General features: G+C 36.6%; 4 protein-coding genes across 6 annotated transcripts; 2 read left to right on the top strand and 2 right to left on the bottom strand.

Annotated features, from left to right (window-relative positions):
- Positions 1–29,786: 29,786 nt before the first annotated feature.
- LOC306992956 (uncharacterized protein) lies at positions 29,787–33,251 on the bottom strand. 2 transcript variants are annotated; one of them, XM_079602303.1, is made up of 3 exons: positions 33,208–33,251; positions 32,845–32,911; positions 29,787–32,114 (listed from the first exon to the last, which is right to left on the bottom strand). In XM_079602303.1, exons 2-3 carry the CDS (start codon positions 32,862–32,864, stop codon positions 30,512–30,514), a joined length of 1,623 nt encoding a protein of 540 aa, XP_079458429.1. In that variant the 5' UTR covers positions 32,865–32,911; positions 33,208–33,251; the 3' UTR covers positions 29,787–30,511. The 2 variants fall into 2 exon arrangements, with proteins under 2 accessions (XP_079458429.1, XP_079458430.1); XM_079602304.1 differs by having other exon boundaries at positions 29,857–32,114; positions 33,200–33,247.
- Positions 33,252–37,843: 4,592 nt separating this feature from the next.
- LOC306992945 (uncharacterized protein) lies at positions 37,844–41,313 on the top strand. Its single transcript, XM_079602292.1, has 3 exons — positions 37,844–37,877; positions 38,126–38,189; positions 39,238–41,313. The coding sequence occupies exons 2-3, from the start codon at positions 38,170–38,172 to the stop codon at positions 40,802–40,804; spliced, it is 1,587 nt and encodes a 528-aa protein (XP_079458418.1). The 5' UTR covers positions 37,844–37,877; positions 38,126–38,169; the 3' UTR covers positions 40,805–41,313.
- Positions 41,314–48,862: 7,549 nt separating this feature from the next.
- Positions 48,863–52,326, bottom strand: LOC306992882 (uncharacterized protein). Its single transcript, XM_079602147.1, has 3 exons — positions 52,293–52,326; positions 51,981–52,044; positions 48,863–50,932 (listed from the first exon to the last, which is right to left on the bottom strand). Exons 2-3 carry the CDS (start codon positions 51,998–52,000, stop codon positions 49,366–49,368), a joined length of 1,587 nt encoding a protein of 528 aa, XP_079458273.1. The 5' UTR covers positions 52,001–52,044; positions 52,293–52,326; the 3' UTR covers positions 48,863–49,365.
- A 4,596-nt stretch (positions 52,327–56,922) lies between these two features.
- On the top strand, positions 56,923–60,307 carry LOC306992740 (uncharacterized protein). 2 transcript variants are annotated; one of them, XM_079601899.1, is made up of 3 exons: positions 56,923–56,962; positions 57,259–57,325; positions 58,056–60,307. In XM_079601899.1, exons 2-3 carry the CDS (start codon positions 57,306–57,308, stop codon positions 59,656–59,658), a joined length of 1,623 nt encoding a protein of 540 aa, XP_079458025.1. In that variant the 5' UTR covers positions 56,923–56,962; positions 57,259–57,305; the 3' UTR covers positions 59,659–60,307. The 2 variants fall into 2 exon arrangements, with proteins under 2 accessions (XP_079458025.1, XP_079458024.1); XM_079601898.1 differs by having other exon boundaries at positions 56,923–56,970.
- Positions 60,308–72,089: the final 11,782 nt, after the last annotated feature.

The following is a 72,089-nucleotide window of genomic DNA, read 5'->3' as shown; positions in this document are numbered from 1 at the left end:
CTTAATATGTGATACATTTGAAATTAATTACACTTAATGTGCATTGAGTGCGCCCAAACAATACATTTAATTCACACTTAAGTGTATTTTTAACTGACATTAAAGTATATTTTAGTTCACATTAATTGCGTGTCAGTATATTGTGTAGTGCACTTTAAGTATATTTTAAAGACACTAGAAGCAATTATGAAAGTAGATATAAAGTTGTATTAAAGTCCCACTTAAGTTGTTCCAAAAAATCACTCTTAATGGCAACTTATTGCATTTTATTTCAACTTAATATGTAATAAATTTGAAATTAATTATACTTAATGTGCATTAAGTGCGCCCAAAAGATTGCATTTAATTCACACTTAAGTGTATACTTTTAAAGTATATTATTTGTGTAATAAGTACACTTTATAAAAGTACACTAAAGTGCACTTTTTTTTCACAAGGGCACGGACAGAGTAACGTATTATTCTTAAAATTACCATCTGAAAGAACTGCTGTTAAGATTGTCTAAATATAAATATTGCTAAGGTTTTTGGGGTCTCATTTTGATGTAAACTGTGTAAAACCTGTTTTGTCAAAAGTTCTCATTCTTCTCTGATTTCCTCACAGAAACTTCTAACTCTAACTCTCTCTCTCTCCCTCTCTCTCTCTCTCTCTCTCTCTCTCTCTCGTTCTTATTATGATCATTTTAATTTCGTTTTAGTTTGTTTGTTTATTATACATATTTACTCATGTGTGTTTTGATTTAGTACATTATAACCGTTAGCTTGTTTTACATTAAATTCCATTAATCTTTTGAATTGAATCTGCCTATGTTCCATTATTGAGTCCATGAAAGCGTAAAGATCAAGTTACCAAGCTCTACCCTAGTATAATATAATACTTAAATTGTCTAGAACACGAAAATATGATTTCTAGTGGCCACAGAAATAATATTTGACGGTGTTACAGACTGGTGATTCCCTATGCAAATTTCGCGTGCACGTCTGCTGGACATACGTGTGCAAAATAACTGAATGGTGTTTCTACCTAAATTCCCTTTGATTAAAGATGAATTTACCTACCTATATTAATGGTTATTACGAGTAATCGTATTAATTTAATATATGTATGCAACATAAATATTCATATCTCATGAATATCGTATCTCATTTGAGTTAATAAATCCCCTAAACAGAGTCATTTCCGCTACACCGTCTACCTACGCCCCGACCCTTACTTCACCAGACGTGCAGAAAGATGCTTTCTATATCCTGCTGAGTGAAACTCTTTCCAACATTAGTTGTGGCCATCGCATAGTCATTCTTGGCGATTTCAATGCTCGTGTAGGCAGTATCACCACCGCCTGGCCAGACGTGCTGGGTCCACACGGTGTGGGCTCAATGAATGAAAATGGACAGCGCCTTTTCGAGTTTTACACTTTATACAAGCTGTACATCCCATCATCATTCTTTGAAGGCTCAATGTGGTCCAAGATGACATGGCAACACCCACGCTCTAAACGCTAGCATGTACCAGGGTCTAAAGCAGGCTCTACGGCCTCTGGTGAAAAACACCTCCCCTCTACGATCCTCAACCGGAGAAATACTCACAAAAACCTTGACGATCAGCTCAATCGCTGGGTGGAATACTTCAGCTCACTGTATGCAGAGCCTGTAACAGCTAGTGAAGCTGTTATAATATCTGCTGTTCCCCAACTTTCAATTCTGCATGAGCTTGACAACAACATCACTCTAAATGAGGTCATAAAAACCATCAGCCTTCTGAAGAACAACAAAGCCCCTGGTGTGGATGGGCTTCCACCTGAAATCTTCTTAAGTGGTGGCAACACACTCGCCGTGAAACTCCATCACCTCTTTTCAACCTGCTGGAATGAAGGCACTGTCCCAGACGAATTACGTAACGCTAACATATTACTTTGTACAAGAACAAAGGGGATCGATGTGACTGCAACAACTCCCGCGGCATAGCTTTACTCTCCCAGCCTGGCAAGGTCTTTGCTCGCATCGTTCTCCCACGCGTACAGGTCATTACAAACATGATACTCCCAGAGAGCCAATGCGGCTTCCGTCCTGGTCGCTCTTCCATCGACATGATTTTCTCAGTTCGCCAAATACAAGAGAAATGTATTGAGCAAGGTCGGCTTCTGTATGCAGTCTTTGTCGATCTGAAAGCGCTATATAAATGCAGTCCATTTACCATTTACCACAACACCTAAAATTGAAAATTCCTTAGAGAGAGAGCCTATGTCAGCCTATGCCTTAGAGCCCTGCATTTCAGCCCGAGCCCGACGGGCCCCGACTTATTTACGCCCCTAGGGCCGGGCTTCGGGCCAATTTTCACGTCATAGTTCACACGCGGGCCGGGCCTCGGGCCTGTTTTAGGCTTATCCTTCTTTTTATAGCCTATTTCAGACATGTATTAAAATTAAATATGAGAAGTTGACGATGGAAAAACAAACATAGAAAGACGTTTTAAACCTATCACACTGACATATGACTAACACATGACAGTCTGCTCGCGCACACACACACGCACGCACACAGGTTTCCCGGTGGCACGACCCAAGATTCGCGCGACCGGCTCGCTGTTTTTAGTGTCCCCGCCAGCAGCAGAAGTATAGCGAGCGTGACTTCAGCGCAGCTGGAATAGTTCAAGAAAAAAGTACGACTGGATTAAAACCTTCCTCTGTGGATGCTGTGATTTTTCTTCACGATGCTCTGTAACTGTTCTTAGCCATGTTAGGGGGCTGTCTTGTTGGTTTTCGTTTGAAAACGACTTTATTTTCATCAGTCTGTTGGAAACTATTGGAAATAAGAATGGCCATGTTCTGTAGTGAAAACTTGATTTTTGAGGTAAGATAATCTGCATGTTTGTTTTTAATTTAATGTCATTTATTTGATTTGTTTAGATTGTAGGCTATAGCTCATTTCGTTTGCGAGCACTGTTTGCGATTGTGAGCAGCAGAGCAGTTTGCCTCAGCTTTTAAAAAATGATAATAAACGTTTAAACTATAACTGTCTATGTGTGATATGCTTAAGGTGTTTTATTATGGATTTTATTGTAGCCAAGTAAAGTGTTGATTTGAGAGGCTAAATGGATCAAACATGTTTAACTCGCTGTCGGCTGCTTGGTCGTCAATAAAAAAACAAAAAGAAACCGAACATTTGTCTAAATTAACTTAATAAAGAAATGAAAAGAAACATAACTAACAAAATGGACCTATTTTAATGGCTGCAAATAGCTAGTTTGCCCTAGGCTAGGCTACAGCTGTGTATATAAAAAAAAAAAAAAAAACGGGCTCGGGCTGATAATTATGATGAGCTGTCGGACACAGGCCGGGCTAGGGCCTGAGCATCTCGGGCCAGGGCCGGGCTAGGGCCTAGATTTGAGGCCCGTGCAGGGCTCTACTATGCCTATGAGAGAGAGACTATGTCAGTAGGTCCGGCCTCTTTACCAACTCCGTCAGAATTCCATGTTCACATGAAGGCAACAATACAGTTAGAGGTCTCTCTCTCTAAGGAATTTTACATTTTCTGTGGTGTGGTAAATGGACTGCATTTATATAGCGCTTTCACAGACCCAATGGCCACCAAAGCGCTTTACAAGTTGCCTTACATTCACCCATTCATACACCTACGGCGGTGTCAGCCATGCAAGGCGCCATCCAGCTCGTCGGGAGCAGCTGGGGTCAGGTGTCTTGCTCATGGACACCTCGACACTTGGTTAGGTGGAACCGGGGATTGAACCACCAACCTTCCGGTTTGTAGACAACCTACATGAACCACTGAGCCACTGCCGCCCACTGCCGTGTGAAGCAAGCTATTATTTTTCCACTGTCTTGCACCGAGCTGTTCCTTCTGGAGTGCTACTTCATACACGCAGCTCTGGCAATCTTTTCAACCTGGCAAGACTACGCGCAAAAACAAAGATCAACCGTGTCTACATCCGGGAACTCCTATACGCTGATGATGCCGCCTTCATTGCCGACTCTGAGCTGCAGGCGATGTGCTCCTCTTTTGCTGCTGCTTTTGAGGAGTTTGGTTTGAAGATCAGCCTGGGAAAAACAGTAGTCTTTGCCCAACCTGCTACGCTCTCAATCACCTTCAACAACTGCGTACTGACAAACGTCATGAAGGTTACCTATCTGGGTTCCACAGTCGAAACTTCTAGACTGCAAATTGGACATTTGTATTGGGAAAGCATCAACAATCTTCAGCAGGCTCAGTGAGAGAGTATGGAAGAACAATTCACTGTCCCTCCACTTAAAAATCAAAGTTCATGAGGCCTGTATTCTCAGCACTCTCCTGTACAGCAGTGAAACTTGGTGCACCTACCGTAGACATGAACATCGCCGGAACGCCTTTCACTCTCGTTGTCTGCGCTCAATTATTGGCACAACTTGGAACACAGACCTCTACACTATGTTGTGCACCCGCCGCTTACGATGGGCTGGCCACCTACCGCATGGATGACAACCGTTTACCGAAAGCAACTCTGTACGGCGAAATTGCTGATGCCCATCGTCCAGTCGGCCGACCGAAGCTCCACTACAAGGATGTCCTGAAGCGTGACCTTCAGTTGTTTGGCTTCCCAAGCGAAACCTGGGAAATGCTGGCCGGCGACCGAGCATTATGGCACGCCACCATAAGATCTGGTGCCAAAAGATCTTGCCAGTAGTACACAGACTTCCTTAACAAGACTGAAGCCCCTAGCCAATCGTCGTTCTCGGCGCTAAAGGGCCTGAATGAATGAAATGTATTACCAGTTAAAATTATATTCCAAAGAAAACATGTTTTGTTTTAGATTTTGATTTTAGAAAGAAAATATTTAAATGGACATAGGCTAATTTATGTTAGAAATGCAGATAAAATTTTACATCAACTCAAAGTGAGAAATTATTAGGCTATATGTTCAGTTAATTGTGATATTGTGATGTATAGATTTGCATCTTTTTTTTAAGTTTAATAAAAACTGGAATTTTTAACAAATCAATCATTTTGATCAATATTTTCAAATCTTTTTTGTTCAACATGATCTACTTACATTCAGTAAATTTTTGATGTTGGATGTCATTCTTTCAAATCCAAGCTTTTAGTTGAATATGTAGTGAATATATGATTAAACAATACTGTTAGGAAAACTGTAAATTCAGAAGTTGTTTAAAATGTTTGAATTCTTTGTGTTACTTTGTGTAATTTATGATGATTACAGTAGGATTGTATAAAGTTCAAAACTTATGTCAGTTTCTCTGAAAACCACGTATGAGGTTATGATCTGATTTTTCAATCTCACAGTGTGTAATGTGTGTTCAGAGTGTCTGTTCGGATGATTTTGACAGCCATTTGAAGTAAAAGTTGAATTAGATTAACAATAATGTAGTTTTGAATAAAGTGTATTGTCAATTATTTTTGTGGTTTTGAATTTGCAGTTATAGCTTTAAGAAATGTGTTGAATGTTTCAGGATTGGTGTCTTAGTAACCAAAACTAATTAAAACCAAAACTGCACCAAAACTAATTAAATTAATTTATTGACAATGAGACAAATGTGATACAAGTGAAAACATTTAATATTCATTCTTTTAGCATATTTGTATAAGACACAATTGTAGCACAAAATTGAGGCAATAAACTTGTGAGCCCTAAAACTTTTCATAAGTCGAGATTTAAAAGTCCAGTAGAGTTGTTATTAAAGCCAAAATACAATTGTCTTTCCCTATATTTCATTAAAGATTATATTCATAATTTTCTCATATGGCCTCTAGGTGGCAGAGCTTAGTTATAAAACCACAAATAGTTTATATAGTCACAATGGCTGTAAAAAAACTAAACATAATTTTCCAAAATATATCTAGACGTTGATTTGTTGAATATGTTGTAGGCTATTCTTTAAAAAAAAAAAAAAAAAAAAAAATATATATATATATATATATATATATATATATATATATATATATATATATATAGCAGGAAAATACAATAATCACTATAGCATTTGCTAGTTTAACAGATGCTGTTACAAAGCAAACAAATTAGAAAATTACAGGCATTTTCAGGACCCTTAATTTTTTTTTAAACCATATAGTTTTTCTATAGAAATAACTCATTTCAACAATGAGTTATGAAGGGCCAGACAACAACGCATATCGGAAATTATCAATAATAGTATTAATAATACCTGCACTCTATTTATCATGGTTGATAAGCTTACACATCCAAAAGAGCAAATAGTATCAGAATTTACATCCACTATGAATTGTAATGAATTAGCCATTTTTTTAAATGAAAAAATTACAAATATTAGACGGACTATCAGTACTACACAGTCCAATACTGATGCTACCGTCTCTGCAGCCTCCAAGACATAACTTGGTTACTATGTCACATTTTAATGTCATCGACCAAAAACACCTAGAAGAAATAGTCAGACATCTTAAATCTTCCACCTGCTGTTTAGACATATTGCCTTCAGACTTTTTAAAAACAATATTTAGCTCTATAGCTGTAGATTTGCACCAAATTGTCAATAGTTCTTTGCAATCAGGCACTTTTCCAACGTCCTTGAAAACCGCTGGCATTAAGCCATATTAAAAAAGATGGATGCTTCTATTATGAACAACTATAGACCTATTTCAAATCTCCCTTTTATTGCCAAGATTATTGAGAAGGCAGTTTTTATTCAATTAAATGAGTTTGTGACTGCAGGTGGTCTTTTAGATAAATTTCAGTCAGGTTTTCGACCACAACATAGTACTGAAACTGCCCTAATTAAAGTTTTAAATGATATACGGCTGAATACTCATTCTGATAAAATAACAGTTCTGGTTTTATTAGATCTTAGGGCAGCATTCGACACTGTAGATCATAGAACCCTCATAGATAGGCTGGAGAACTGGGTAGGAGTTTCTGGGATAGTCCTTGATTGGTTCAGATCTTATCTGTATGGTCGGAATTACTTTGTAACCATCAGAAATTCTGAATCTGATAAGATGGGTATGACGTGCGGAATTCCACAGGGTTTAGTTATTGGACCACTTCTGTTTAATCTCTATATGTTACCTTTAGGCCAGATTCTACATAACAATAACATTAATTACCATAATTACGCCGACGACACTCAAATATATATGGCTCTTAATTCAGATGATAACAGTTCAATAGATCCTTTGTGCCACTGTATACTATAGACCAAATAAAAACCTGGATGAATCTAAATTTTTTCAACTGAACCAGGATAAAACTGAGGTTATTGTGTTTGGCAACAAAAATAAAAGAACAAGTATTATTAAAGAATTAGATTCTCGGGCCTTTAAAACCAGGGATCAAGTGCGTAATCTTGGTGTTACGATAGACTCAGATCTTACTTTTAACAGCCATATCAGAACGGTCACCAAAACAGCATTTTATCATCTGAAAAATATATCTAGAATTAAAGGCTTGGTGCCTCAAAAAGACCTAGAGAAACTCATCCATGCTTTTATTTCAAGTAGGGTCGATTACTGTAATGGCCTATTTACCGGACTTCCAAAAAAAACTGTAAAGCAGCTCCAGCTCATTCAGAATGCTGCGGCTAGATTATTAACCGGGACTAAGAAAATAGAGCATATCACTCCTGTTCTCAAAACTTTACATTGGCTCCCAATTAGTTATAGAATAGTTTTTAAAGTAATGCTTTTAGTTTATAAAGCGCTGAATTGCTTAGGACCTGGGTACATTTCTGAAATGTTTGAAAAATATAAACCAGGCAGGACTCTTAGATCAATAAACTCAGGCCAGCTAGTGGAGCGAAGAGTTAGAACAAAACATGGAGAAGCTGCGTTTAGCGTCTCTGCTGTACACAACTGGAATAAACTACCAGAAGATCTCAGATGCGCCCCAAATGTGTTAATCTTTAAATCAAAGTTAAAAACATTTATTTTTTCACGTGCTTATGATTGAGCTCTTAAACCTAGCTATATTGTTTAGCCTTACAGTTTGTTATGCCTTTTATCCCTTTTTAATGATCTTTTTTATTCTTTCTTGTGTTTGTGTATATTGTATTATTATTATGATGTTTTTATTTTCTTTGTAAAGCACACTGAATTGCTTTGATGTACGAATTGTGCTATATAAATACATTTTGATTTGATTTGACATAGTGTTTTTATAGATTTTTTAAGACAGTATGCTGGTCTTAGCTGGTTTATGCTCATTTGGTGTTGGTGGAAAACCAGCATACGCTCATGCTTTTCACAAGCAAAACTTAAGGTGTGACCACGAATGTTAAGTTGCATTCAAAAATTATGAATTATTTTTATGATTCCCAGAGCTCCATGTTTTTCTCCTGCTCTCTTCTTGATGTTTTCCATTTTTTCAGCCTTTTTAGGCTGATTTATTTCCTTCAACTTTTCAATTAGAAAATCAATGTGCTGAAGTGTGTTCAGTGAATCAGTGTTGAGTGAGATAATCTGCAGAGTATCCACACAGTGAAAAGCTTCCATCACCAGCATTATTTTCTCTTTCTCTAATTCTTGCAGTTCTTCTTCCAGCTTCTGGACCAGAGACACACCACCTCCAATTTTGTCTTCATATTCCTTCATTAACTCTTCATTTGTCCTCTTCTTTTTCTTTATCTTTGGTACATACATTTTTGCTCCTTTGACGTGTTTGCTGTAGTGGCATTTCTTTGTGCACACTGTACAGTGTTCATCTTTCATCACACTGCACCATGAGAGTTTACTGATCCACCAGCATCCTGGATAATGACAGTTCTCCTCACAGACGCTGCAGCACACCGCTATGCTGGCTACAGAATAATCAATATCAACCTTCACTTTATAGGACACGTCAACTTCATACTCAAAGCTCTTATTTTCTTCTACATATTTCTTGTTCTTCTTCAGAGCTTCTTGAGTTTGTTTCAGCTCCTTTTGCTTTAGTTCCATCATTTGAACATGTGACTGTAAATTAGAGATATTTGCCTCCAGCTGTTTACATTTTTGTAAAGCATCTTGAGTCATCTTCAGGGATTTTGGTTTTATTGTGTCAAGAAACTTGAACAATCCTTCCATTCCTCTAAAACTGAGATTCCATGATAGTTCCTGTATCATTTCATATTCTTCATCAGCAGCGTCTGACTGACAGTTATTAAACAGGAAAAACACTGGCTTCTCCTCATTCACTGCACACTTGACTTCAGCCTCTTTAACAGCCGTCAGGGCATATTTAGGACGAGCTCCATCTGAGTGTGTGAAGAGCAAGACAATGTTTTCAGCAATATCTTTTCCAAATAAAGACTTAACAGCATCAAATATGTATATCTGTCTGTCAGAGAGTCGATTTTGGTTTGAATTAATCACCAGACACACTGAGTCTATTTTATGAATCCCTTCTTCAGATTCACTCAAACTAAGCAAACTCACAGCGATCTGTTTATCAAGATCAGCTCCACGAGTGTCTCCATATCCTGGTGTGTCGATGATTGTTAGATCAGTTTTACTCTCTTGTGGATAAAACCCATAAACAGTGATGATGGAGGTCTGAGTGTAAACTGATGATCGGTCACTCTGGTCATCTGTGATCTCAAACCAAACCTTGTCTTTCCTCTGAACACCCAACATGTAGTTGATCATCGTGTTGATCAGGGTTGTTTTTCCTGTTCCTGTTTCTCCCACCATCAGAATGGTTTTATGGAGTTTGTTTCTGTCTCTCTCTCCAAAGGTCATTTTTATATATAGTTCAGATTCATCCATATTGTCTGTCTTTGATTGCAGATGATATCGAGCAGGATTTCCATCTTCAATTAAGATGCTTTTCTTGATGAGATCATATATGTTCTGTAATGTGAAACGTAAAAAAACACAAAATAATTATGGTCATGTGTAAATGATGTACAATGTTACATTTTTAATTATAAAATGTGCACCAACATCCCTGATAACAATAAATGTTCTTTCACATAACTCAATCAAATGTAAGCATTTTACATTTATTTTGTTTATGCTGTTTCCATATGTGGTTGGTGTATACATATACAAAAGGAATATACATATTAAAGGGGTCATAAATGATGCTTTTTAATGTTTTCCAAAGGTACGAAAGCTGTCACTGACACTTTTCAAAAGGTACACTTTTGTAACTACAGTAAAGGGTGCATATTGGTACCCTAATGGTACACATTAGTACCTAAAAGGGACAAAAGTGTACCTTTTTTACCTTTTTGTACCTTTCGTACCTTTTTTTCTGAGAGTATATCCTAAAATGTGTAAAGTATCTGTTTGTACATACGATCTGCAAAGTTACAAAGCTCATATAGTCTCCCACAAAGCGATTTATTCTATATTTAACAGAGAACACTGTTGCAGACCAGTCTTTCTCAAACATTAACATAAATAACTCAAATATTAGCATAATGATGCCCAAAGGCATACGCAATGAAAGAAGACGAAATTTCAGTGAATTGAAGTGTTGTCGCAGTGTGTTTGGATGCGAAAGCAAAAAACGCCTTTGCTTTTGGGGGTTAAGATTCATTTATAAAGCTGTTTCTGAGCAGTACAACTCAAAAGTTTGCTTGTGCACAGCACATTTTATTTAACATACCTTGAATTTGACTTTATTGGTGTTTTTGTTAAACAAACTTTTGCCATTGAGAGAATGGAATCCCTTTTTTTTTTTTTTTTTATCATTACAATAATACCAGCATCATGTAGTTCTGTCAGGACCACTATATCGTCATATACTGTATGATTAACAAATAGCATACAGTTTGGATTGGCGGTATGGTTCCGTTCTGGGTGAGAACTCCAGCAATAACCCCCTTTAGGATAAATAGAACAGAACCAACATGAATGTATTGCAGTTATCATTAATTCAAGGTTTTAAAGTACAACATGATTTGAGAATTTTGATTCAAGGGGAATCAGAATGCCAAATCCTAACTAACGAGAGGAGGGGCTGGGAATGGAGGAGGGTAATTTGTCCTGAGAAACGCGATAGCTGCTGATAATACTGAAAGAGCTTATACTGTATATGTATACGGTGATAGGCGTCGTATTCCTATAGGTAGATGTGGATCAGCTGATAGTCAGCTGATGCGAGCTTGACTAACGTGACCTGCCAGAACTAACGCTATGCTTGATTGTAAATGTTTAATTGTAATGGATGTATTGCAGAGGCTTTCGTAATTGACAAATCTGCAGCTGATCGTTCACATCTGGTGTAAGGTCACAACTTAACACGTTAACCAGTTAAACCGTAATATCGGCTTCCTTAACCTGGAGAGCACAACACCGGTTAGACTACTTATCACTGTAAAGCATTCTGCTCAAATCAAGCTTGCAAAGTTGGTTTCCGAACTTCTGATCGATCAGCTTGATCTTCCGCATTTTCAGCAATAACTGTGCGTACAACAGGCCTATAGTTGAAGCTCGCTATTATGGTAAGGGCATTACATTTCAGAAAATTACCAGTATTCTTTTTCTTTGTTCTATTTTTTGTGTGTGTGGTGAGTAAAGCATTTAACCTCTTTACTGTAGACCGAGTATAAGTTGACATGGGGAGAGTAATAACACCACCAATTGCACCATTCAGGGATAAGCTAGCATGGAGCTGATCATATCATTATTTACCCACTTCTGCCCAGATCCCATATGAATGGCTTTTCATGGACCTTGCTTTGTGCACTGGTGCGCAGTCATGTCGGAACAGGAACATCCCCAAACTGTTCCCACAAAGTTGGGAGCATTACATTGTCCAAAATGTCTTGTTATGCTGAAGCATTAAGAGTTCCTTTCACTGGAAGGGGCCAAGCCCATACCCATGGAAAACAACCCCACACCATAATCCCCCCTTCACCAAACTTTACACTTGGCACAATGCAGTCAGGCAAGCACCGTTCTCCTGGCAACCGCCAAACCCAGACTCATCCATTGGATTTCCAGACAGAATAGCATGATTCGTCACTCCAGAGAACACGAGTCTCTAGTTTCAGTGGCGGCTGCTTTTCACCACTGCATCCGATGCTTTGCATTGCACTTGGTGATATAAGGCTTGGATGCAGCTGCTCGGCCATGGAAAACCATTCCATGAAGCTCTACTCACTGTTCTTGAGCTAATCTGAAGGCCACACGAAGTTTGCTGTTGCTGTTGATTCCCAATTTCTTCCACTTTGTTATAATACAAACAGTTGACCGTGGAATATTTAACTGTGAGGAAATTTCACAAATGCATTTATTGCACAGATGGCAACCTTTCACTACCCTGGAAATCCAGAGTTCTCGCGAGAGCACAAGTTGAATTTGCTCAGCGAGTAGCTCTGGTGTCGAGTAATGATGCTCATTAAATATGCCCCTCTATCTGAGCTACACCAATCACAGCGGGTTATCTGATATAGGCGGGCCAGAGGCGAGATGACATTAATCATTAGTAAACATTGCAAGATGGCTATGGATGAACACCAGTTGTTTGAAACGGATTTGGACGCTACAATGAAAGATTTAGACTTGCCTTTTCTCTAAAAGAGGAACAGAAGACGGCACTCGAATCGTTCCTTTGCAAGAAGGAAATTTTTGCTGTTTTGCTGACCGGATACGGCACAAGTATAATCTACCAGTTAGCTCCGCTCAAGTTCGAACCCGAGGACAGACACGAGAGGCGGGGAACAGAGTAGACGTGATGAATGTGAAGTTGCAGAAGAAAGATTGCTGTGGATCAGGAGGTGAATTAACACTTCAATAGCCTGGACTTAAGTTGGACCCAACTTTTCAAATGTAATCAACATTTTCCTAAGTACTAGATATGTTGGGCTATTTAACATGATATTTTAATTATATTCTGCTTAAATGAACGAAATTACTCGAAAAAAGATTTGTTAATTTTGCTGAATGAGATTTCCCATACGGAAATGTAATATATGACATATATGTCCCTATATCGCTAGTGTCATATATGCTAAATATAAGACAATATATTGCTATCACATATATACATATCTCTACATATATGTTGATATAGGTTTTTAACATATATAAATTTGCCTTATTAAATGAGTATATTGACATATATTAATATGATGTATATGATTATTATTTATATAATACTGTATGTTTTGACCATATATGTCACCGATATGTTTAATTTATATATGCCAAACTGTTTACTATTTAACTATTTATTTCAAGTCTACAGATCAAGTCTACATATCCACATTTCCGATCTCATTTTCGAATCTTTTATAAATAAAATTTATTATTTATTATTATTTTACTTATATATTTATTATATATGGGCATATATATTTTATATATGTGGATATATTTAAGATATGTATATTTCATACTATGTGTACATATATTACATTTCCGTATGGGAATGCATGCTTGGTGCCGCCCCTCGAGCTGGCCGATTTTCATTAATCGATACCAGACCATTAATCTTTCAGATTTAGGTCTGGATTTCCAGGCTAACCTATCACGGTACCACGCTTGAATTCACTGAGCAGCTGAGCACGACCCATTCTTGCACAAATGTTAGTAGAAGCAGACTGCACGCATAGGTGCTTGATTTTTTACAAATGTAGCATGGAACTGATTGGAACACCTGAATTCAATGATTTGGGTGTCCCAATACTTTTCGCAATGTAGTGTTATTTATATATATATATATATATATATATTAGGGGTGTAACAAAACACATAGGCCTATTCGTATTGAACCGTTCTGTAACCTACGAGGCTTTCGGTTCGGTACCATTACAAACCGAATGATACGGTGGCCAAGAGGTGCAAAACAAATCACAATAATGAGAACACAATAACAAATTCAAAAACAAAACTATAAACACAATGGCAATGGCAAGTCTAAAAACAAACTAACAAGTAGAACGATTCGTTGGTCCATTTGTCCAGACGGTCGACCAAAATTGTGTAAGCAGCGACCTCAACGTTGCCCGACATCAAATGGCAAACGTAATGAAAGCGGAACTAATTACCCAGGATTCCCAAACTGCTTGCTCTTGAAATATGGTGTTCAAAATACAGTTTTGAGTTTTATATAGTGTAGGTCTCCTGCTAACTGGCTAGCTCACATTATCACGGTCTTACTGAAATACTTCTGCTAATCAGTTGTGCTATATCCATGCACCCAATATTTAAGCAGAAATTAATAATTAAACGACTAGTAATATCTTTAGTATATGGCAACTCTAATCAATACATTTACTATAGTTTACATTATTTAATTAGTAATAAGTATCCAGCTCTTTACATTAAATTTGTGTTAACAATTAGTAAATGAACTACATAAAATAATAAAAAATGTACTGTAGCCTATCTTGAAGATTGTTGTATTTTGTTGTATCTTCTGTTATAAAGATGAAGATTAACATTTCGTTAATTAAAAAAATAAGCACATAATGTTGTAAAAATGTTCTATTAGATGTTCTGTGTTTGAATTTTGTATAATAAGGCTATCTAGGTAATGAAGATATATTAACAAAAACATTGTATAATACCTAATTTCACTGATGGGTCTGAAAGTGTGCTTGTCATGTTGTTGTGAATCTCTGCACACTATACACACCTGTTTGTCCACCAGACAGAAGAGTTTGAGTTCCTCAGATCCTGATGAACGACTCTTATCTCTCTCCTTCAGGAACGACTCACACAAGTTTTTTAACGCCAGATTAGTAGGAATTAACTCGCTTGAGGATCTTCTCCTGCAGATTGGACACTCCCGAGTTTCCGTGCTTCTCCAGAACTGTTGAATACACTCTTTACAGAAACTATGACCACACGACTGAAGAACAGGAGACTTGAAGATGTCACGGCACACAGGACAAGAAAGTTCTTCTGCAGATACATGTAGTGAAGCCATTTTTACCGTTTGTGCTCCAGCTTTCAAAACTTTACCTTCACTTTCTGAACGATGATTTCAAAAACGAACAACCACAAGAATCACAAAGATCTGCTGTCTGTTAAAAAACAAACTGTTAAAAAAATTCTCTCCATTCTTCATTGAACGCTGATTCCCTTTTTCCCTTATGCTGAGAGACAATAAATAGTCACGACAAAAAAAAGGCCTCTTCCTGGTTAATGTTGTAAAAGGGAGCAGTTTCTTCTTCTTCTTTAGGTATTTTATGGCGGTTGGCAAACCAGATAAAAAGTGTATTTGTCGCCACCAACTGTACAGGTGTGTGCGTAGAGAGTAAAGTAAATATATATATAAATAAAAAAATTCTGTTAAACAATAATGTTTCCCTTAGATACCTCAGTAGAGCACTATAAACCCTTGTCTCTTTCTGTGCATTACGAAATATGCTCATTACTGATCACTTATTAATTCCTTTGTAACTTAATGATTCTGTAAAATTGATTCTGTCTCTGTTATATTCTGCATCAGTTTTAACAGGGTACGTATACCAGTTGAAGTATTTTAAAATGTACTTTTCTCACCTTATTTGTTATGCAATATGTTTTTAGACAGCAACTGTGCATGTTTCAACTCAATGCACTCAAAATTAGATTTTTTATTTTTAAGAATATATTGGGCTGTACACTGTAAAAAAAAAAAAAAAAAGCAAACAAAAACATGACTTTCCAATGAATGTCTGTTAAAAACAGTAAAAATACTGTTGATTTAAAAACATAGATCTATGATAATAATAATAATAATAATTTCACTGTAAAGTGCAAAAACTAATATGTATACTGTGTTAGTAATATAAGTATTACTGTGAACTTATTTCACAGAATATTTCTTAATATAAAAATAAAATTAAACAAACTAAACACTAGTTCTACATATTCACTTTGTCGATAACAAAACAGAGCAAAAACTGGATGGACACTATGTAAAAGAATGATATTGAATAATTTACTCCATATTCCCTGTCCAAAATGGTGCACATGTGCACTTCATTTACACCTACAGTATCAACGAAAAAATAATAATTGTGTGTGTGATTATGAAGTTGAAACAAATTATTTTTTATTGTACTACTGGAAGCAAGCATCATGGAAGCAAATGATGAAAATGTTGGGTGAAAAAATAGACAAACAGAAAATGAATTGTGTTTGATTATTAGTCGGTAGCCAGTACTAGGTTCCTCAGTTTTGGAATATAAAGAAATTAAAGTTTGTGTGAGTATTTGACTGACCAGAAGAGAGCAACACAGATTGCTATTCACACAAAGTCAAACTACAGCATTGTAAATTATAATCATTTGATCAAAATATTTCAAATAACATGGATATTAATTTTATGAAAAACTTTTGAGAATTTAACTGGCTCATTCCTGAATCTTTTCAACTCTGTAACTTAAAAACAGAATTGAGTTTGTGTTGTAATTTTAAGAAGTCTTTGCCCGAACCCAGAGCACTCCCCCCTATGTAAGTGTTTAGGACTAGAAGCGTGGAGAAGGGGTGGTGGGGGGATGCTGCTAAACTGTCAATGGATTGAGGTGAGACTGCTGAGTGTACAGTATATACCTCTTACCATTGATTGCAGAGTGCTCTCCACTTGTGGTAATTATCTGAACGTGCTCCTCCCGAACTTTGTTAACCCTCTGGAGTCTAAGGTGTTTTTGGGGTCCTTGAGATGTTTTGACATGCCCTGATATTTGTATTTTTTTCAGTTGCTTATAAACATATTAATGGCAAAGGTGTAATTACACTCTATTTAGCACGAACATGGCTATCATAATATGTGAGCAACATGTATGTACATGTTTGCATTTGTGAGAGAATATTATTAATGTATGGTTATTCAAAAAACTCAAACTTACATTTTCTGATATAAGACCACAAACGACCAACTTCACATATTCCCACAATATCGTGCACCTGAGACACATCTCTCTGTAGGCAAGGGCGTGGTTAGCTGGTACCCTCTTACATCACAGGGTACCACAACTGCCAATAGGAAAATTCAACTGCAGTAGCCACCGTTCAACCTGAAGAGGGCAGCACTCAGACATTTTTACACCATATAGTGTAGAATTAAAACACTTTATACCCAAATGTCAAAAAAATGACTTGAATCAATGAACAGCATTAATAAAGCCCCAGACTTACAGACCATTAACTAAAAAAAAGTTGTTTTAGGGTTTAGTTACCCTTTAAGCAATAGATAGATTTAAATTTTGTAAGACACTTTTTGTTTGGAAAGGCAATATGCAGGTGGGCGTGAATGATCCAACAAGGTCATGAATAATGTCCTCATTCACACCTGAGAAGACAAAGACCTGCTAATGCTGCATACTAATTCTCTTCTGGCTCTCAACGAAGGCGGTCGCATTTTCTCTCCCTCTCCTCCCCCTGACCTTCCCTGCTTCGCTCCTCTCGTCTAGTCTTATGTCTTAACTTTGAGAGACTCTCTCCGCACTGCTCTCCAAACTAAAAATCATGGATTTGATCAACTGGTCTCTCAACACAATTGACACCATCTTCTCGACGAGAAGCTTGGGTTCGGGGGAACCTGACTGCCCTGCCGGAACGTTCGCAGCTGGCTACACGATGGACGCGTGGAAGAGGTGGCGGGTCGTGTGTCTGGCGGCTCTTTCCGTGGAGGACATTGAAGATATCTATCTATTCGGAACCATGATAACAGGTCTTTTGCTGACTGGATTAGGCATTGCCCTGGTTTATCAAGAAATTAAGAAGACGGTGACAGCTGTCCAAAGCCCCACAATGCTGCCCGGCATGATTGAAGCAGTGGGCAGAGCGGTCAGCACTCAGGCTGGGACTATTAACCGCATTATGGATAACAACAGGGAGGTGACCCGAAATATGGATAACATCATGGAGAAGCTCACGGCTTTGCAAAAGCTGATGGACCAGAATGGACTAAGAGAGTAGTCGTGCAAAGGAATGCGGCTACTCGCCCCAAGACCAAATAATCCCAATCTTATCTGCTTTCGGCCCCCCTCAACCAGCACTGGCCTCGGCCAAGGCCGCTGTTGGAACAACAACTCCCCCGGAAGAGCACTCCAGTAAGCCGCTCTTGCGTTCCTTCCCCCACTCCTCACAGACACCTGCTGATTGTTGACTCTGTTTGGGACCTAATCAAGGTTGTCTCCATGGCAACTTGCTGTGTTAACGCTATAACATCCTGCGGACAGAGGCACCGAGATTTGGATGCCAGGCGGAGCGAATCTCCAGGCCTACACATACACAAACTCTTACATATATATACAGATATGCAATCACCCCCCACCCCACATCCCTCGCCTTCGCCGCTTTGTACCCCCCAGCCTGGCGGGCGGGTCTGTGACCAGCGCCGAATATGGCTGCAGGACCGGATGGCTGCTTGCCTGTGCTGGGTGACCTCCATCCCCCACTCCCCTCCCCTGTTGCAAGTCTTGTGGATTCATGTCGTACTGATTATGTGCTAATGTTGCTGAGGTGTTTTTTTTTTCCTGTTCCCAGACTGTACTCCTCACAGGAGCATAGTCTGGGAGTTGCCTTTTTTTTTCCCTCACCTATCCTCATGTCATGCTGTATTATTTTCCTCAATCCTCTGTCTTCCTGTCTTGTCTACCCCATTGTCATATGTGACCCGCCACGGAAACCAGGGACACATGTCGGCAGCACAACTTACGAGCAAAATGAGAAAGAAGCGTTTTTTTTTCAAAACTGGTGATTTTCGCTTTTTTCTGTTAGTATCTGTTAGTTGAGATCACGAAGAAGCCTCTCCATGTTTTAGATATCAATATTGGTATATTTTAAATCGTACATTTTTAGGTTGAAATCGGCTTGTTTTGTGAGATTCTAGCTCGCAGTAGGGGCGTGTCGTTGTCTGTGTGTATTTCCATACTGGATAAGCCGGCTTTTGTTTCTTTTGTTATTGCCCCCGCCCTCCAAGGGAACAGCGTGTTAGGACTGGGCGATATATATTGATATATTTTTTAAATGGGATATGTAATTAGACCATATCGCATCGATATAGTTCAAAGTTGCGCTGTGATTCTTGCTGCAAGCAAGCTGCTGCGTGCTTTTGTAGCAGCTGCGTCTCAACAGCCCAGTGTACAACGCGACAAATACTCACATTAAATGTTTACGCAGAGGAACAGGACACTGCAGTTCTCAAAAGTTCATTATTTGCATGTGCTTTAAAGCCTTGCCGGTTAAACATGTCATTCGCTGCTGAAGCGCTGTTCTAATGCGCTTTTCTGAGCACAAACAGCCGACGCGCACATGCACTAAAGCCCGTCTAACAGCGCCTGGATACTGGACTAAGTTATCTTTCGAGTCTTTTTGAGCTAATACTGTCAAATACACTCAAGGTTTACATACAGAAAGTTGGTTATGTCTAAACTGAAAGCAAACCGAGAAAATTGAGAGAAATCTGCGTGTCATATTATGCGTACATATTAGACGCGTTGCTTTCAGGTCTTAAAGAGACAGTAGCCCTAATAGTAACACGCTGCCGCTTGTCCTTAAAGGGATTGTTCACCCAAAAATAAACATTTTGTCATTCTTTACTCACTCTAATGTTGTTCCAAACCTGTATTTATTTATTTATTGTGCTGAACACAAAAGAAGATATTTGGAAGAATGTGGGTAACCAGTTGCTGGTCCCCATTGACTACCATAGGAAATACATATAGAAGTCACTGGGGAACATCAACTGTTTGGTTACCCACATTCTTCCAAATAACTTCAACAGAAGAAAGAAACTTATTCAGGTTTAAAACAACTTGAGAGAGTAAATGATGACAATTAAACATTTGGGGAGAACTATCCATTTAATGTTAATAAAACAACATCACACACTGCTCTTGACTGAGAACTTTAATAGTAACTTTAATAAGAATCAATGTATAATTTATACAGTAAAGTCCGTATTTGGCTTTGACTTTCACTGAACATTTGCTCTCACTTTGAGTTAAAAATATCGGTATATATATATCATATATCGATTATTCAGCCTAAATATATCGGGATAAGACTTTTGGTCCATATCGCCCAGCCCTACAGCGTGGCTACTTATTATGCAGCGCTCTAGCGGCTCTATCTGATATCAAAAGAGATGCCTATACAGTTTTATCGGTAGATGCTAAGAGACATTTATTTATATATTACCTGTTTGCAAACTTTTTTTTTTTCTTTGATGGCACATTTTCCTGACCTTTTTGCTCCCCCATGTGCTTTACAGGGGGTATGGCTTATCTAAATGAGATGTAAATGAGCCCTATTGTCACTCCCAGCAGCAGAGAGAGGCGAGAACTGCTCAATCTTTAGAGGCAGATTTCTCCACTTTTAATTTTTTTGAGTGCCTACCTTCAAATGGCCACAACTTCTCCAAATATTATCAGATTTCCATGTGTTACACATCGTTGGAAAGCTTGGAGACTACACTTTCAGAATCTGTGAATAACTCAAAATGCCCCAGAACCGACATGTGTCCTTACTTTCCGTGACCGGTCACATATTGTATGTATGTTTTGTATGGACAGGTTGATGGCAAATTTCGCTGGTACTTGTGACTAAGTGACAATAAAGGCTACTACTAATGAGCCTTTCACTGAGTGTGTCACTGAGCCACAAGAAAGAATGCACACAACACACACACACACACACATATATATATTACTACAGAATTGGTTCATAGTTGGAAACATCTTGAAAAAAAAGTGTATTTTTCCACAAACTGTGAATGCTTGCAAATTGTATAATATCCAAGGTAAACATTTCTAGTAATTGTGCAGTTAATTCTCATTCGTATTTTCAGAAAGTTTTGGAATATGTAGGCTATCCTCTCCCCAAATTTGTCACTAATAAAACACAAAAATAATTTAAAGAGAAGGCTTATATTGACCTTTTAAGATTTTGTTTGCACCTTGTAAATTAGGTTTTGATGTGGCAGTAAAAACTTTATAATCTATCCAAAACAAAATGTTGTCTTTTTAATATTTCGCTTGTAACATATCGTCTTTTATAATATATATTAGGACATAAATGTTAATTTGCAGTTTAATATGTTGCTAATACAAAGACATTTTATTTCAACGTATTCAGTCGATTTTTACTCATATAGATAATATAGATAGTTTGCTAAAAGCTAAACTAAAGGTTAATTCATTCACACACAGACACGCGCGAGTTGTAAACAACAGCATGCATATGTGCCGTTCATTCATTCAAACACAGAAACACGATTCAAATTTAAACAGTCTTTTGCGGTTTACAGACACCATTTCATATCGCGATTAGAAAAAAGCACTTACTGATGATCTGCAGCTGGATCCGTTGTTAGGCGACTCCAGCACGTTTGAGGTAAAATTTCCAGGATTATCACGATATTATTATTCCTCACAGCATCTCAACGTAAAGTAGGCTACAGTATCCAGCTGTTGTGGGCGTTGACTGGTTTGCATGTGTTGCTTCAGATCATCTGCGTTTGAATAGCGCGCGCTCTCGATGGGCGTGTCACATTAGCAGAGTAATGAGTTGCCAGAACGATAATGAGACCGTCTAGCAGGTCTTCTGATCTCTCGCTCTTTATATATAGATTACAAAAAGAGAGAATATTTGTTTTAGTTTTGAATTAGATCATTTAAAACACACTTAAATGATTATAGAGATATATAGCTCACGTCTGAGTGAATAGTATTCGCTGAGTTTTGTTTAAGTTGACAGACGTGCTCTAGAAAAAAAGTTCACGGAGATGGAGAGGCAGAAAGCACACCCTGTTTACTTTCTTTATTTTACAAAAGCCCAATGTTTTATTTCGATTTTAAGTGAACCCATAAAAAAGAAGACATTTAACAGTTTATTTTTTCATATTTCGTAATCCTGTATGACAAAGAATTACGGGAGTATTTTAAAGGAACACTCCGACTTTTTGGGACTTTAGCCTATTCACCTTATCCCCCAGAGTTAGATAAGTCCATACATACCTAGCCCACCCACCCCTAGCCTAGCTTAGCACAATGACTGGATGTAAATGGTTGCAGCTAGCATACTAATCCAAATAAGTGACAAAATAACGCAAACATTTTCCTATTTACATGTTGTGATTTGTATAGTCACAGAGTGTACAAAAAAACTAAGTCACATGAGACACAGACATATTTTAACCCTATAAATACTGGGAACTATATTCTCTGAAGGCGAAGCACTGCTACTTGGGCGGAGTGATAACCGCAGCACATGAGACACGCCGTTGTTTCTTCTGTCAACAAAACCAACGTGACTAACTATCGTGACGTGAATGGTGAATGGCTGATTTTGAGAAAATTTCAGATGATTTTTACTTGGTCAATATCCAGAGCAAGTAGCCATTTCTTCATCCGGTCAGCGTTTTTAGTTGGAATTCTATGAAACATCATGGTATTACCTGGTCTCCCCTGTTTATTGTCACAGCTCTTTACAAAACAGCGAAAACCCATGATTGTAAACTACGCTTTTACTATTTATAAATTGCTGACTCTCTTACCCAAACTCTGAACGAACTCTCTGCTCCTCACCACGGCGCGTCTCAGGTGCTGCGGTTATCACTCCGCCCAAGTAGCAGTGCTTCGCCTTCAGAGAATATAGTTCCCAGTATTTATACGGTTAAAATATGTCTGTCTCAACCAGAGCTGCTGAGTCCATAGCCATTTTTAAGAAATTGCGGAAGACATATCTTTTTCGGCAGCACTTGATCAAGTAATACTAACACTTTCTCCTCTATTCTATCAAAAAAAAAAATGAATTAGATTGAACTGTGAAGGGTCATAGCACTTACATACTGTTGTCCTACTGCTAGTTTAATTGCTTCTATTGTTCTCATTTCTAAGTCGCTTTGGATAAAAGCGTCTGCTAAATGAATAAATGTAAATGTAAATGTTATGCTGATGATTGTCAAATGTATATGCCAATCAGAAAGCATGAAGGCAGCCCCCTGACACCCCTACTTGAATGTTTAAATGACGTATAAGCGTGGTTGGCCCCAAATTTTTTAAAACTAAATAAGATTAAAACAGAGATTATGCAGTTTTGTCCCACAAACCCCATGATAGATTTGGGCCCCCTCAATGACTTTGAGCATCCTGTTGTAACTAACCTTGGGGTAAAACTAGACAGTGATTTTATACTACTGTAATGCAATTTATATCGGTATTAATCAAAACGCACTTTCACGCTTACAGTTAGTCCAAAATTCTGCAGCACGTCTTTTAACAGGAACCAAAAAGCGCGCAGACAGTCAGAATAGGTAACAAGATATCTAAGACAATCACAGTGAGCACAGGATCACCACAAGGGTGTGTACTTAGCCCTTTACTGTTTACTTTGTTGACACATGACTGTTCTGCTAGTTTTACCACCAATCCAAATACCAAATACTCATCTGAAAGTCCTAAAACCATTAGAATCACTATACAAACAAGCCCTTAAAATTTTAGATAAAAAACAATTCAGTTTTCATCATTGTCACATTTTAAATAAGTATAACTTGTTTAACTGGGAAAATCTAATACAATTTAAAAATGTCTGTTTAGTTTATAAGATTATGCATGGTTTGGCTCCTACTCCTCTGGCTGTTTTTATTCAATTTAAATCTATTGAAAACAGAATTACAAGAGGTGCAATTAGAGCGGATTGTATTATTCCACGTAGGAAAAGCCGGTCAAGCGGTTTTCTCATATAGAGCTTCACATCAGTGGAATATTGTTCCTCACTCAATTAGAGAGTGTTCATCACTTAACTCTTTTAAGCTTAATCTTAAGAAATGGCTTCTTCATAACCAACAATGTGAACATTAATGTTGCTCCCCTATTATTATTATTAATCTTATTATTAATTTTATTATAGACCTAATCAGTCATATTTAACTCATAACAATATATACTGTATATTTTTTATTGTGTGTGTATATATATAGTTTTTTTTATTATTATTGTATAATACGTTTAATTGTATTTTACAGAGATGTTTACAAGTTCCAGTTTTATGATTGTTGTAGTATATTGTTGTAATGTTTAACCCTTTCTTCTAGCTTAGAGCCTAATAACACCTGGCAAAGGGACTACCAATGAAAACTAGCCTTCGGGCTAATTTGGGTACATTTACATTTATGAATGTTAATTAATGTACACTGTCCCTTTTCTAAATAAATAAATAAATAAATAAATCATATTTTAAAGTTCGCTGATGACACCACAGTTGTTGGCCTCATCACTGACAATGATGAGTCGGCTTACAGAGAGGAGGTGGAACAGTTGACAGTATGGTGTAAAATACACAACCTTGTCCTTAACACCAAAAAAAACTAAGGAGATGGTTGTCAACTTCAGGAGGATTAGTCGTCGGCACCATGTCCCACTGACCATCAGCGGTTCTGAGGTGGATATAGTACATAGTGTCAAGTTCCTGGGGGTCCATCTGACCAATGAGCTAATCTAGTCCAGTGACAACACAACAGCTATAATCAAGAGGGCCCAACAGCGTCTTCATTCTCTACGTAGACTGAAGAAGGTGGATCTCCCTATTCCAGCCTTGACAATGTTCTATAGAGGCACCATTGAGAGCATTCTCACATATTGCATCTCTTGCTGGTTTGGAAACAGTACGGCAGAGAAAGACATAAATTGAACAGGATTTTGAGAACTGCTGAAAAAATCATTGGTGCTTCATTGTTACGTATTCAGGACATCTACACAGAGCGCTGTGTGCATAGAGCAAATAGCATTATTAAGGACTTTACTAATTTCTCACGTGACATGTTAATACTCCTTCAGTCTGGTAAAAGATACAAAAGTATCAGGGCAAGAACTAGTAGGCTACTAAGTAGCTTTTTCCCCACAGCTATTAGACTGCTTAACCAGAGAACGTGATCTGAACTATTTATTATATTATTTTATTCTTTTTAGTGTATCTTAGTATATTTATATTTAAATTGTGCTCTTTTGATTAGTTACTATTGCACTGAATTACTGAGTAGTGGATTTGTGAAACACAATTTCGTTTTTATGTACGCCATGAAAATGACAAATAAAAGGAATCTGAAATCTGAATCTGACTTTGTCGCGACATGCTTGAGTTATGGAAATGAGGTCTTCTAGCGAGTGGACGGAGGACGCGAGTGAGAGGAGATGTGATATGAACGGGTGGCCTTGCGGAATGATGCGCATTGCAAACTTTAAATGTCCGAGCAGGGATAGGAGTTTGCGTTTTGAACAATTAGATTTTTCGAGGAGAGTAGAAGAGACGAGAATTATTCGGTCAAATTTCTCTTTGGGCAGGGATGCTTGGAATTTGTCTGAATCCAGATTAATTCCTAGGAATACGATGGATGTTGCAGGGCCCACAGTTTTTTCCTCTGCGATAGGAATTCCTAGCTCAGAATTTTTTTTTGGACTGTAAGGATGTGCGCGGCTGGTATGGCATTGGGAGGCGAGATTATTAAAAAATCGTCTAGCAGGTGGATGAGTAATGGCGCTGAGTATAGCAGCCTCGGTGTTAGGTGCGCTTTGTTTTGTTTTGGTGTGTTAATTTAGTTTTCGGCTGTGATTCTCGGTGCTCTTTCACCAGAGAAGAGCTCATGAACATCAGGGGAACAACTCCAGCGGACTTAGTTCCCACTTTCCTCGCATCATCTGTGGAATTATTGGACTTTTTGGTGAAGGGCTCTCTTGCTGTTGTTCGCGCTGTGAAGCGCCACAGGAGAGGACCTTTGCGGGTTTTTACACATCAAAAACCAGTTGGAGGGCCAGATAAAAATGATCTGGGGGCCACCATTTGACTCGCCCTGGCATAGATCATTTTTTTGTAGCCTATTCCTTTTTATTTTTATTTATTGTAGTCTCCTCGTACAAGGCAGACAACGGGTGGGGTGTGCTAACCCAAGACGTCAAATTTCAACGCTGTTGAGTTCTATAGAAGTCTATAGGACTACCCTGCACGTTGAAAAACGACGCCAAAGGTATACCCAGTGCGTTAAAAAGTGACGCCAGGTTCCCTTGGCATGCGTCAGATGTTTGACGAGTAGGGAGTGAGACTGTGTTGGTATTAAGGGGTAATCCAAAGAACAGGCAAGGTCAAACACAGGCAGGCAGTCCGTACAAACAAACACACAAAACAGGCAGGGGTCAGAGGCAAAAGAGTAATCCAGGGAACAGGGCAAGAAATCTGAAAACCAAGAGACATGAAAACAGGGAAAACGCTCAGAATTGCAGTGTGATACTAAAAGAAAACTTTGCCGGGAATGAATGTGAAAACCAGGCTATTATAGGGTGAAGTTAAACAAGGAGACAGAGGTAAATGTGATCAGTGATGATGAGTCCGGGCAGTGAGTTCTGGGAAATGTAGTTTGTGAGAATGGTAATAGTCCAGGGTGGAGTGCCCTCTGGTGGCTCTCAAGGGCACTCCAGCTGGAGATCGTTACAAATGGTCATAAACATGGGGGTTCAGGTTTTCAGTAGGAAAAGAGGCATTGATGCACAGATAAAGATGTATGGACAAAATATTGAACAAGTTTTAAAATTTTTAGGTGTGTGGTTTGATGCAAAAAATTCATGGAATGAACATATTCATAAGATAGACACTAAATTTTAAAAGATTTTAAATGTGATGAGATGTCTAAGAAGATCAGAATGGGGAGCGAGGAGATCTGCAATGAAAAAGATTTATATAGCACTGATTAGATCAGTGTTAGACTTTGGAAGTATTGCTATGGTTGAGCAACAAAAACTTTATTGCTTTTAAAACAACTGCTGTATCTGCTCTTCAGGTTAAAGTGGGTGAAATGCCGTTACACATTAGACACAAGCAGTTAATGATGAACTACTGGGTAAATCTTCAAGGTCATTCAGACGACTACAATCCAACAGTAAAGGTACTCCTTCCGTGCTGGGAAAAGGGGAGGTCTAAGCATAAATGTTTTGATTGGAATAGTGACAAAGAAGATACAGAAATTATTTTAAATCAGAAAGCATACATTCCTACAGTACCGTTATCAATAACTCCACCTTGGCTGTTTCCTGCAGCATTCATGGATTTCTGTAAAGTGTATAAACACTATGGAAATATTGTAGATGTTGTTGAAGAATAGCTACAAACTGTATATCAAACAATTGTTCTAGTATATATGGAGCATTACATTGTATAAAGAAACACAAATCAAAAAGATTGTTATTTGTACAGATTCATGTTCAGCATTAAAGTCATTGCAATCATTTACTTCCCACAGTAGACAATGAGATATATGAAAATCTGTATAGATTTAAGAATATTAACATCATGGTAATATTTATGTGGATACTAGCTCATAGGGAGATAAAGGGCAATGAAGCGGCAGATGGATTAGCAAAACAGACCTTGGAAAACGAGGAGATCATGAATATACTTCAAGTGTGTTAATGATTAGTTAACTTGAAGTGTGCTATTTGGAAACAACTAATTTTGTACTAAGTATATTTTAGTTGTAATTAAATTGTAGTAAATCACAACTTTAAGTGTATTTAGTGTACTTTTGTGTACTAAATTGGAACAACTTCAAGTATGTTTAGTGTACTTTAAGCCTGTGTATGGACTAATTACATGCTTGATTAGTGATAAGTGTACTTTATGTGTGTTACAAGTATATTTATTACGTATTTATTTATATATAGGCTATATATATATATATATATATATATACATATATTATATATTTTATATATATATATATATATATTGGCGTTTTCACCTTTTATTGGGATAGGACAGTATCTAGACAGGAAGTGAGGTCCACGAACCGAACTCTGGTCTCCCGCTGCAGATGTCGGCGCACTTGACCAAATGTACATTATCAATAAAACGGTAACACTATACAATAAGGTTCATTAGTTAACATTAGTTAATGTATTACCTAACATGAACTAACAATGAACAAAACATTTGTTACAGTATTTATTCATTTTTGTTAATGTTAGTTAATAATAAAAAAACAGCTGTTAATTGTTTGTTCATGTTAGTTCACACACAGTGCATTAACTAATGCTGTAGAAGTATTGTTCATTGTTTGTTCATGTTAACTAATGAACTTTATTGTAGTGTTACCAATAAAACTTAGCTATACTTTGTACAAAATACTTACTATAATGTATTTTGAAAGTATACTTTAAATGCATTGTTACAATGATCATTTCCAGCACACAGTTAAAAATATACCTAAAATATATCTTCAATAAAGTGCAAACACTAAGGAGTGGCAACACAAATGGGATACAGGAAACACAGGACGTCAACTTAATGAAATACAACAAAAAGTATGAATAGTAAGGATGACTAAAAGAAGCACCAAAGAGGAAAATATTTTAACAAGATTAAGGGTTGGGCATACCATGCTGAATAAGACTATAAAGCTAATAAATAAACATCCAACAGGATTATATGAGCACTGTGGAATAGAGGAGTCAGTAGAACGAGAAACAATGAAGAATGAGCTTAGAAAGACGGGAATGGAAAAACTAAATCTTAAAGGTGTACATAGCTACTTGTGGATCAGAGAGTTTATTTATTTATCTCAAGAGAACGTAGCTTATTAAGATAATTATTTTTTTTAAATTATCATTATTAATACATTTATTTGTATTTATTTTTATAATGGGTAAACTCTGGTTCACACTCCAATACAGTAGGTGGCGATAATGGACCTTAAAGTTGGTGCCACCTGCCATAAAACTGAAGAAGATGAAGAAGGCGGCGAAAAATAATAATTATAATAATAATAATAATAATAATAAGAAGAAGAAGTAGAATAGGGCTGCGTTCCAGTCCACTTGCGAACTTCCTTAAGCACTCCCCCTCGGGGGAATCCCTGCCGCCATTTTGAAGTGCGTTCCACTTCGTGAAGTGGACGAGGGAGTTTATATGGACACACCCTCGTTCCCTCGATTTTGACAGAGGGAGCGAGTCTACTTCATATGTACACTTCAGGCATCTATATGTCCTACAATGCAGTACGATTGTGATGTCACCACAGATCACGTCTAATCACCACCACAACAAACAACTCTATGATATATTATATATTTTTTTATTTAAAACAATCCAAACACACCTTTATACATTTGGATGCTGCATTAAACAAATTCTTAAAGGGATTTAAAAATAATAATAATAATAATACATCAACTCCATCACTGATTCCAAGTGATCAAGGGCTTAGCACGGTCCAATTCAGTCCATTGCAGTTTCTGCCTGTAGTGGCACTCGTGCAACGTAGGCAATGACGTACATCCGAGTGAACGAGACGGAGCGAAGTTAGTGAGTGAAGGGCATGACAATTTTGGACTGGAATGCAGCCTAGAAGAAGAAGAAGAAGAAGAAGAAGAAGAAGAAGAAGAAGAAGAAAAAGAAGAAGAAGAAGGGGGTGAATAAGAAGAAGAAGCCAGGAGGAGAAGTGGACTTTGGTTTTGGACTTTGTTTGTGTTGCATTTACATTTCAACTTTGTATTACACTTTCAACCATGCACCTTGCTTTACACATGATGTTGCTTACAGAAAAACTGTTATTTCCTTTAATTGTTTTCATTCTATTATTTAGTGTTGCCTTATTTTGTAATTAAATCAACATTACTTTTGAGCCTATAATTTGGTTTACGTGTGTCCCTTGTTTTTTTTGTTTTTTTTCCTTCCCACTTTTTTTGTGCTTATTGAAAATGAAAGCAGACTGAGCAGTTCAAGCACTTTTCAACATACAGGAGACGTTTTAATATAGTTTAAAATTCATAAATACATATAGAATATTTATTTATTGAATAATAGTGTGATTAAATAAGATTACACTATATTTGAAATTATGTTGCAACATTTGCATAATAAAATGTTTGGAAAACCAAAATCTAAATACTGTTGTAGGTATGTTTTATTTTTTCAAATTCTTCCACAATTTTGCAAAAGGGTGAGTCAAACAATTGATGGGGTCTTATAGCAGCATGATTTATTTGGATATTGATAATGATGTTATTACATTTTGATGTTAGTAGATATCCTTAACCTTGTGCTCAGAGGATTTGTGACTGATTTGATCAAAGGTGGTAAGGTTTTGATCCTCTGCATTACATTACTGTACAAACTAGTTCACTAAAAGGCAGTTTCCGAGTACAGATTTATTAAACAAAGAAAAGTGCATTGGACAATACAAAAGGAAATATTAACCAAACCAAAATACTCAAAAACCAATAGCCTATACAAAACTGGAATCCTCCATAATCAGAATTATCTGAGAATCAAAACAAGACTATAATGATAAGCACAAAAAAATACAGTAAGACATGGTAAAAACAATGAGGCAGGAAACTAGACAACAACTAGTCCTGGGAATACTGGAGAACAGCACACAGTATTTGTGTAATAGCATCCCCAAGAAATAACTTTCACTATTCAAGAGGAAAATGTGGCCTTACCTTACAGAGGACTAAATATTAATATACAGTTTTGATATGTAAATTAGTTTTTTAGTTTCTGCACAAATATTTTCTAGACAACACAAATATGTGTATATGTTTAACAAGATTCTTGTCAAACTCACAAATGCTGTATATTATCTGATCAATGAGTGCACTTAATTTTCTTTACCTAGCTGAGGGATTTATTGTAGCATGTTTGTTTATGTATTCCAGTGCTCTGTGTTTTTCTTCTCCTGATCTCTTCTTGATATTTTCCAGTTTTTCAGCTTTTTCAGGCTCATTGATTTCCTTCAGTTTCTCAATCAGAAAATCAACATGTAGGAGTGTGTTCAGAGACTCAGTGTTGAGTGCGATCATCTCCAGTTTATCCACACAGTGAAACGCATCCATCACCAGCTTTATCTTGTCTTTCTCTAATTCTTGCAGTTCTTCTTCCAGCTTCTTGACCACAGACTCACCATCCCTAACTTTAATTATATTATTATCATATTTCTTCTTTAATGCTTCATTTGTCCTCTTCTCCTTTTTTGTCTTTATTACATATATTTTTGCTTCTTTGACGTGTTTGCTGTAGTGGCATTTATATGTACACACTGTACAGTGTTCATCTTTCATCATACCGCACCATGAGAGATCTCTGATCCACCAGCATCCTGGATAATGACAGTTCTCCTCACAGTAGGTGCAGCACATCGCCTTATAGGCTACAGAAGTATCAATATCAACCCAATCTTTATAGGCCACGTCAACTTCATATTCAAAGTTCTTATTTTCTTCAACAACTTTCTTGTGTTGCTCCAGATCTTTTTGAGTTTGTTTCAGCTCCTTTTTCTTTAGGTCTATCTTTTGAGGATGTGATTTTATGTTGGAGATTTTTGCCTCCAACTGCATCTGTTGTTGCAACACATTTTGGGTCATCTTCACGGTTTTTGATTTTATGTTGTCAAGAAACTTGAAAAATCCTGTAATTTCTTTAAAACTTAAATTCCATGATTGCATTTGGACCATCTGGTATTCTGGGAGAAATGTCTCTCCTTGACAGTTGTCAAACTGGAAATACACTGGCTGATTCTTGTCATCCACTGCACACTTGATTTTAGCCTCTTTAACAGCCGTCAGGGCAGATTTAGGGACAGCTCCATGTGAGTGTGTGAAGAGCAAGACAATGTTTTCATCAATATTACTTCCAAATAAAGACTGAACAGCATCAAATATGTACATCTGTCTGTCAGAGAGTCGATTCTGTGTTGCTTTCATCACCAGACACACTGCATCTAGTTTCTGGATGCAGTCGTCACATTTGCTTAAACCAAGTAAATTCATGGCAATCTCTTTATCTTTCTCAGCTCCACGAGTGTCTCCATATCCTGGTGTGTCGATGATTGTTAGATCAGTTTTACTCTCTTGTGGATAAAACCCATAAACAGTGGTGATGGAGGTCTGACTGTGAACTGATGTTCGGTCACTCTGATCATCTGTGATCTCAAACCAAACCTTGTCTTTCCTCTGAACACCCAACATGTAGTTGATCATCGTGTTGATTAGTTTTGTTTTTCCTGTTCCTGTTTCTCCCACTATCAGAATGGTTTTATGAGGTTTGGTTTTATCTCTCTCTCCAAAGGTCATTTTTTTATATGGCTCAGATTGATCATGAGAGTCTGTTGTTGTCAGATGGTATCGAGTGGGAATCCCCTCCTCAATTACAGTACTTTGCTTGATGATAGCATTCATTTTTTTAAATCCTGGTTCTAAACTGTCCATTTTTTGTCTGTAATATAAGGGAAAAAAAATATAATACAAAAAACAGACAGTTAAAAATGTAAATAATAATAATAAAGTACTGTATAAGCTATAGTTTTTTTTATGAGGCAAAATGATATGTCTCATCATCAATAACATTAATATCTCCATCAATATCTTCACCAGAATACATTTTGAAAGAAGAGTAAAAGTCCTGTGTGTCAGGTCAGCAAACTACAATTCACAGCATGCACCTCAGCACCTCTACCCCTGAACCTGACAACTTCTCACCAATATAAAACTCATTACAAGCAGACAAAAGTATAGTCACAACAGTTTATTCCACAAAATGAAAAAAAAGTTACTATAAAAGTATTCCTAATGTCTTGTGGCTTCAGAATACATGAAATGCGGTGCATGATAGCTTTGTGTGAGTAACAGACTAAAGCTGAAATCCTCTGAAAATCACTCTGTCAGTCATATCTTTCAAAAGATAAATCATAAAAATCTGCCATGCCCCACGTAAAAGCCAATGACATCTGACATCAAAGCTGTTATATTGTGTGTGTAGTTATTTTAAACTTATGGAAAATGGGGACAATGATCAAATTTTAGTCTGTCCCTCACACAAAGAAGACTTGGAAAGCTACAGTCATTTGGAATAATTGTATAGTGCTTTTTTGGATAAATTATTATGACTTTACTTGTATCTGCCTTAAAGTCTGCACACATAAAATGACAGTGGGTAGTTTTCTTACTTTTCATTAGAATCTGTCATGACTTGTTCCAGGTTCGAAGTCCTTCAAGTTGCCAAGCAAATTATTGCTAAAGAAAGTAAATGCACATAATTTTTTTTTTAAACAATCACCAGTTCACAAAGACATAAATTAAACCGTTTTTTTCTGTCAACGGAATTAATATAGTTTAAAAACAATTATTGGAAACATTAAATATATCCTTCTCTTTTTTTCCTATTTCTGTATTTATAAGCCCCAGGCATTAACAATTATCTACAATATATAGTACAACTCAAAATTTGAGAAACTAAATATCATCATAACATTACTACACTGCGATACATCGTCTATTGAAGAGCAATACACATTTACTTACAATATTACCTGTTTGTTCAGGTGCTTCTTTGTCTAACTCACGTCAGGTACTTGCAGACAGGAAGAAAGAGTTGTATTTATACACTGACCAACGCCCATTTTTTAAAGGTCACATGATTTGCAAGAAATTGTAAAATCCCTATGGCATAGGGAATATATCCCCACAATTGTCTGTTGAATAAGAGAAGATAGGATGGTATTCCATTAAATGTGGTATCTACATTATCACCTTCATGCTTGCTAGAAAACGAAACCATATCTGGTTTGCAAGCACTATGCTCTACTTCCTGACCTTCAGGAACACAATCCAGAATTCCAAGCAATTATACAATTACACAACTACTCAGTATTCAAAGTCAAGTCAAGTCACCTTTATGTAGCACTTTATACAATACAGATTGTTTCAAAGCAGCTTTACAGTGATAACAGAAAAATGATGCAAACAGAGTCATTTCAGCTGTACATGGAAGCGGCAATAATAGCTTGCACCTTGGAACCTACTTCAAGGGTTGCATTTTTGAGCCACCAGGCACTGTTGTTGTGCGGATGAGCGGCCGGAGCGAGTTAAGGGTTTTCTGTTAGAAAGGTGACGTGTTAGCAGCCTTTAAGTTAATAACTAATGATTTTTGCAATGGAAGTGAATCAATCAAAACTAATTTTAGCTGGACAATAACTTTATTTTAGAGCTGCTGTAAAGCCAAAACAATCTCTGTTACTTTCATTTCCTATTATCACTGTAAAGCTGCTTTGAAACCATCTACTGTATATTGTTAAAAGCTCTATATAAATGTGACTTGACTTTCCATTATAACTAGAATACATTAATATTAATATTATAGTTAATATTTCATACTATAACTAACACATTTGTGAATATGAAAAAATAATAATAATAATAAAAGCAGATCAGTCATTCAGCGGTGACATTATTTTGTGTGTATTTGACTTATGGTGCGTTCACACCGGACGCGAATAGCGCGTCAGGCGCGAGTGATTTCAATGTTAAGTCAATGCAAAGACGCGTTACGCGCGTAAAAAATTCCTGCGGCGAGAATGAGGCGTGTAGAGTGCAGCGCGGAATACGCCTTGACGCGCGAATGGCGCGAATTGAGCATCTGGCGCGTTAAGCACGATTGATTTTATGTAGTGCTTTCTGTGCATTCACGCGTTTGACGCGAATTCGCGTCTGCCGCCCGAGTTGAAAAATCTGAACTTCTGCGTCAATTCGCGCCGCGTTAACCAATCGGAGCCTGCTTGCTACTGTCACGTGGTGAAGTGACGTGATAAACGGGGGAAGGCCCGATGTCATTTTAAATGTTTGGCCTCAATAACTTATATTTGGCCTCAATAAATCATTTTGTAATGACTAAATGCCCGCGTGAAAGAAGGAATGACATTGGTCAGATGTTAACTATGAATGTGAATTGTGAATTTAAACATTTCTCGTTTACCAGTGGCAAATGTCAGGAGCACTAGCCGCGGTGACGCTGCTCCAGGCGGGTTACATGAGCGCCGAGCGCCCGCTGATTGCCTGGATCTCACAACTCCGAAACGTCATATCAGATTTTTTAAATAGGCGCTATCTTTATAAACAAACCACAGATTTGAGCTTTAAACAACTACATTCTCGACTGAACAACTCTTAAAACTACATTTCGTGTCACAATAACAGTAGTATTTTTAAATTTCCCGCCTAGCACTTGCCTCTCCCAGAAGAAGCGGATTTCCTCTCGGACGCTTGCTTTGTACGCGCATCCATTTTGTTTGGACGCACGAATGCATTCAAAATGTTCAAGCGTCAAACTAGACGTGGCAGGCGCGAATTTGACGCGCTATTCGCGTCCGGTGTGAACGCACAGTAAGCGTAGATAAGCAAAGTGTTACGTCCAGGGAAGTATTGTGTACAGTGTTCTTTTCTGTATTTGCTTTACTTTGTGAAATATTGTTTTTGTTGTGTGTTCTCTCTTGCTCTCCCTCACTCTGCTTGCATTGCAGCTAAATGGACACACCTGAAACTCGTAAGGAGGCTCGTTAGCTGCTATTAAAGGACAGAGTGAACACTGCTTGTGGAGGTTCACTTCTCCCCTGCACCAGACTTGTTGGGCTCTTTGTGAAACTGTTGTGCTCGCTGTGAAACTGAAGTGTTGTGCTATCAAATTGAATATCCCTTTGGTGTGGGAGATAGCAGGTAGCTTGGCTACATTTTATTTCTCTTTCTCAACTTTTCTTTATTTGTTTGGTATTAAAAGGTATTGTATTTACTTTTACTTTGTGTGGGGACTGGTAGGGAGTTTGAGTCACCCTTTTTATTTTGTAAGACGTTATTCCCTGTTTTTGTTTAGTCAGGGAGTGGAGGTTAGCTTATGTTGTTTATTTATTTTCTTTTACCTGTGTAGGTCATTTAGATTTCCTTCTAATAGTAAGATTCTTTTTGTTTGTTGTTTTGGTGACCTTCTCCTGAAGATTGAACCCCTATTTTCAGTTGAACAATAAATACTTCTCATTTGATATCTGGTGGTGTTGACTCACATTTCTGGGGCAGAGGATTGAAGAGAACCCTCCTCGTTTACTTTTTTTTAAATTAATTTAAACCGGTTACCTTCTCCCAACCCTAGACTTGGGAGAAGATCTCAATTTAGTACTGAGAGGCAGTTTTGTTCGCACACACTTTGGGTGTGAGCACAAAATCTGCGGGAATGAGTCAAATTATGCACAATACCCAAATTCAATTAAAATGCAAGCCCTGTAACGGCAACAATATTCATCTGGAGCAAATGAAGTGAGTGAGGAGAGGCGGGTTTGTGTGTAACTCTTTGTCGGAGAGAAGAGAAAGCTTAGCTGATATCATGTATATTCTCCGGAAAATGAGTATTGGAAGCATTTCAGATATTTCAGGATTGATAAACCAAAAGTCTATATTTTGACAACTACATTGCACTTAGTTTATTCTTTCAGATGTCTTTTTAACAGACTACAATTGAATATTCTATATATTATAGCCTATAAAATTCAAGTCGTCAAAGTGGCTAGTAGTGTCTGCGTTACATACCACTGCTGAAATTCACCTGCATTTGGCGAGTTGGTGGGTGTTAACATAGACATCATAGATAGACGCCCTATCGACCGCTCCTGCCTACTGGTGCGGTCGAGCCGTGGGGCCGCCATCTTAGACCGGTCACCCGCTCCACTCAGTGTAATCTGTATGGCCGGTGCAATGAGCTGTCAGCGCATTTAATAAATCATACCTCACTGAATACCCAACTGATTTTCACGCGGGGTTTTTTGCTGCAAAGGTCATTCATGTAGCTATGATACAGGACACATGGTTCGGCATATTTTAATATTCATAGTAGGCTTAACAGTAATATAATATTCTGATATCAGATATAAAGTGACCAGACGTCCAAAATCAAAATATGTGATGTAGGATATAAGGTATTATAAATCACACACTATAAATATGATAAAGAAGCAGAAACAGATAGTTGCAGTAAAGTAAGATATTTTAATAAGTTGAAGAAACAATTTATAATGATTTGTGACACACACACACACACTCTCACATACACACTCGATTTGCGCATCGTCGTCATGTCTGTAACGTTATTACATTGCTTCCTGATATCACGTGCGCAAACACAAATAACCTATATTTATATATATTTATACTACAGGGCCGTTGAATGCTTGTATCTGATAACCGAGAAGCTCTTGTAATTATTACTTTAACCAACCTCTCGATGTCGGGTGAACACTGACTGGTGCAGTAAACATAGCGTTAGCCTAGCTAACGTTAGCTGCCTATGATTTCAGTACAGTAATATCAAAGATCCTTGCTCCTTCTCAATTATCTGGTAATATTTTATTCACAAAATACAACCAATAGTACGGTAATGTTAAACCTTACTTGTGAAAAGTAATCCCGGGCCCTATTAGCGATGGTCCGCTGATTAGAACAGGAAAATGCTCCACAGTGCTCTGGAATCTAACTACTGCTACGCAACGAAACTAGGAGTGCGACCGGTTTAAGATGGCGGCCGTATTTCTCGGTGCCCAGCGGCCAATAGGGCATCTAGTCTCTATATAATATCTATGGGTGTTAATGTCAAGCTTTTATATATATTGTATCAAGATTCAAGAACTTTATTTGCCATTTGTGTTTGCACACATAGGAACTCTTGTGCGGTTATTGCTCAGAGAGTCAAGTCAAGTTTAAAAGACACACAGGGAAGACATAAATCTATAAAACATATACATTATAAATTGCACAATTAAAACCCATTAAAAGTGTAAATTTGCATTATAAAATTGCACAAGTATATTGCATATTGCACAGGCCCCATAGACAACATAATATAATATGATATATTATATCAAACTAAAACTTTCATAGCTAGCAACTTCATATTATTTAAAAACTGAAAAGAAAAAAAACTTTGCAAGATCATTCATCAGGAGTATAAATACAGGTCAGTTAATATTTCTATATTTGAATTGCATGTTAGAAACTATGTTTGAAACAAATAGTTTTTTTTTTTTCAAACCATTATGAGTTGCAACTTTCTTGCAAATCATGTGACCTTAAAAAAATGGGTGTTGGTCAGTGTATAAATACAACAGTTGCTTCCTGTCTGCAAGTACCTGACGTGAGTTAGACAAAGAAGCACCTGAACAAACAGGTAATATTGTAAAATGTGTATTGCTCTTCTGTAGGATCTGTGACTTAGTAATATTGATAATGATTTCTAGTATCTCAGATTGACATACTGTATATGCTATCAATACAGAAATAGGAACAAAGAAAAGGATAGACTGGAAATTCCCACAGATTTTTTTTTTTTTTTACAATATAAATTCTGTGTACATGTTACTGGCATATGTCTTTCTGTTTTTGAAAGAAAATTGAATGTGTATATACTTTGCTTAGCAACAAACTGCACCTTGAAGACTACAAACCTTGAATCCAGTGTCATGGCAGATTCTTCTGAAAGGTAGTACAAGCCACTCTCATTTTAGTCTTTAGGTCTTATTGATAATAGGGCTTTTAAATCACATTTGACCAATTAACTACAATTCTAATATTTTTGTTAAAAATCTACTAAAAGGAATTAATATTTCCATACTATTCACAATTAAAAATATAGATGCAATAATTCAAAAAGCCCTTTCATATAGAAACATTTCCAATCATCACTTAGTTGAACATAATCAGGTGAATGTTTATCATATTTGTTATCTTCTGTGTTTATCACATTCTGCAGTGACAGTGATTCCTGAACTAAAGCTTTTTTCCATTATTTTTTTATTTTTATGTGGCCATTATATTGGAAAAATTTAAAGGACAAGTTCGGTATTTTATACTTAAAGCCCTGTTTTCAGATAGTTTCTGATGAAATAGAACGGTTAAGATTAAAATTTGAACAGATGCTGCTGTCTGAGAATTTTAGGTTTATTTCGCTTTCCCCCCCGAAATAAAAGCGAAATAAACCTAAATTTCTCGGGACAGGAGCATGTGTCCAAATTTTAATCTTAACCGTTTTATTTCATCAGAAACTATCTGAAAACAGGGCTTTAAGTGTAAAATACCGAACTTGTCCTTTAAGTTTATTGCCTTTTCATGTTGCCTTGTCTTTTGGCTTGCTTAGTTGGGGACATGTAATATTCAACAATATGTACATTTATTAATAAAGTACATACATTATTACATAACTGCCTTACTTCAGGTGGACGATGACGCAATTTTGTTCTAGAAACAAACTTTGTTGTATTTTTTTCATGTTATCACTGAAGCTGCTTTGATACAATCTGTATTGTAAAAAGCGCTATATAAATACTTATAGCCTACTTGACTTGACTTGACTTTTTTCACTCTTCTTTTAAAATACATTTCTTTTCAAATTTATGAAGATATTAATGTTATTATTAATGAAGTGATGTGTCATTTTACCTTATATCATTAAGAAAAGCAAATAAACTAGTACTATATATTTTTTTACATGACTAAATGTCTGTCTTTGTGTTATGTTGTTTCCTGCACAGACAAATAAAAGAACAAGAAACGCACAAATTTAATGCAATCATCGAGCAAAGTACTGTAATAGAGGAGGGGATTCCCACTCGATACCGTCTGACACCAACAACAGACTCTCATGATCAATCTGAGCCATATAAAAAAATGACCTTTGGAGAGAGAGATAAAACCAAACCCCATAAAACCATTCTGATGGTGGGAGAAACAGGAACAGGAAAAACAACCCTGATCAACACGATGATCAACTACATGTTGGGTGTTCAGAGGAAAGACAAGGTTTGGTTTGAGATCACAGACGATCAGAGTGACCGATCATCAGTTCAAAGTCAGACCTCCATCACCACTGTTTATGGGTTTTATCTACAAGAGAGTAAAACTGATCTAACAATCATCGACACACCAGGATATGGAGACACTCGTGGAGTTGATCTTGATAAAGAGATCGCTGAGAGTTTGCTTAGTTTGAGTGAATCTGCAGAAGAGATTCATAAACTAGATGCAGTGTGTCTGGTGATTAAAGCAACTCAGACTCGACTCTCTGACAGACAGATGTACATATTTGATGCTGTTCAGTCTTTATTTGGGAGAGATATTGCTGAAAACATCATCTTGCTCTTCACACACTCACGTGGAGCTATCCCTAAAAATGTCCTGACGGCTGTTGAAGAGGATAAAATAAAGTGTGCAGTGAATGACAAGAATCAGCCAGTGTTTTTCCTGTTTGACAATCGTCAGTCAGACGCTGCTGATGAAGAAGATGAAATGATGCAGGAACCTTCATGGAATCTCAGTTTTACAGGAATTACAGGATTTTTCAAGTTTCTTGACAACATGAAACCAAAAACCATGAAGATGACCCAAGATGTGTTGCAACAACAGATGCAGTTGGTGGAAAAAATCTTCAACATAAAATCACATCCTCAAAAGATAGACCAAAAGCAAAATGAGCTGAAACAAACTCAAGTAGTTCTGGAGCAACACAAAAAAGTTGTTGAAGAAAATAAGAACTTTGAGTATGAAGTTGACGTGTCCTATAAAGAGAAGGTTGATATTGATACTTCTGTAGCCTATAAGGCGGTGTGCTGCAGCGTCTGTGAGGAGAACTGTCATTATCCAGGATGCTGGGGGATCAGTAATCTCTCATGGTGCAGTATGATGAAAGATGATCACTGTACAGTGTGCACAAATAAATGCCACTACAGCAAACATGACAAAGAAGCAAAAATATATGTAACAAAGACAAAGAAGGAGAAGAGGACAGATGAAGATTTAAAGAAGAACTATGATGATAATATAATTAAAGTTAGGGATGGTGAGTCTGTGGTCAAGAAGCTGGAAGAAGAACTGCAAAAATTAGAGATGGAGAGAGTTAAGCTGGTGATGGATGCGTTTCACTGTGTGGATAAACTGGAGATGATCGCACTCAACACTGAGTCTCTGAACACACTCCTACATGTTGATTTTCTGATCGAGAAGCTGAAGGAAATAAATGAACCTGAAAAGGTTGAAACACTGGAAAACATCAAGAAGAGAGCAGGAGAAGAAGAAAATAAAAGCGCTGAAAAGCTGTGTTAAATCAGAACATTAGAAAAGTGGACTCTGAAAGTGTCCTTCTGTGACATAGTGCTATATAATCATCGTGTTTGAAGCAATAATGTGTTCCTCTCTGACAGACAAATATTTGATGCTGTTCAGCCATTATTCGGGAGAGATATTGCTAAATAACATTGTCTTGTTACACACACACACACACACACACACACACACACAATATGTGACAAAATTGTGTCAAAAATTTTGACAATAAGAACATTTACATGTCAATTTACAAGTTAATATATAGTCCTTATTTGCCTCTCTCTCTTTCTCTCTCTATATATAGCCTACCTTATTAAGTCTCTTTTGGGACACTTTTACAATCTAAAAAAATTATTTGAAGATTTTAGTTGCTTTTACTTTATCATGTTGTGTTTAGTCCCTAGTTAGTTGTTAGTCATATAGTTCTAATATTTTTCCTGTACATTATATTGGACTTTTTTTCTCCTTGTTTAATAAATCTGCACTGGTCCTGCCTGACAAGTTCCAATATCTTTGGTAAATTATTTTTTTACTTCACAGAATATCATGCTCAACTAAAAATATGGCCTTTGTTTATGAAGGTAAATGAGTAGCATAACTCGAGAGCACGTAGATGTGAATCTGAGAACTTGTACAATAAATATTTGTACTTGTATGCTCAAATTTACACTCACAGCTCTGATGTGAAAACCTGTAAAATAAAAATCTGAAGTTGAATGTTGAAATGTGTACTCGCAGAGAATAGTCACAAACCTGTATTCTGAATTTGAAGCTGCAGACAAGTAGTCACAGATGTGTAAAATGCCATCTACAAAAATACAATGACTGACACAACGTGTAATATATATTTGCACTTATTCTTACATTCATATTCCCAGTACAACCTCAAATAGGCACTTGCAACTCCTCAAATCTGTCACTACAAGTTCAAATTTCGCGCCTTGACTTTTGCTAAAACTGACTTGTGCACTTGCAACTCAGAGGCGCGAGAGAAGGGGGGGGGGGGGTGTTTAAAGGAGCCGTTCTATTGGCTGGTGCCTAGCCAATGAAATGGGTCTTCTATTGTACGTGATGATGTCACGAAACCCGCCTCCTCGTGGACTATCTGAAACGCTAGAGGAGCTCAAGATGGCGCCCTAGTAAGCACACGGTTTAAGGAGAACCGCGAAATTTAAATTGTTTTCAGGAAAATGATAGTCTAATTGTTATATCTAATGTAACGTATTGACTCTCAATTGGTTAAACAACATTTAATTTGACTAAATGGCGACCTCTGATCGTAAAAGAGATAGAAAATCGAAGTCTAAGACAACAGTCACACCAGATAGCGTTAGCATGGAGGAACATTCCTATGTATCGGCTGATGAAGACTTTACAGCTATACCTGTCACCCCCAGCAAATCACCTGCTCCAAAGAAAGGTAAATCGGAGCAATTACCTACTTCAGCCGCTGTAATGGAGACCACTGTAACGGAAAGCTCTGACATAGTCCTACAACTCTCGCAACTCATCAACTCCAGATCCGATGCTTTGGAGAAATTGATCTCTGACAACACCCTGCGAATTGAGGGACTCAAGAAAACTATTGACTTTGCATGCGCTGAGATAAAGGACATTAAGGAGAAATCTGCAGTTCTTGAAAAGCGCATCGCTAACGATGAGGCGCGCCTGAGCTCAGCTGAGTTGCGTATAGCAGAGTTAGAAAGCTATTCACGAAGATGGAATCTCCGTTTGTTCGGTGTACCGGAACCTGATAAAGAAGATGTGCGCCATGAAGCTATTGGCATATGTCAAGCTCTCCTACCTGCAGAGAAGGCCAAACTTCCTAGTCTCATTGACACAGTGCATCGTCTGGGCCAGAAGAAAGGAAAGGAGTTGTCCAATATTGATAAACCCAGAGGAATAATTATTCAGTTCACATCCAGGGTGATTCGCGATTCGGTGTGGAAAGCGGCAAAAAAGTCCGAATACCTGAGGAGTCACGGTCTGCGTTTTGCGGAAGATCTGTCTAAGATGGACAGAGCACGACGTCTCCAGCTGTGGCCTGCAGTAAATGAAGCCCGTCTCAAAGGAAAATCTGCTTACTTTGTTGGTGGACGTGCTTTTGTTGCCGGGATCGAAATTAACCCACCATAAGAGATGAGGAAGGTAACCCATTTTTTATTTTTTGGGGGTAAGAAAACAGCCCTACTAAAGTTGGATCATTAAGCTAACGGTTTTGTAGACAGTATTTTAAACTAAAGTGAAGTGAAGACCGTTATGTCTTCAAAGTTTTTTATTTTTAATTTTTTGTTATACCTTTGCCATCGGGACCGGAATGAACCTATTATGATGAACGAGGACATGCAGCAACTCTGCTTACTTTAGGCCTACTGAATGGTTGATTTTTTGTTTTTTTTGTTCCTATAAGCCAACATTGGATTTATACACACATTTGTTATCAAATGGAAACACTGTTTTCATACAAGGTCAGTTTTCGTGGCCATTGGAAATTCGAGTTTTATTTTATTTTTCTCTATAGCCTATACGCGGTGTCTCCTACCAGCTGTTCTTGTAATCGCACTTATTTTTGTGGATCACTTTTCATTGTCGTTCTGTCATTGTCTATAGTTACACTAAATGCCAGGGGGTTAAGACAACATATTAAACGGAAAGCTTTATTTTTATTTGCTAAACAGCATAGGACTGATTTTTGCTTTTTTCAAGAATCTCATTCGATTCCTGATGATGTGCGTTTCTGGAGGACTCAATGGGGTAACGACATCTGGTGTGCGCATGGATCTGAGCGCTCGGCCGGTGTCGTCACTTTAAAGAACAGATTCACCGGGGAGATTTTGCACACACAACGTGACGGTTCTGGACATTATTTGTGCCAAACTCTCAAAATTCATGGTTCTGTATTGCTCATTGTGAATGTTTATGGATATAATTCTAAAAGTGAAAACGATCACTTATTTGAAACTTTAGAAGAGCATATCCTTCAGGAGCTATTGAAATTCCCGGATCTTTCTCTTATCATAGGGGGTGATTTTAATATTGTTATGGACGGCTCTCTCGATTGTTTACCAGCAAGACCATCTTATAGTCAAAATACAAACCTGAAACGTTTTATGGAGAGATTCAATTTGGTTGATATATGGAGGTCTACGTTTCCTGATTCATTGACATATACTTGGAGCAACAAGTCTGGTAATAGGCAATCTCGAATAGATTATTGGTTAGTGTCTGCGAATATACAATCTTCAGGTATCTCTGTTAATTTAATTCCTTCACCACTCAGCGACCATAAAGCTGTTCTTATTTCAATTAATTTCAGCACTTCTCCACATACCATGGGTAGAAACTCATATTGGAAACTTAATAGTTCATTACTACAATATGAACATATTAAAACAAAGGTTAAAAATCTTATTTTATGTCACTGGTATAAAGCACTTTCAGAAAATAAATTCTGCAGTAATTGGGAGCTATTGAAATTTGAGGTAGCTAAGTACTTTCGAAAACAGGGTAGCTTAATGGCAATAGAAAGACGGACTAAAGAGGACAATATTATCTCAAGATTAGCTGTTCTCTCCTCAAAATCATGTCCTAGTGAAGATGAACAAGCGGAGTTAGTCACTCTACAATTGGAGTTGGACAAATTATATAAGAATAAGGCAGAAGGAGCCTTCACTAGGTCACGGAAGCGATGGTTGGAGAAAGGGGAACAAAACTCTGCATATTTTTTTGGTCTAGAGAAATTTCATTCTAAAAATAATACAATTGAACAACTTAAAATAGATGGGGATGTTACAGATGACCAAGTTAAAATATCAAAATTTTGCACAGAATTTTATAGTGGTTTATATTCATCCAAATTCTGTGATCATTCGGCTGATTTATTTCTAAACTCTATTTCTGGAATAAATTGTAAATCTGTCGACCCTGTACAAAAAGAGCTTTGTGATAGCTTAATTACGATTGAGGAAGTCTCAAACGCTATCGCACATATTAAGGTTAACAAATCTCCTGGGGTTGATGGCCTCACGGCTGAATTTTATAAAACCTTTTCTGAACTTACTGCCCCGTTTCTTAAAGAAGTTTATATAGAGAGTATAGAAAATAAATGTCTTCCATCTACTTTAACTCAAGGATTAATTACTTTGATTCCAAAACCAAAAAAAGACCCTTTACTATTAGATAATTGGAGACCAATCTCTCTCTTAAACAATGATTATAAGATATTTGCCTTAGTCTTTGCCAATAGAATCAAATCAGTTATGGACCCCCTTATAGATGAGGCTCAATCTGGCTTCCTAAAGAAAAGACATATTTCAAATAATATAAGATTAGTCCTAGACGTGTTGGACTATTCACATTTAAGTACTGATGATGGATTTATTCTTTTCTTAGATTTCTATAAAGCCTTCGATACGGTGGAGCATGCTTTTATTTTTAGGTCTTTACAAAAATTTGGCTTTGGAGACTTTTTTTGTAATGCTATACACACAATGTATAGCAACGCAAACTGTTCTATTAAACTTAAATGTGGTACATCATCTAGATTTAATTTAAACCGTGGAATAAGGCAAGGTTGTCCCATCTCCCCTTATCTCTTCTTGTTTTGCACTCAGCTTATGAATATTCATATTAAGTCAAGCCAATTAAAAGGTATGTCTATTGCTGGTAGGGAAATTATAATATCCCAGTTAGCAGACGATACTGCACTGTTCCTAAAAGATCAACATCAAGTCTCAGCAGCTCTTAAAGCAGTAGATGCCTTTTCTAAAGCTTCAGGCCTTTACTTAAACATTAACAAATGTGAACTGTTATCTGTTAAAGAGTGTCAATTACAACAAATTGCTAATATCCCAGTAAAGGAATCGGTGACATATTTGGGGATTGTCATTTCGAAAGACCAAAAATCTAGATGTAAGATAAATTTTGATCCCATTCTCCGGAAAACTAAAGCAAAGCTAAATCACTGGCTTTTGAGGGATTTATCCCTAAAAGGTAGAGTTTTGTTATGTAAAGCTGAGGGACTGTCAAGATTAGTCTATACTGCGACTTCACTCGCTGTTTCTAAGGAGATGTGTAAAGCTATTGATACTGCCTTATTTAATTTTCTTTGGAGAAACAAAATTCATTATATTAGGAAGTCTATAATAATGAATAATTATGAATCAGGTGGTTTGAACTTCCTTGATTTCAGTACTTTAAATAATATTTTTAAAATAAATTGGATTAGACACTTCATTCTAAATCCAAATTCTCTTTGGAATTTCATACCCAATCGTGTTTTCTCCAGAGTAGGTAGTCTTGATTTTCTCTTGATTTGCAATTATAAAATTGAGAAAATCCCTCTAAATTTGTCCTGCTTTCACAAACAAATGTTGCTTGCTTGGTCCCTTTTATATAAGCATAATTTTTCACCCCATAGATATTTAATTTGGAACAATTATAATTTGTTATTTAAAAATAAAACCTTATTTTTTGAAAGATGGTTTTTGGCAGGTATAATAAGAGTAAATCAATTACTAAATCAAGAAGGTATGCTGCTAACTTACTCTGAGTTTCTAGATCTCCATAAATTTCCAGTGACGCCCAGGGAGTTTTCGATTGTCATGGATGCGATCCCCACAGGGGTCTTGGCATTATTCAGAGCTAATAACCAAACCAGTACTCCGCCCCTTTCTTCCTTTAATTTATTTGATACTGAAATTGGGAAAATTTGTTTTGCCCCCGGAGTCGTAAATGTAAATAAAACCATTCGTTCATGGTTTCAAAAAGACATTGTCACCAGGCCAAACTGTACTGTTTACTGGAATAGACTGGCTGAAGGTTTGTTATGGAAGGCCATCTGGACCTTACCAAACAAATATTTATTGGTAAATAAAATAAAGGAAATAAGTTTCAAAATGTTACACAGGTACTACCCAGTAAATAATTTTCTTGTTAAATTCAAAAAGGATATTGATCTGAACTGTTCTTTTTGCAATACATTGCCTGAAACTTTGTTTCATCTGTTTTGGCATTGCGCTCATGTAAGAAAATTTTGGAAAGATTTGTCTAGATTTATAATTGACAACATTGACCCCTCTTTTTCTTTGTGTTTAGAAAATATAATATTTGGTTTTTTTAATATCCCCTCAAATAAAAGGAAAGAATACTATATTATAAATCTTATTTTAATATTTGCTAAATTCCATATACATAAATGTAAGTACAGTAAAACCAATCCTTTGTTTTTGGTTCTTGAAAAAGAAATGCAATTATATATCAAAACTATCTTTCATTCCCACAATAAGAAAGCAATTAAAACTATTTTGATTTGTGAATCCTTTGATATTTTTATATAATGTTTAGCCTCCCCCCCTGGCTGTCTGTTTTTTTTTTTTTTTTTTTTTTTTTTTTTTTCTCTATTTTGTTTATATTGCAATTCTATCTGTACATTGACTTTGTTTGAAGTGAAATTAATAAAAAAAAAAAAAAAAAAAAAAAAAAAAAATCTGAAACGCTAACATGGCTTAATGCATTCGACTGATTTTAACTAAATAAATGATATTATCAAACTCAGTAAACACTAAAGTAATTAAGCATAGCCTACTATAAAGCAGACGAGCCCAGAATATGACATAAGAAAGCAAATTTGTGTTCAGTGCAAATAAACCTGCTGCCTGTTTTATTAATAAGAATTGTGTGTTTTTTATTTTTTACAAAGCATTTTTATACAGCCATTAAGCCTCATTAAGCGTTTTCTTGGTTTTCTCTGGCAGGAAAATGCGTAATGTACAATTAAACACGTGTCGTTGATTATTAGTATGGTGTTTACTGAGTTTGATAATATAATTTATTTATATTAATATTAGTCTAAAGGCATTATTTAATTGTATTTATTTTTTGCTAAATGGGGGATATCTATGCACCTTATTTTTTATTTATATATATATCCACCTTATTTTTTATTTATATATATATATATATATATATATATATATATATATATATATATATATTATTGAATTTTCAAAATTACAGAAATCAATATCAAGTTCTTGTCACATTTCTTTTCATTTTTTATACACATTTTCACATTTTGTATAACTTGAAACACAACAATAATTTAAATAAAAGGAAACAAACAAACATTTAAAAAATAATAATAATAATAAAGGGCATCACAAACATAGGCTATGTTAAATTCATTTAGCAGAGATACAGATCTCTGGGCTTTTTGATTTTTTAAAAACTTTACAGACTCAAACTACATTTTAAAGGCTGCTTTAAAATTAGCAAAATTGGGTTTTGAGTTACTCCATTTAGTTTGATGAATATACAATTTTCATAAACAAAAACAAATCGATAATATATTGTTCCCACTCAAATGAGGGAAACATAACCCAAACAACTTTAGATGGAGGAGAATAAATATTAACAAAAAGAGATCTAATCGATTGGTTACTGCATTAATCATTAATTAAATCAAGTTTATCTAAAAACAAATGTTTGGAGACTTTACATCCTGCTGCATTACACCAAGAGCCCTGATTTCATTGGCTAGTCGCCAGCCAATAGAACGGCTCCTTTAAACGCCTCTGAGTTGCAAGTGCACAAGTCAGTTTTAGCAAAAGTCAAGGCGCGAAATTTGAACTTGTAGTGACAGATTTGAGGAGTTGCAAGTGCCTATTTGAGGTTGTACTGGGAATATGAATGTAAGAATAAGTGCAAATATATATTACACGTTGTGTCAGTCATTGTATTTTTGTAGATGGCATTTTACACATCTGTGACTACTTGTCTGCAGCTTCAAATTCAGAATACAGGTTTGTGACTATTCTCTGCGAGTACACATTTCAACATTCAACTTCAGATTTTTATTTTACAGGTTTTCACATCAGAGCTGTGAGTGTAAATTTGAGCATACAAGTACAAATATTTATTGTACAAGTTCTCAAATTCACATCTACGTGCTCTCGAGTTTTGCTACTCATTTACCTTCATATACAAAGGCCATATTTTTAGTTGAGCATGATATTCTGTGAAGTAAAAAAATAATTTACCAAAGATATTGGAACTTGTCAGGCAGGACCAGTGCAGATTTATTAAACAAGGAGAAAAAAAGTCCAATATAATGTACAGGAAAAATATTAGAACTATATGACTAACAACTAACTAGGGACTAAACACAACATGATAAAGTAAAAGCAACTAAAATCTTCAAATAATTTTTTTAGATTGTAAAAGTGTCCCAAAAGAGACTTAATAAGGTAGGCTATATATAGAGAGAGAAAGAGAGAGAGGCAAATAAGGACTATATATTAACTTGTAAATTGACATGTAAATGTTCTTATTGTCAAAATTTTTGACACAATTTTGTCACATATTGTGTGTGTGTGTGTGTGTGTGTGTGTGTGTGTAACAAGACAATGTTATTTAGCAATATCTCTCCCGAATAATGGCTGAACAGCATCAAATATTTGTCTGTCAGAGAGGAACACATTATTGCTTCAAACACGATGATTATATAGCACTATGTCACAGAAGGACACTTTCAGAGTCCACTTTTCTAATGTTCTGATTTAACACAGCTTTTCAGCGCTTTTATTTTCTTCTTCTCCTGCTCTCTTCTTGATGTTTTCCAGTGTTTCAACCTTTTCAGGTTCATTTATTTCCTTCAGCTTCTCGATCAGAAAATCAACATGTAGGAGTGTGTTCAGAGACTCAGTGTTGAGTGCGATCATCTCCAGTTTATCCACACAGTGAAACGCATCCATCACCAGCTTAACTCTCTCCATCTCTAATTTTTGCAGTTCTTCTTCCAGCTTCTTGACCACAGACTCACCATCCCTAACTTTAATTATATTATCATCATAGTTCTTCTTTAAATCTTCATCTGTCCTCTTCTCCTTCTTTGTCTTTGTTACATATATTTTTGCTTCTTTGTCATGTTTGCTGTAGTGGCATTTATTTGAGCACACTGTACAGTGATCATCTTTCATCATACTGCACCATGAGAGATTACTGATCCCCCAGCATCCTGGATAATGACAGTTCTCCTCACAGACGCTGCAGCACACCGCCTTATAGGCTACAGAAGTATCAATATCAACCTTCTCTTTATAGGACACGTCAACTTCATACTCAAAGTTCTTATTTTCTTCAACAACTTTTTTGTGTTGCTCCAGAACTACTTGAGTTTGTTTCAGCTCATTTTGCTTTTGGTCTATCTTTTGAGGATGTGATTTTATGTTGAAGATTTTTTCCACCAACTGCATCTGTTGTTGCAACACATCTTGGGTCATCTTCATGGTTTTTGGTTTCATGTTGTCAAGAAACTTGAAAAATCCTGTAATTCCTGTAAAACTGAGATTCCATGAAGGTTCCTGCATCATTTCATCTTCTTCATCAGCAGCGTCTGACTGACGATTGTCAAACAGGAAAAACACAGGCTGATTCTTGTCATTCACTGCACACTTTATTTTATCCTCTTCAACAGCCGTCAGGACATTTTTAGGGATAGCTCCACGTGAGTGTGTGAAGAGCAAGATGATGTTTTCAGCAATATCTCTCCCAAATAAAGACTGAACAGCATCAAATATGTACATCTGTCTGTCAGAGAGTCGAGTCTGAGTTGCTTTAATCACCAGACACACTGCATCTAGTTTATGAATCTCTTCTGCAGATTCACTCAAACTAAGCAAACTCTCAGCGATCTCTTTATCAAGATCAACTCCACGAGTGTCTCCATATCCTGGTGTGTCGATGATTGTTAGATCAGTTTTACTCTCTTGTAGATAAAACCCATAAACAGTGGTGATGGAGGTCTGACTTTGAACTGATGATCGGTCACTCTGATCGTCTGTGATCTCAAACCAAACCTTGTCTTTCCTCTGAACACCCAACATGTAGTTGATCATCGTGTTGATCAGGGTTGTTTTTCCTGTTCCTGTTTCTCCCACCATCAGAATGGTTTTATGGGGTTTGGTTTTATCTCTCTCTCCAAAGGTCATTTTTTTATATGGCTCAGATTGATCATGAGAGTCTGTTGTTGGTGTCAGACGGTATCGAGTGGGAATCCCCTCCTCTATTACAGTACTTTGCTCGATGATTGCATTAAATTTGTGCGTTTCTTGTTCTTTTATTTGTCTGTGCAGGAAACAACATAACACAAAGACAGACATTTAGTCATGTAAAAAAATATATAGTACTAGTTTATTTGCTTTTCTTAATGATATAAGGTAAAATGACACATCACTTCATTAATAATAACATTAATATCTTCATAAATTTGAAAAGAAATGTATTTTAAAAGAAGAGTGAAAAAAGTCAAGTCAAGTCAAGTAGGCTATAAGTATTTATATAGCGCTTTTTACAATACAGATTGTATCAAAGCAGCTTCAGTGATAACATGAAAAAAATACAACAAAGTTTGTTTCTAGAACAAAATTGCGTCATCGTCCACCTGAAGTAAGGCAGTTATGTAATAATGTATGTACTTTATTAATAAATGTACATATTGTTGAATATTACATGTCCCCAACTAAGCAAGCCAAAAGACAAGGCAACATGAAAAGGCAATAAACTTAAAGGACAAGTTCGGTATTTTACACTTAAAGCCCTGTTTTCAGATAGTTTCTGATGAAATAAAACGGTTAAGATTAAAATTTGGACACATGCTCCTGTCCCGAGAAATTTAGGTTTATTTCGCTTTTATTTCGGGGGGGAAAGCGAAATAAACCTAAAATTCTCAGACAGCAGCATCTGTTCAAATTTTAATCTTAACCGTTCTATTTCATCAGAAACTATCTGAAAACAGGGCTTTAAGTATAAAATACCGAACTTGTCCTTTAAATTTTTCCAATATAATGGCCACATAAAAATAAAAAAATAATGGAAAAAAGCTTTAGTTCAGGAATCACTGTCACTGCAGAATGTGATAAACACAGAAGATAACAAATATGATAAACATTCACCTGATTATGTTCAACTAAGTGATGATTGGAAATGTTTCTATATGAAAGGGCTTTTTGAATTATTGCATCTATATTTTTAATTGTGAATAGTATGGAAATATTAATTCCTTTTAGTAGATTTTTAACAAAAATATTAGAATTGTAGTTAATTGGTCAAATGTGATTTAAAAGCCCTATTATCAATAAGACCTAAAGACTAAAATGAGAGTGGCTTGTACTACCTTTCAGAAGAATCTGCCATGACACTGGATTCAAGGTTTGTAGTCTTCAAGGTGCAGTTTGTTGCTAAGCAAAGTATATACACATTCAATTTTCTTTCAAAAACAGAAAGACATATGCCAGTAACATGTACACAGAATTTATATTGTAAAAAAAAAAAAAAATCTGTGGGAATTTCCAGTCTATCCTTTTCTTTGTTCCTATTTCTGTATTGATAGCATATACAGTATGTCAATCTGAGATACTAGAAATCATTATCAATATTACTAAGTCACAGATCCTACAGAAGAGCAATACACATTTTACAATATTACCTGTTTGTTCAGGTGCTTCTTTGTCTAACTCACGTCAGGTACTTGCAGACAGGAAGCAACTGTTGTATTTATACACTGACCAACACCCATTTTTTTAAGGTCACATGATTTGCAAGAAAGTTGCAACTCATAATGGTTTGAAAAAAAAAAAACTATTTGTTTCAAACATAGTTTCTAACATGCAATTCAAATATAGAAATATTAACTGACCTGTATTTATACTCCTGATGAATGATCTTGCAAAGTTTTTTTTCTTTTCAGTTTTTAAATAATATGAAGTTGCTAGCTATGAAAGTTTTAGTTTGATATAATATATCATATTATATTATGTTGTCTATGGGGCCTGTGCAATATGCAATATACTTGTGCAATTTTATAATGCAAATTTACACTTTTAATGGGTTTTAATTGTGCAATTTATAATGTATATGTTTTATAGATTTATGTCTTCCCTGTGTGTCTTTTAAACTTGACTTGACTCTCTGAGCAATAACCGCACAAGAGTTCCTATGTGTGCAAACACAAATGGCAAATAAAGTTCTTGAATCTTGATACAATATATATAAAAGCTTGACATTAACACCCATAGATATTATATAGAGACTAGATGCCCTATTGGCCGCTGGGCACCGAGAAATACGGCCGCCATCTTAAACCGGTCGCACTCCTAGTTTCGTTGCGTAGCAGTAGTTAGATTCCAGAGCACTGTGGAGCATTTTCCTGTTCTAATCAGCGGACCATCGCTAATAGGGCCCGGGATTACTTTTCACAAGTAAGGTTTAACATTACCGTACTATTGGTTGTATTTTGTGAATAAAATATTACCAGATAATTGAGAAGGAGCAAGGATCTTTGATATTACTGTACTGAAATCATAGGCAGCTAACGTTAGCTAGGCTAACGCTATGTTTACTGCACCAGTCGGTGTTCACCCGACATCGAGAGGTTGGTTAAAGTAATAATTACAAGAGCTTCTCGGTTATCAGATACAAGCATTCAACGGCCCTGTAGTATAAATATATATAAATATAGGTTATTTGTGTTTGCGCACGTGATATCAGGAAGCAATGTAATAACGTTACAGACATGACGACGATGCGCAAATCGAGTGTGTATGTGAGAGTGTGTGTGTGTGTGTCACAAATCATTATAAATTGTTTCTTCAACTTATTAAAATATCTTACTTTACTGCAACTATCTGTTTCTGCTTCTTTATCATATTTATAGTGTGTGATTTATAATACCTTATATCCTACATCACATATTTTGATTTTGGACGTCTGGTCACTTTATATCTGATATCAGAATATTATATTACTGTTAAGCCTACTATGAATATTAAAATATGCCGAACCATGTGTCCTGTATCATAGCTACATGAATGACCTTTGCAGCAAAAAACCCCGCGTGAAAATCAGTTGGGTATTCAGTGAGGTATGATTTATTAAATGCGCTGACAGCTCATTGCACCGGCCATACAGATTACACTGAGTGGAGCGGGTGACCGGTCTAAGATGGCGGCCCCACGGCTCGACCGCACCAGTAGGCAGGAGCGGTCGATAGGGCGTCTATCTATGATGTCTATGTTAACACCCACCAACTCGCCAAATGCAGGTGAATTTCAGCAGTGGTATGTAACGCAGACACTACTAGCCACTTTGACGACTTGAATTTTATAGGCTATAATATATAGAATATTCAATTGTAGTCTGTTAAAAAGACATCTGAAAGAATAAACTAAGTGCAATGTAGTTGTCAAAATATAGACTTTTGGTTTATCAATCCTGAAATATCTGAAATGCTTCCAATACTCATTTTCCGGAGAATATACATGATATCAGCTAAGCTTTCTCTTCTCTCCGACAAAGAGTTACACACAAACCCGCCTCTCCTCACTCACTTCATTTGCTCCAGATGAATATTGTTGCCGTTACAGGGCTTGCATTTTAATTGAATTTGGGTATTGTGCATAATTTGACTCATTCCCGCAGATTTTGTGCTCACACCCAAAGTGTGTGCGAACAAAACTGCCTCTCAGTACTAAATTGAGATCTTCTCCCAAGTCTAGGGTTGGGAGAAGGTAACCGGTTTAAATTAATTTAAAAAAAAGTAAACGAGGAGGGTTCTCTTCAATCCTCTGCCCCAGAAATGTGAGTCAACACCACCAGATATCAAATGAGAAGTATTTATTGTTCAACTGAAAATAGGGGTTCAATCTTCAGGAGAAGGTCACCAAAACAACAAACAAAAAGAATCTTACTATTAGAAGGAAATCTAAATGACCTACACAGGTAAAAGAAAATAAATAAACAACATAAGCTAACCTCCACTCCCTGACTAAACAAAAACAGGGAATAACGTCTTACAAAATAAAAAGGGTGACTCAAACTCCCTACCAGTCCCCACACAAAGTAAAAGTAAATACAATACCTTTTAATACCAAACAAATAAAGAAAAGTTGAGAAAGAGAAATAAAATGTAGCCAAGCTACCTGCTATCTCCCACACCAAAGGGATATTCAATTTGATAGCACAACACTTCAGTTTCACAGCGAGCACAACAGTTTCACAAAGAGCCCAACAAGTCTGGTGCAGGGGAGAAGTGAACCTCCACAAGCAGTGTTCACTCTGTCCTTTAATAGCAGCTAACGAGCCTCCTTACGAGTTTCAGGTGTGTCCATTTAGCTGCAATGCAAGCAGAGTGAGGGAGAGCAAGAGAGAACACACAACAAAAACAATATTTCACAAAGTAAAGCAAATACAGAAAAGAACACTGTACACAATACGTCCCTGGACGTAACACTTTGCTTATCTACGCTTACTGTGCGTTCACACCGGACGCGAATAGCGCGTCAAATTCGCGCCTGCCACGTCTAGTTTGACGCTTGAACATTTTGAATGCATTCGTGCGTCCAAACAAAATGGATGCGCGTACAAAGCAAGCGTCCGAGAGGAAATCCGCTTCTTCTGGGAGAGGCAAGTGCTAGGCGGGAAATTTAAAAATACTACTGTTATTGTGACACGAAATGTAGTTTTAAGAGTTGTTCAGTCGAGAATGTAGTTGTTTAAAGCTCAAATCTGTGGTTTGTTTATAAAGATAGCGCCTATTTAAAAAATCTGATATGACGTTTCGGAGTTGTGAGATCCAGGCAATCAGCGGGCGCTCGGCGCTCATGTAACCCGCCTGGAGCAGCGTCACCGCGGCTAGTGCTCCTGACATTTGCCACTGGTAAACGAGAAATGTTTAAATTCACAATTCACATTCATAGTTAACATCTGACCAATGTCATTCCTTCTTTCACGCGGGCATTTAGTCATTACAAAATGATTTATTGAGGCCAAATATAAGTTATTGAGGCCAAACATTTAAAATGACATCGGGCCTTCCCCCGTTTATCACGTCACTTCACCACGTGACAGTAGCAAGCAGGCTCCGATTGGTTAACGCGGCGCGAATTGACGCAGAAGTTCAGATTTTTCAACTCGGGCGGCAGACGCGAATTCGCGTCAAACGCGTGAATGCACAGAAAGCACTACATAAAATCAATCGTGCTTAACGCGCCAGATGCTCAATTCGCGCCATTCGCGCGTCAAGGCGTATTCCGCGCTGCACTCTACACGCCTCATTCTCGCCGCAGGAATTTTTTACGCGCGTAACGCGTCTTTGCATTGACTTAACATTGAAATCACTCGCGCCTGACGCGCTATTCGCGTCCGGTGTGAACGCACCATAAGTCAAATACACACAAAATAATGTCACCGCTGAATGACTGATCTGCTTTTATTATTATTATTATTTTTTCATATTCACAAATGTGTTAGTTATAGTATGAAATATTAACTATAATATTAATATTAATGTATTCTAGTTATAATGGAAAGTCAAGTCACATTTATATAGAGCTTTTAACAATATACAGTAGATGGTTTCAAAGCAGCTTTACAGTGATAATAGGAAATGAAAGTAACAGAGATTGTTTTGGCTTTACAGCAGCTCTAAAATAAAGTTATTGTCCAGCTAAAATTAGTTTTGATTGATTCACTTCCATTGCAAAAATCATTAGTTATTAACTTAAAGGCTGCTAACACGTCACCTTTCTAACAGAAAACCCTTAACTCGCTCCGGCCGCTCATCCGCACAACAACAGTGCCTGGTGGCTCAAAAATGCAACCCTTGAAGTAGGTTCCAAGGTGCAAGCTATTATTGCCGCTTCCATGTACAGCTGAAATGACTCTGTTTGCATCATTTTTCTGTTATCACTGTAAAGCTGCTTTGAAACAATCTGTATTGTATAAAGTGCTACATAAAGGTGACTTGACTTGACTTTGAATACTGAGTAGTTGTGTAATTGTATAATTGCTTGGAATTCTGGATTGTGTTCCTGAAGGTCAGGAAGTAGAGCATAGTGCTTGCAAACCAGATATGGTTTCGTTTTCTAGCAAGCATGAAGGTGATAATGTAGATACCACATTTAATGGAATACCATCCTATCTTCTCTTATTCAACAGACAATTGTGGGGATATATTCCCTATGCCATAGGGATTTTACAATTTCTTGCAAATCATGTGACCTTTAAAAAATGGGCGTTGGTCAGTGTATAAATACAACTCTTTCTTCCTGTCTGCAAGTACCTGACGTGAGTTAGACAAAGAAGCACCTGAACAAACAGGTAATATTGTAAGTAAATGTGTATTGCTCTTCAATAGACGATGTATCGCAGTGTAGTAATGTTATGATGATATTTAGTTTCTCAAATTTTGAGTTGTACTATATATTGTAGATAATTGTTAATGCCTGGGGCTTATAAATACAGAAATAGGAAAAAAAGAGAAGGATATATTTAATGTTTCCAATAATTGTTTTTAAACTATATTAATTCCGTTGACAGAAAAAAACGGTTTAATTTATGTCTTTGTGAACTGGTGATTGTTTAAAAAAAAAATTATGTGCATTTACTTTCTTTAGCAATAATTTGCTTGGCAACTTGAAGGACTTCGAACCTGGAACAAGTCATGACAGATTCTAATGAAAAGTAAGAAAACTACCCACTGTCATTTTATGTGTGCAGACTTTAAGGCAGATACAAGTAAAGTCATAATAATTTATCCAAAAAAGCACTATACAATTATTCCAAATGACTGTAGCTTTCCAAGTCTTCTTTGTGTGAGGGACAGACTAAAATTTGATCATTGTCCCCATTTTCCATAAGTTTAAAATAACTACACACACAATATAACAGCTTTGATGTCAGATGTCATTGGCTTTTACGTGGGGCATGGCAGATTTTTATGATTTATCTTTTGAAAGATATGACTGACAGAGTGATTTTCAGAGGATTTCAGCTTTAGTCTGTTACTCACACAAAGCTATCATGCACCGCATTTCATGTATTCTGAAGCCACAAGACATTAGGAATACTTTTATAGTAACTTTTTTTTCATTTTGTGGAATAAACTGTTGTGACTATACTTTTGTCTGCTTGTAATGAGTTTTATATTGGTGAGAAGTTGTCAGGTTCAGGGGTAGAGGTGCTGAGGTGCATGCTGTGAATTGTAGTTTGCTGACCTGACACACAGGACTTTTACTCTTCTTTCAAAATGTATTCTGGTGAAGATATTGATGGAGATATTAATGTTATTGATGATGAGACATATCATTTTGCCTCATAAAAAAAACTATAGCTTATACAGTACTTTATTATTATTATTTACATTTTTAACTGTCTGTTTTTTGTATTATATTTTTTTTCCCTTATATTACAGACAAAAAATGGACAGTTTAGAACCAGGATTTAAAAAAATGAATGCTATCATCAAGCAAAGTACTGTAATTGAGGAGGGGATTCCCACTCGATACCATCTGACAACAACAGACTCTCATGATCAATCTGAGCCATATAAAAAAATGACCTTTGGAGAGAGAGATAAAACCAAACCTCATAAAACCATTCTGATGGTGGGAGAAACAGGAACAGGAAAAACAAAACTAATCAACACGATGATCAACTACATGTTGGGTGTTCAGAGAGAAGACAAGGTTTGGTTTGAGATCACAGATGATCAGAGTGACCGAACATCAGTTCACAGTCAGACCTCCATCACCACTGTTTATGGGTTTTATCCACAAGAGAGTAAAACTGATCTAACAATCATCGACACACCAGGATATGGAGACACTCGTGGAGCTGAGAAAGATAAAGAGATTGCCATGAATGTACTTGGTTTAAGCAAATGTGACGACTGCATCCAGAAACTAGATGCAGTGTGTCTGGTGATGAAAGCAACACAGAATCGACTCTCTGACAGACAGATGTACATATTTGATGCTGTTCAGTCTTTATTTGGAAGTAATATTGATGAAAACATTGTCTTGCTCTTCACACACTCACATGGAGCTGTCCCTAAATCTGCCCTGACGGCTGTTAAAGAGGCTAAAATCAAGTGTGCAGTGGATGACAAGAATCAGCCAGTGTATTTCCAGTTTGACAACTGTCAAGGAGAGACATTTCTCCCAGAATACCAGATGGTCCAAATGCAATCATGGAATTTAAGTTTTAAAGAAATTACAGGATTTTTCAAGTTTCTTGACAACATAAAATCAAAAACCGTGAAGATGACCCAAAATGTGTTGCAACAACAGATGCAGTTGGAGGCAAAAATCTCCAACATAAAATCACATCCTCAAAAGATAGACCTAAAGAAAAAGGAGCTGAAACAAACTCAAAAAGATCTGGAGCAACACAAGAAAGTTGTTGAAGAAAATAAGAACTTTGAATATGAAGTTGACGTGGCCTATAAAGATTGGGTTGATATTGATACTTCTGTAGCCTATAAGGCGATGTGCTGCACCTACTGTGAGGAGAACTGTCATTATCCAGGATGCTGGTGGATCAGAGATCTTTCATGGTGCGGTATGATGAAAGATGAACACTGTACAGTGTGTACATATAAATGCCACTACAGCAAACACGTCAAAGAAGCAAAAATATATGTAATAAAGACAAAAAAGGAGAAGAGGACAAATGAAGCATTAAAGAAGAAATATGATGATAATATAATTAAAGTTAGGGATGGTGAGTCTGTGGTCAAGAAGCTGGAAGAAGAACTGCAAGAATTAGAGAAAGACAAGATAAAGCTGGTGATGGATGCGTTTCACTGTGTGGATAAACTGGAGATGATCGCACTCAACACTGAGTCTCTGAACACACTCCTACATGTTGATTTTCTGATTGAGAAACTGAAGGAAATCAATGAGCCTGAAAAAGCTGAAAAACTGGAAAATATCAAGAAGAGATCAGGAGAAGAAAAACACAGAGCACTGGAATACATAAACAAACATGCTACAATAAATCCCTCAGCTAGGTAAAGAAAATTAAGTGCACTCATTGATCAGATAATATACAGCATTTGTGAGTTTGACAAGAATCTTGTTAAACATATACACATTTTTGTGTTGTCTAGAAAATATTTGTGCAGAAACTAAAAAACTAATTTACATATCAAAACTGTATATTAATATTTAGTCCTCTGTAAGGTAAGGCCACATTTTCCTCTTGAATAGTGAAAGTTATTTCTTGGGGATGCTATTACACAAATACTGTGTGCTGTTCTCCAGTATTCCCAGGACTAGTTGTTGTCTAGTTTCCTGCCTCATTGTTTTTACCATGTCTTACTGTATTTTTTTGTGCTTATCATTATAGTCTTGTTTTGATTCTCAGATAATTCTGATTATGGAGGATTCCAGTTTTGTATAGGCTATTGGTTTTTGAGTATTTTGGTTTGGTTAATATTTCCTTTTGTATTGTCCAATGCACTTTTCTTTGTTTAATAAATCTGTACTCGGAAACTGCCTTTTAGTGAACTAGTTTTTACAGTTCTGTAATGCAGAGGATCAAAACCTTACCACCTTTGATCAAATCAGTCACAAATCCTCTGAGCACAAGGTTAAGGATATCTACTAACATCAAAATGTAATAACATCATTATCAATATCCAAATAAATCATGCTGCTATAAGACCCCATCAATTGTTTGACTCACCCTTTTGCAAAATTGTGGAAGAATTTGAAAAAATAAAACATACCTACAACAGTATTTAGATTTTGGTTTTCCAAACATTTTATTATGCAAATGTTGCAACATAATTTCAAATATAGTGTAATCTTATTTAATCACACTATTATTCAATAAATAAATATTCTATATGTATTTATGAATTTTAAACTATATTAAAACGTCTCCTGTATGTTGAAAAGTGCTTGAACTGCTCAGTCTGCTTTCATTTTCAATAAGCACAAAAAAAGTGGGAAGGAAAAAAAACAAAAAAAACAAGGGACACACGTAAACCAAATTATAGGCTCAAAAGTAATGTTGATTTAATTACAAAATAAGGCAACACTAAATAATAGAATGAAAACAATTAAAGGAAATAACAGTTTTTCTGTAAGCAACATCATGTGTAAAGCAAGGTGCATGGTTGAAAGTGTAATACAAAGTTGAAATGTAAATGCAACACAAACAAAGTCCAAAACCAAAGTCCACTTCTCCTCCTGGCTTCTTCTTCTTATTCACCCCCTTCTTCTTCTTCTTTTTCTTCTTCTTCTTCTTCTTCTTCTTCTTCTTCTTCTTCTTCTTCTTCTTCTTCTTCTTCTTCTTCTTCTTCTTCTTCTAGGCTGCATTCCAGTCCAAAATTGTCATGCCCTTCACTCACTAACTTCGCTCCGTCTCGTTCACTCGGATGTACGTCATTGCCTACGTTGCACGAGTGCCACTACAGGCAGAAACTGCAATGGACTGAATTGGACCGTGCTAAGCCCTTGATCACTTGGAATCAGTGATGGAGTTGATGTATTATTATTATTATTTTTAAATCCCTTTAAGAATTTGTTTAATGCAGCATCCAAATGTATAAAGGTGTGTTTGGATTGTTTTAAATAAAAAAATATATAATATATCATAGAGTTGTTTGTTGTGGTGGTGATTAGACGTGATCTGTGGTGACATCACAATCGTACTGCATTGTAGGACATATAGATGCCTGAAGTGTACATATGAAGTAGACTCGCTCCCTCTGTCAAAATCGAGGGAACGAGGGTGTGTCCATATAAACTCCCTCGTCCACTTCACGAAGTGGAACGCACTTCAAAATGGCGGCAGGGATTCCCCCGAGGGGGAGTGCTTAAGGAAGTTCGCAAGTGGACTGGAACGCAGCCCTATTCTACTTCTTCTTCTTCTTCTTATTATTATTATTATAATTATTATTTTTCGCCGCCTTCTTCATCTTCTTCAGTTTTATGGCAGGTGGCACCAACTTTAAGGTCCATTATCGCCACCTACTGTATTGGAGTGTGAACCAGAGTTTACCCATTATAAAAATAAATACAAATAAATGTATTAATAATGATAATTTAAAAAAAATAATTATCTTAATAAGCTACGTTCTCTTGAGATAAATAAATAAACTCTCTGATCCACAAGTAGCTATGTACACCTTTAAGATTTAGTTTTTCCATTCCCGTCTTTCTAAGCTCATTCTTCATTGTTTCTCGTTCTACTGACTCCTCTATTCCACAGTGCTCATATAATCCTGTTGGATGTTTATTTATTAGCTTTATAGTCTTATTCAGCATGGTATGCCCAACCCTTAATCTTGTTAAAATATTTTCCTCTTTGGTGCTTCTTTTAGTCATCCTTACTATTCATACTTTTTGTTGTATTTCATTAAGTTGACGTCCTGTGTTTCCTGTATCCCATTTGTGTTGCCACTCCTTAGTGTTTGCACTTTATTGAAGATATATTTTAGGTATATTTTTAACTGTGTGCTGGAAATGATCATTGTAACAATGCATTTAAAGTATACTTTCAAAATACATTATAGTAAGTATTTTGTACAAAGTATAGCTAAGTTTTATTGGTAACACTACAATAAAGTTCATTAGTTAACATGAACAAACAATGAACAATACTTCTACAGCATTAGTTAATGCACTGTGTGTGAACTAACATGAACAAACAATTAACAGCTGTTTTTTTATTATTAACTAACATTAACAAAAATGAATAAATACTGTAACAAATGTTTTGTTCATTGTTAGTTCATGTTAGGTAATACATTAACTAATGTTAACTAATGAACCTTATTGTATAGTGTTACCGTTTTATTGATAATGTACATTTACTATTACACTGCAAAAAATACTTTCTTAGTTAGTATTTTTTTTTTTGTTTCCAGTCCAAATATCTAAAAATTCTTAAACCAAGAAGCGTTTACTAGAGAAGTAAAATTACATAAGAAATTATTTTTTGTTTTAAAATAAAAAGAAAGTAATTTAAGTAATTTTTGCTTAAAAACAAGCAAAATTATCTGCCAATGGGGTAAGAAAAAAATTCTTGGTTTCCATTTGAATTAAGATTTTTTTTCTTGTTTTCCATTCTAATTCAGATTTTTTTTCTTACCCCATTGGCAGATAATTTTGCTTGTTTTAAGCAAAAATTACTTAAATTACTTTCTTTTTATCTTAAAACAAAATAGAATTTCTTATGTCATTTTACTTCTCTAGTAAATGCCTCTTGATTTAATAATTTTTAGATATTTGGTCTGGAAACAAAACAAAAATACTAAGTAAGAAAAGCATTTTTTGCAGTGAGATAACCTCGTGGTCAAGTGCGCCGACATCTGCAGCGGGAGACCAGAGTTCAGGTTCGTGGACCTCACTTCCTGTCTAGATACTGTCCTATCCCAATAAAAGGTGAAAACGCCAATATATATATATATATATATATATATAAAATATATAATATATGTATATATATATATATATAGCCTATATATAAATAAATACGTAATAAATATACTTGTAACACACATAAAGTACACTTATCACTAATCAAGCATGTAATTAGTCCATACACAGGCTTAAAGTACACTAAATATACTTGAAGTTGTTCCAATTTAGTACACAAAAGTACACTAAATACACTTAAAGTTGTGATTTACTACAATTTAATTACAACTAAAATATACTTAGTACAAAATTAGTTGTTTCCAAATAGCACACTTCAAGTTAACTAATCATTAACACACTTGAAGTATATTCATGATCTCCTCGTTTTCCAAGGTCTGTTTTGCTAATCCATCTGCCGCTTCATTGCCCTTTATCTCCCTATGAGCTAGTATCCACATAAATATTACCATGATGTTAATATTCTTAAATCTATACAGATTTTCATATATCTCATTGTCTACTGTGGGAAGTAAATGATTGCAATGACTTTAATGCTGAACATGAATCTGTACAAATAACAATCTTTTTGATTTGTGTTTCTTTATACAATGTAATGCTCCATATATACTAGAACAATTGTTTGATATACAGTTTGTAGCTATTCTTCAACAACATCTACAATATTTCCATAGTGTTTATACACTTTACAGAAATCCATGAATGCTGCAGGAAACAGCCAAGGTGGAGTTATTGATAACGGTACTGTAGGAATGTATGCTTTCTGATTTAAAATAATTTCTGTATCTTCTTTGTCACTATTCCAATCAAAACATTTATGCTTAGACCTCCCCTTTTCCCAGCACGGAAGGAGTACCTTTACTGTTGGATTGTAGTCGTCTGAATGACCTTGAAGATTTACCCAGTAGTTCATCATTAACTGCTTGTGTCTAATGTGTAACGGCATTTCACCCACTTTAACCTGAAGAGCAGATACAGCAGTTGTTTTAAAAGCAATAAAGTTTTTGTTGCTCAACCATAGCAATACTTCCAAAGTCTAACACTGATCTAATCAGTGCTATATAAATCTTTTTCATTGCAGATCTCCTCGCTCCCCATTCTGATCTTCTTAGACATCTCATCACATTTAAAATCTTTTAAAATTTAGTGTCTATCTTATGAATATGTTCATTCCATGAATTTTTTGCATCAAACCACACACCTAAAATTTTTAAAACTTGTTCAATATTTTGTCCATACATCTTTATCTGTGCATCAATGCCTCTTTTCCTACTGAAAACCTGAACCCCCATGTTTATGACCATTTGTAACGGTCTCCAGCTGGAGTGCCCTTGAGAGCCACCAGAGGGCACTCCACCCTGGACTATTACCATTCTCACAAACTACATTTCCCAGAACTCACTGCCCGGACTCATCATCACTGATCACATTTACCTCTGTCTCCTTGTTTAACTTCACCCTATAATAGCCTGGTTTTCACATTCATTCCCGGCAAAGTTTTCTTTTAGTATCACACTGCAATTCTGAGCGTTTTCCCTGTTTTCATGTCTCTTGGTTTTCAGATTTCTTGCCCTGTTCCCTGGATTACTCTTTTGCCTCTGACCCCTGCCTGTTTTGTGTGTTTGTTTGTACGGACTGCCTGCCTGTGTTTGACCTTGCCTGTTCTTTGGATTACCCCTTAATACCAACACAGTCTCACTCCCTACTCGTCAAACATCTGACGCATGCCAAGGGAACCTGGCGTCACTTTTTAACGCACTGGGTATACCTTTGGCGTCGTTTTTCAACGTGCAGGGTAGTCCTATAGACTTCTATAGAACTCAACAGCGTTGAAATTTGACGTCTTGGGTTAGCACACCCCACCCGTTGTCTGCCTTGTACGAGGAGACTACAATAAATAAAAATAAAAAGGAATAGGCTACAAAAAAATGATCTATGCCAGGGCGAGTCAAATGGTGGCCCCCAGATCATTTTTATCTGGCCCTCCAACTGGTTTTTGATGTGTAAAAACCCGCAAAGGTCCTCTCCTGTGGCGCTTCACAGCGCGAACAACAGCAAGAGAGCCCTTCACCAAAAAGTCCAATAATTCCACAGATGATGCGAGGAAAGTGGGAACTAAGTCCGCTGGAGTTGTTCCCCTGATGTTCATGAGCTCTTCTCTGGTGAAAGAGCACCGAGAATCACAGCCGAAAACTAAATTAACACACCAAAACAAAACAAAGCGCACCTAACACCGAGGCTGCTATACTCAGCGCCATTACTCATCCACCTGCTAGACGATTTTTTAATAATCTCGCCTCCCAATGCCATACCAGCCGCGCACATCCTTACAGTCCAAAAAAAAATTCTGAGCTAGGAATTCCTATCGCAGAGGAAAAAACTGTGGGCCCTGCAACATCCATCGTATTCCTAGGAATTAATCTGGATTCAGACAAATTCCAAGCATCCCTGCCCAAAGAGAAATTTGACCGAATAATTCTCGTCTCTTCTACTCTCCTCGAAAAATCTAATTGTTCAAAACGCAAACTCCTATCCCTGCTCGGACATTTAAAGTTTGCAATGCGCATCATTCCGCAAGGCCACCCGTTCATATCACATCTCCTCTCACTCGCGTCCTCCGTCCACTCGCTAGAAGACCTCATTTCCATAACTCAAGCATGTCGCGACAAAGTCAGATTCAGATTTCAGATTCCTTTTATTTGTCATTTTCATGGCGTACATAAAAACGAAATTGTGTTTCACAAATCCACTACTCAGTAATTCAGTGCAATAGTAACTAATCAAAAGAGCACAATTTAAATATAAATATACTAAGATACACTAAAAAGAATAAAATAATATAATAAATAGTTCAGATCACGTTCTCTGGTTAAGCAGTCTAATAGCTGTGGGGAAAAAGCTACTTAGTAGCCTACTAGTTCTTGCCCTGATACTTTTGTATCTTTTACCAGACTGAAGGAGTATTAACATGTCACGTGAGAAATTAGTAAAGTCCTTAATAATGCTATTTGCTCTATGCACACAGCGCTCTGTGTAGATGTCCTGAATACGTAACAATGAAGCACCAATGATTTTTTCAGCAGTTCTCAAAATCCTGTTCAATTTATGTCTTTCTCTGCCGTACTGTTTCCAAACCAGCAAGAGATGCAATATGTGAGAATGCTCTCAATGGTGCCTCTATAGAACATTGTCAAGGCTGGAATAGGGAGATCCACCTTCTTCAGTCTACGAAGAGAATGAAGACGCTGTTGGGCCCTCTTGATTATAGCTGTTGTGTTGTCACTGGACTAGATTAGCTCATTGGTCAGATGGACCCCCAGGAACTTGACACTATGTACTATATCCACCTCAGAACCGCTGATGGTCAGTGGGACATGGTGCCGACGACTAATCCTCCTGAAGTTGACAACCATCTCCTTAGTTTTTTTGGTGTTAAGGACAAGGTTGTGTATTTTACACCATACTGTCAACTGTTCCACCTCCTCTCTGTAAGCCGACTCATCATTGTCAGTGATGAGGCCAACAACTGTGGTGTCATCAGCGAACTTTAAAATATGATTTATTTATTTATTTATTTATTTAGAAAAGGGACAGTGTACATTAATTAACATTCATAAATGTAAATGTACCCAAATTAGCCCGAAGGCTAGTTTTCATTGGTAGTCCCTTTGCCAGGTGTTATTAGGCTCTAAGCTAGAAGAAAGGGTTAAACATTACAACAATATACTACAACAATCATAAAACTGGAACTTGTAAACATCTCTGTAAAATACAATTAAACGTATTATACAATAATAATAAAAAAACTATATATATACACACACAATAAAAAATATACAGTATATATTGTTATGAGTTAAATATGACTGATTAGGTCTATAATAAAATTAATAATAAGATTAATAATAATAATAGGGGAGCAACATTAATGTTCACATTGTTGGTTATGAAGAAGCCATTTCTTAAGATTAAGCTTAAAAGAGTTAAGTGATGAACACTCTCTAATTGAGTGAGGAACAATATTCCACTGATGTGAAGCTCTATATGAGAAAACCGCTTGACCGGCTTTTCCTACGTGGAATAATACAATCCGCTCTAATTGCACCTCTTGTAATTCTGTTTTCAATAGATTTAAATTGAATAAAAACAGCCAGAGGAGTAGGAGCCAAACCATGCATAATCTTATAAACTAAACAGACATTTTTAAATTGTATTAGATTTTCCCAGTTAAACAAGTTATACTTATTTAAAATGTGACAATGATGAAAACTGAATTGTTTTTTATCTAAAATTTTAAGGGCTTGTTTGTATAGTGATTCTAATGGTTTTAGGACTTTCAGATGAGTATTTGGTATTTGGATTGGTGGTAAAACTAGCAGAACAGTCATGTGTCAACAAAGTAAACAGTAAAGGGCTAAGTACACACCCTTGTGGTGATCCTGTGCTCACTGTGATTGTCTTAGATATCTTGTTACCTATTCTGACTGTCTGCGCGCTTTTTGGTTCCTGTTAAAAGACGTGCTGCAGAATTTTGGACTAACTGTAAGCGTGAAAGTGCGTTTTGATTAATACCGATATAAATTGCATTACAGTAGTATAAAATCACTGTCTAGTTTTACCCCAAGGTTAGTTACAACAGGATGCTCAAAGTCATTGAGGGGGCCCAAATCTATCATGGGGTTTGTGGGACAAAACTGCATAATCTCTGTTTTACTCTTATTTAGTTTTAAAAAATTTGGGGCCAACCACGCTTATACGTCATTTAAACATTCAAGTAGGGGTGTCAGGGGGCTGCCTTCATGCTTTCTGATTGGCATATACATTTGACAATCATCAGCATAACATTTACATTTACATTTATTCATTTAGCAGACGCTTTTATCCAAAGCGACTTAGAAATGAGAACAATAGAAGCAATTAAACTAGCAGTAGGACAACAGTATGTAAGTGCTATGACCCTTCACAGTTCAATCTAATTCATTTTTTTTTTGATAGAATAGAGGAGAAAGTGTTAGTATTACTTGATCAAGTGCTGCCGAAAAAGATATGTCTTCCGCAATTTCTTAAAAATGGCTATGGACTCAGCAGCTCTGGTTGAGACAGACATATTTTAACCGTATAAATACTGGGAACTATATTCTCTGAAGGCGAAGCACTGCTACTTGGGCGGAGTGATAACCGCAGCACCTGAGACGCGCCGTGGTGAGGAGCAGAGAGTTCGTTCAGAGTTTGGGTAAGAGAGTCAGCAATTTATAAATAGTAAAAGCGTAGTTTACAATCATGGGTTTTCGCTGTTTTGTAAAGAGCTGTGACAATAAACAGGGGAGACCAGGTAATACCATGATGTTTCATAGAATTCCAACTAAAAACGCTGACCGGATGAAGAAATGGCTACTTGCTCTGGATATTGACCAAGTAAAAATCATCTGAAATTTTCTCAAAATCAGCCATTCACCATTCACGTCACGATAGTTAGTCACGTTGGTTTTGTTGACAGAAGAAACAACGGCGTGTCTCATGTGCTGCGGTTATCACTCCGCCCAAGTAGCAGTGCTTCGCCTTCAGAGAATATAGTTCCCAGTATTTATAGGGTTAAAATATGTCTGTGTCTCATGTGACTTAGTTTTTTTGTACACTCTGTGACTATACAAATCACAACATGTAAATAGGAAAATGTTTGCGTTATTTTGTCACTTATTTGGATTAGTATGCTAGCTGCAACCATTTACATCCAGTCATTGTGCTAAGCTAGGCTAGGGGTGGGTGGGCTAGGTATGTATGGACTTATCTAACTCTGGGGGATAAGGTGAATAGGCTAAAGTCCCAAAAAGTCGGAGTGTTCCTTTAAAATACTCCCGTAATTCTTTGTCATACAGGATTACGAAATATGAAAAAATAAACTGTTAAATGTCTTCTTTTTTATGGGTTCACTTAAAATCGAAATAAAACATTGGGCTTTTGTAAAATAAAGAAAGTAAACAGGGTGTGCTTTCTGCCTCTCCATCTCCGTGAACTTTTTTTCTAGAGCACGTCTGTCAACTTAAACAAAACTCAGCGAATACTATTCACTCAGACGTGAGCTATATATCTCTATAATCATTTAAGTGTGTTTTAAATGATCTAATTCAAAACTAAAACAAATATTCTCTCTTTTTGTAATCTATATATAAAGAGCGAGAGATCAGAAGACCTGCTAGACGGTCTCATTATCGTTCTGGCAACTCATTACTCTGCTAATGTGACACGCCCATCGAGAGCGCGCGCTATTCAAACGCAGATGATCTGAAGCAACACATGCAAACCAGTCAACGCCCACAACAGCTGGATACTGTAGCCTACTTTACGTTGAGATGCTGTGAGGAATAATAATATCGTGATAATCCTGGAAATTTTACCTCAAACGTGCTGGAGTCGCCTAACAACGGATCCAGCTGCAGATCATCAGTAAGTGCTTTGTTCTAATCGCGATATGAAATGGTGTCTGTAAACCGCAAAAGACTGTTTAAATTTGAATCGTGTTTCTGTGTTTGAATGAATGAACGGCACATATGCATGCTGTTGTTTACAACTCGCGCGTGTCTGTGTGTGAATGAATTAACCTTTAGTTTAGCTTTTAGCAAACTATCTATATTATCTATATGAGTAAAAATCGACTGAATACGTTGAAATAAAATGTCTTTGTATTAGCAACATATTAAACTGCAAATTAACATTTATGTCCTAATATATATTATAAAAGACGATATGTTACAAGCGAAATATTAAAAAGACAACATTTTGTTTTGGATAGATTATAAAGTTTTTACTGCCACATCAAAACCTAATTTACAAGGTGCAAACAAAATCTTAAAAGGTCAATATAAGCCTTCTCTTTAAATTATTTTTGTGTTTTATTAGTGACAAATTTGGGGAGAGGATAGCCTACATATTCCAAAACTTTCTGAAAATACGAATGAGAATTAACTGCACAATTACTAGAAATGTTTACCTTGGATATTATACAATTTGCAAGCATTCACAGTTTGTGGAAAAATACACTTTTTTTTCAAGATGTTTCCAACTATGAACCAATTCTGTAGTAATATATATATGTGTGTGTGTGTGTGTGTTGTGTGCATTCTTTCTTGTGGCTCAGTGACACACTCAGTGAAAGGCTCATTAGTAGTAGCCTTTATTGTCACTTAGTCACAAGTACCAGCGAAATTTGCCATCAACCTGTCCATACAAAACATACATACAATATGTGACCGGTCACGGAAAGTAAGGACACATGTCGGTTCTGGGGCATTTTGAGTTATTCACAGATTCTGAAAGTGTAGTCTCCAAGCTTTCCAACGATGTGTAACACATGGAAATCTGATAATATTTGGAGAAGTTGTGGCCATTTGAAGGTAGGCACTCAAAAAAATTTAAAGTGGAGAAATCTGCCTCTAAAGATTGAGCAGTTCTCGCCTCTCTCTGCTGCTGGGAGTGACAATAGGGCTCATTTACATCTCATTTAGATAAGCCATACCCCCTGTAAAGCACATGGGGGAGCAAAAAGGTCAGGAAAATGTGCCATCAAAGAAAAAAAAAAAGTTTGCAAACAGGTAATATATAAATAAATGTCTCTTAGCATCTACCGATAAAACTGTATAGGCATCTCTTTTGATATCAGATAGAGCCGCTAGAGCGCTGCATAATAAGTAGCCACGCTGTAGGGCTGGGCGATATGGACCAAAAGTCTTATCCCGATATATTTAGGCTGAATAATCGATATATGATATATATATACCGATATTTTTAACTCAAAGTGAGAGCAAATGTTCAGTGAAAGTCAAAGCCAAATACGGACTTTACTGTATAAATTATACATTGATTCTTATTAAAGTTACTATTAAAGTTCTCAGTCAAGAGCAGTGTGTGATGTTGTTTTATTAACATTAAATGGATAGTTCTCCCCAAATGTTTAATTGTCATCATTTACTCTCTCAAGTTGTTTTAAACCTGAATAAGTTTCTTTCTTCTGTTGAAGTTATTTGGAAGAATGTGGGTAACCAAACAGTTGATGTTCCCCAGTGACTTCTATATGTATTTCCTATGGTAGTCAATGGGGACCAGCAACTGGTTACCCACATTCTTCCAAATATCTTCTTTTGTGTTCAGCACAATAAATAAATAAATACAGGTTTGGAACAACATTAGAGTGAGTAAAGAATGACAAAATGTTTATTTTTGGGTGAACAATCCCTTTAAGGACAAGCGGCAGCGTGTTACTATTAGGGCTACTGTCTCTTTAAGACCTGAAAGCAACGCGTCTAATATGTACGCATAATATGACACGCAGATTTCTCTCAATTTTCTCGGTTTGCTTTCAGTTTAGACATAACCAACTTTCTGTATGTAAACCTTGAGTGTATTTGACAGTATTAGCTCAAAAAGACTCGAAAGATAACTTAGTCCAGTATCCAGGCGCTGTTAGACGGGCTTTAGTGCATGTGCGCGTCGGCTGTTTGTGCTCAGAAAAGCGCATTAGAACAGCGCTTCAGCAGCGAATGACATGTTTAACCGGCAAGGCTTTAAAGCACATGCAAATAATGAACTTTTGAGAACTGCAGTGTCCTGTTCCTCTGCGTAAACATTTAATGTGAGTATTTGTCGCGTTGTACACTGGGCTGTTGAGACGCAGCTGCTACAAAAGCACGCAGCAGCTTGCTTGCAGCAAGAATCACAGCGCAACTTTGAACTATATCGATGCGATATGGTCTAATTACATATCCCATTTAAAAAATATATCAATATATATCGCCCAGTCCTAACACGCTGTTCCCTTGGAGGGCGGGGGCAATAACAAAAGAAACAAAAGCCGGCTTATCCAGTATGGAAATACACACAGACAACGACACGCCCCTACTGCGAGCTAGAATCTCACAAAACAAGCCGATTTCAACCTAAAAATGTACGATTTAAAATATACCAATATTGATATCTAAAACATGGAGAGGCTTCTTCGTGATCTCAACTAACAGATACTAACAGAAAAAAGCGAAAATCACCAGTTTTGAAAAAAAAACGCT

Source organism: Phoxinus phoxinus, assembly GCF_949152265.1.
Source record: "Phoxinus phoxinus genome assembly, chromosome: 24".
In the NCBI taxonomy this organism is placed as follows: domain Eukaryota; kingdom Metazoa; phylum Chordata; class Actinopteri; order Cypriniformes; family Leuciscidae; genus Phoxinus; species Phoxinus phoxinus.
Note: the sequence above shows the minus strand (reverse complement) of the source record. Positions and strands in the feature narration are given on the sequence as shown.

Coding starts and splice junctions, on each gene's coding strand:
- LOC306992956 (XM_079602303.1), bottom strand. CDS start 32,864: ATGACAGATTCTAATGAAAA. Junction 32,115..32,844: donor ATGACAGATTCTAATGAAAA/GTAAGAAAACTA, acceptor CTTATATTACAG/ACAAAAAATGGACAGTTTAG.
- LOC306992945 (XM_079602292.1), top strand. CDS start 38,170: ATGGCAGATTCTTCTGAAAG. Junction 38,190..39,237: donor ATGGCAGATTCTTCTGAAAG/GTAGTACAAGCC, acceptor TTTCCTGCACAG/ACAAATAAAAGAACAAGAAA.
- LOC306992882 (XM_079602147.1), bottom strand. CDS start 52,000: ATGGCAGATTCTTCTGAAAG. Junction 50,933..51,980: donor ATGGCAGATTCTTCTGAAAG/GTAGTACAAGCC, acceptor TTTCCTGCACAG/ACAAATAAAAGAACAAGAAA.
- LOC306992740 (XM_079601899.1), top strand. CDS start 57,306: ATGACAGATTCTAATGAAAA. Junction 57,326..58,055: donor ATGACAGATTCTAATGAAAA/GTAAGAAAACTA, acceptor CTTATATTACAG/ACAAAAAATGGACAGTTTAG.